The sequence below is a fragment of the Coffea eugenioides genome, chromosome 2 (assembly GCF_003713205.1).
Source record: "Coffea eugenioides isolate CCC68of chromosome 2, Ceug_1.0, whole genome shotgun sequence".
NCBI classification, from domain to species: domain Eukaryota; kingdom Viridiplantae; phylum Streptophyta; class Magnoliopsida; order Gentianales; family Rubiaceae; genus Coffea; species Coffea eugenioides.
This window is the reverse complement of record NC_040036.1, coordinates 16626114-16679455: the sequence shown is the minus strand read 5'-3', so window position 1 is coordinate 16679455 and position 53342 is coordinate 16626114. Positions and strand designations below refer to the sequence as shown.

Below are 53342 nucleotides of genomic sequence, written 5' to 3'. Positions count from 1 at the left end.
TATTCCCATATACTATTCCATACCGCCTGTACTTTTACACAAGGTAACTAAATTGAATTGGATCGATGCTCATGGATGCACAATCTAAATTGTTTACTTTATAGTGTATTTATCAGTAAAGATACCAAATCCTTCATTTGAAAGTAACTCATCTAAAGCCGGTGGCGCTCTTGGATAATACCTGTCATAGATATTGATAGGTAGGCAATTAATCACTTTTTTTTTTATAAATTCGTCTTAGATTGTTAAATCATCTAGCTGCTGTTGGGCTGATACATGTCAGTCACAAATCTGTTTGCTGTTTAAATCCATAACATTGGAACTTTTAGGTCTTGTTGTCAAATGCTTTTTATTCTTGAAATTTTTCTCCAGCAGGGAAAGGGTGGAATTTTTTTTTTTTTTAATTCTTAGATTGAGAAGTACCAGTGTTCTTTCTATGCAAGGAAAGCTCACTTTTTTTCCAAGATAAGAGATTGTATGTAACATAGAGAGATCAAAGGCACCTATTTTGCTGCTTCTAATTTTAAGCTTTATGGAGGCAAAAGAAAAAGTGAAAAAGAAGGTTTTGAAATAGAAAACGAGGTCAAAGCAAAACAAAACCAAACTACTTTTTTAAAATAAAATACTAATTACACGATTATAGTCTAGGTGTTCCGAGTCATTTGAAAACACGATTAATTGGAATTAGAGTCTCATCCCAGTTAAATTCTGTAATACATGGTGTAGACTGCAAAATCATGCATATAAAGGATTTTTTTTTTCTTTTTGGTATTGGCAAGAGTTTGAATTGCAACATTGAACTTACTTGGCAATGTTTTTGCTCAATTATCTACCACTAAGTTACCAATATAGGTGGTGGAGTTTATTATGTACAAAAGAAGCACCATAACCAAAAAATGACAAATACCACCAACCTATTTCAAGCTTTTCTGACGAGGAAAATGGAAGCAAGCAAAAAAGTTTCCAAAGAATGGTTTCCTCAATAGAATGTTACTTTAGTCACATTATGATCATCAGCTAGCAATGAGAGCAAAGTGCAAGCTCGAAAGAGGTCGAAGCCTAATCAGAAGTGCAGTAACTGATATTCTTTGTGGGAATGGGACCACGAAACAACTTGAGATGTAAACATTGGCCCATGGATGGTGACCATTGAAGGACATCAATGCAAAACCTAATTCCGTAAATGCTATAGAAGCCTTAAACTCTATGCTCACAACTTCTTACCTAAATTTGAGCTTTCCTTTTGAAGTGCAATTCCTATTCCATGTTCTGTCTTAATCCTTCGTTTATGGACTTTAGCCCCACCCCCCCCCCCCCCCCCCCCCCCCCCCAAAAAAAACCCAAAAAAAAAGCAAGCTCATCATGCAAATTATGCTTTTTTTTTTTTTGTCTTGTGCTGCAATTGCTCTATCATATTCGTTCGCCAGACCTCAGGGCTTTCCAGGCACAAAGGTAATCCTAGCACATTTTGGTGGAAATTTGGCCTCCATTACACAGGCCAACAATATTTCCATACAGTTAAACTACGATTAGAAAATATGTCTGTCAAAATGACCCTAAGTTGCCAAAACGACTCAAGCCAAACATCCCACACAATTGCTAATTAGAGACGGATTAGTTAGTAGAAAACATGAAAAATTTGTAGGATTTGGCTGAAATCGTAATTTGTGATGTACCACCATGTTCACTGCACTGCATTTCACGACAAAGCATTTTCCAACAACCAGAACATGGTGGTCCTTGTTAGTGAAACGTCCAACATCTTGTTGCTAAATTTGACCTGTGCAACCAACAAGACATGACTAGCGTGTTGCATTTATGGCTCTCTCATCAATTCAAGTTCGAAGGCCTATAACTTGTCTGGTAAGGCACAAAAAGCTCCCCAGCTAAGCCAGAGTTGCTGTTGCGAAATTCTGCTTCTTTAGGCCGTCTGTATGTGAACTGGAGAGATAGAGAAGAAGAAACAACTGTTTGTTTTCCTCTTAAATGATATAAGGGTATGAAAACATGAACTCTATATATCACCAATATCTAGATCTATCAATTTGGCATGATTGGAGGACCATTAATAGGACATAAATAGAGTGAACCTACCTTGAACGATGTACAAATGAACAGATGCATAAAGTTCTTAATTAGGTTTGAGTAAATATTGATTATTTATCTTGAGGTGCTAAATTGACACCCCCTAAATTGACACTTTTAATGAATTAATGATTTGTACGATCTACATTAAAACTTGTATAAGATGTGATTTACCATGGAAGAGTACAAGTGTAACTTATTATCCATGTTTTATTTGTTGGCTCCAGTGCAACCAAAGAGGAAATTGGCTAATAAATCTTATGAACAAATAAAACAAGTTAAAGCTAGATTTGAACACCATAATCATGAAATAAACAGTTAAGTACAACAAAACAAATTACAACAAAGTAAAAAAGTAGGCAACAAAACAAACTTGATGTACAGTGGTTTTTGCAATCCCCTTCAAGCCTTCATTCTCTACCCAAGCTCTTTGAGTCTAGTATCTTTACAAGCTTCACTAGCTTAATTTCTAACGCTTAATGCCTTTCCAATCAAATGAGAGCCCCCGCGTGAATGGTCCAGCGGTAGCCTCCTCCCACAGGGACCGAGAGGTCCCGAGTTCGAGTCTCAACTCTGCTGGATTCCTCCGTGCACTTAACGTGCTAGGGTTGGGTTGGGGCGTCGGGCCCGGGCCGCAGGGGATTAGTCGGGCCCCGTAAGGATTGACCCGACACCCCTGTGTCGAAAAAAAAAAAAATCAAATGAGAAAAAACCCTTGCACAATTGGCAACTCTTGTAGAAATCAGCTCCAAATGAGTACCCTTACTCTAATTGAGTCAATCTTTATACTCTCTCCACAAGAAACCTCGTTAACACTAGTACAACAAGTTTCAATCTACAAAGATTCTCTCAGAGGCAGAAACAAGCTCTTGCACACAATAATTTTGATTGCTTTCCTCTCTTGAATGCTCTCGAAATCATTTTCCTCAAAACGGATGAGACTTGGTTTTTATAAGCTAGGTTCCTCCAACATTCAAAAAATTCGTTGTTGGGGCCCTTGGGGGGATTGGATAGTTGAATTCGTGTGCTTGCATCTGGACATGAAACCGAACAACCTCCAAAACGATTTTCTTTTTTGTCTTCGAGGAGTTCAAATAGCCGAACCTATTGCTTCATACAAGGTATGCGTCCGACAGATGACAAAAATCTATAATTTTTTCTATTAAAAAACAAATATGGTCTAGTGATGCATTGCTCTCTATGAAAAGAACGTTATTGGTTGCCATGAATCTTTAATGATGTGATATGATGCTAAGCCTAACCTCGACAAATACAAATCTAGGATACCAATCGTTAGACCTAGTGTCTAAGATGAAATTGGCTAATAAACCTTATCAACGAATAAATCAAATTAAATCTAGAGTGAAAAATAACAATCATGAAATAAAAAGTTAAGCACAACACAACAAAAACAATAAAGTAAAAGAGTAGGAAGATAGAAAAATAAACTCGATTTACAGTGGTTTGGCTTTTTTCTTTGGTGCCTGAGTCCGCGACCCAAATTAAGCTCTCGAGTTTAGAATTTCCACAAGTTTCACTAGTTTGATTTGGTCAACTGAAAGTTATTTCAACCGGGTGAGACAAAGACTTTTGTACTATTAATAGCTCTTATACAATGAGAGTTAACCTCGCTCCTATGAGTATCCCTACTATAATTGAGCAAGGATTTTACTCTCTCTATAAGAAACAACAGACTAGCACAAGAAGTTTCAATATACAAAAATTCCCTCAAATAGTAGATGATGAAATTAAGTTTTCAAGTAAAATAATTTTGTTTTCTCTTGCATGTCTAAACAATATTGTGGCACAGGCATTTTTCTCAATATGGACGAATATATCTTGGCTTTTATAGGCTAAGAACAACATTCAAATAAATTCACGCGGGGCAGCACTATAAGATACGATAGCTGAAAAAGCCCTGAACCATGGAAAAGCTTTTAAGTTGTACCGTGAATAAATAAATGCATATTTAGTGAAAAGATTAGTTTAAGGCCTTCAGGACTAGAAGCATTAACATCAAGATGGGGCCAAAGCAGTTTATCCAGGAAAAAGATATTAATAACCCATTTGGAAGAAAAAAAAACAAAAAAGAAGGTTGTAGTCCTCAGTTTATCCACTTGAACGTTTCTATTTCAGTCCAAGTATATGCTATTGTATGCTGATTTCGTTCCTTTCCAACTGGGGAAAACATAAAGGACTGTAGACCCCAAACTGATTATTTGTATTTGAAAGAAAGAAGCCAATTGAATAACTTGAGGTGAGAATCAGGCAACCCATTTTTCACTATAATTTGTCTCAATCATTTAGGTAAGTAAATCTTTTATGACCATTTGTTGCCTTGGATGGTTTAATTGACCTTACACCATGTTAGTCCTTGAGTTCAATATTTACCTCTCCCTTCTCTTAGTTGCCAATTTTGCATCCCCTCCCCTCTCCAATCGACTATGCCATTTGGATTAATAGCACGGTATAGTTGGGTTAAAATTTATCAGACATTGTGCCAATTATGTAAAATGCACACATTTGCTTCATTTCTACAAGAGAAAAAGGTACTAGCTCACTTAAATATATCAAATATGCTTTTTGAACAAAAACCAAGATAATTTTGAGAAATTTCCCAGCAGAGTTTTTATGCATTTCACTTAGCACCGATGAGGCTTCTAATGATATATACATTTACCTTCCCTATTTTGATTTTGCATGTAACAATATCATAACACATCATGTCTGTGACAAAAATCCATACGAAATCTGAGAACTGATTTCCATTTACATGGCCAATCATAATATTCTTATTTAACTTAAAAAAGGCATAGTCATGCAGGTACAAATGAGCAAATTCCAGCTTCATGAGCCCTTTTTTCTGCATTTCGATACCCTTATTTCATTTTAAAATGTTACTTCACTTTATTGTAGTCTAAGTAAGGATAAGCGGGAAAGAATATTTTGTGCAGAGTTTTTTTTTTAATGAATTTTGTATATCATTACTACTAAATTGGCTCAATTACAAGAAAGTTAAAGTTAATGGAAGTGTATAATCAAAAAATTCAATGGCCTATGTGCAATTGTTAAAAATTTCAGGGGCGGCTTCTGAAATCACTCCTATCACATTTTTGTCTACACAACCCTTTTTTCTCTTTTTTTTTTTTTTTTGTCGAAACGATATATGATTTTATAGATGAAAAGAACTTTTACAGTTTCAAGTAAAGACTTGAGCGAACTTTACAACCAGTGCATACTAACACTGAGGAATCCAAAATTCCTGATCTACAACAAAGTCTAGCGCTTGCACGCTTATCCTATGAGTAATATGGTTAAGATTCCTATTAATTAAACAAAAGGAGCACATACGAAACAAGGACTTAAGACTATAGATATCCTCCATCAGGGTGAGCATTTGCATTTCCTGAGATTTCCTTTGCTGGAGAAGAGTAAACGTTACCTTGTTCTGGATTTGCACTTCAATCTTCTCCAACTTCTGGATTACACAACCCTTTTCTCCACTTGGACTTTTATCTTCTGATTTGGGCTTTATCATTTTCCAGGGTTCACTTTAATATTTAGAGGCTGCTTTAAACCCCAATAAGTAAATAAATAAATAAAAGCTGACATAGTAAAACAAACTTCCATTTCCATAGCAAAAGTCTCGGAAGAACAAAAAACAAGCACTAGTTAAATTCCAAAGATTGTGTATCGTATAGAATTTGAATAAATTTTATATATACTATCACGGTCAGATGGATGACACATGAGCAAATTTTGAATTTCACGGTCGGTATATCATATATGTAATATATATAATAGTGTAGTGTATATACTGACAGTATATATAAGATTAATCCATAGAATTTTCCCAAATGTTTTAGGCCATGTAACGTGCTTCCTTACTGATCACTATCTCAACAGACCTGTCCCCATCTCAATAGATAAAGGAAACATAAATTTGGCTATTAGTTATCTCAATAATGAGCAGCTTTATGCTTCTCCCATGTTCCTGTTTCGACTTATAGTTACAATCTGAGCTACTGCAGCAGCAACTGCACCAGCTGACAGTTGTGGTCCAAAATGTACTTGAATTCAAGACAAGGTTTGGGACCAGAAATACATAGAGATGCAGACACATCTCAATAGACAGAAGGCAGAGGAAAAAGTGTGCCCTTCATCATCATAGGTAGTATCTTCCATGGCCATACCAATCGATAAGGACTGCATGACGAGGGCTTGAAAGAGCTTAGCGGGCTTTAATACTTTGGTTCCTAATAGTGGATCCTGCTTTAGTGTACATTTCATCGTGCTATGGCCATATATCAAGAAAAAAAAAATCATATCCTTGTGATTTTAAGTTCTGATGCCAATAATAAATTCCTTGTGTTTCTCAAAAAAAAAAAAATTCGAGCCATGATGCAAGTAATTCTGCGTTAATGAACAAGATTTTGCTGAAAATTCATACTAATGAAGAGAATGAGGAAGTTATCGACACTGGGAGTGAACTCAATGTCACTAAGAATCATCAGGAGATGTGAACAATGTGGCAAGAGGGCCAATTATTTTGCAAATATTCTAAAGGCCTCGTGCGGTACAGATAGCAATCAATCTCTTCTAACTTTGGCTGGAAATTCTCATAGCAGGAAAAAGAAGTAAAACTGCATACTTGAGCCAAGACAAAAGTATACCCAGATGACCTAAATGCTGCTGGTAGATCGAGAAGAGGGATCTAAATCTTTCTTCCACATGGCCTCCACTCTCTGGAAACATTTCAATGGTCTGACCTGTACATTTAGGCACACATTATCAATCATCAGCACAATGAATGAGTGAAAGACTACCTCATCTGCATCCTATATTATTAACAAGTAGACAGGTTTCCAGCCATTTTCGAGGTTAGAAACGGATTTTTTGCAAATCAAATTGCAAAACCCCACCTAACAGCCACTTGCTCAATAAATAAGGATGCAAAATTAAAAAAGTATAGACATGCAGTAACGCAGACACAAACAACAGACATCTAGACGGATTTGAAGAACAGCCTGACCTTCCAACGACTTCGGTGGCCAAATTTGTTGGAGATGATTTCCAGCTTATGAATTATTTGCTCAAATGTTGGTCTATCTGCTGGAATTTGGCTCCAACATTCCTCAATCAATCTGCACAAAGACAATTGGAAATATAAAACTTCCGCTACTAGATAATTCAACACAATCTGCTGCAAAAAAATATAATTGCATCATAGAAGAAACAGAAGATGATTTATTTGTCCACATGTGAGGAGATACAAAATTTTCACAAAAAAAGTTCCAAGAAAAAAAGGACAACACTTTTTGATAGAAAACGAGAGGAAGATTACATTACACTTTGTCAGGATATTTGGTTTTGGCATTTCTCTATAGTTGCAGGGATAATAATAATAACATCTCTTTCACAATTAGGATAGTCTAACAATGAGCACAAAGAAAGGTTTAGAGTTTTTTGAAAACCTCGAAGGTGCATGACTGCACCTGCGATATCTCAAAATATTTCCCAGTGCAATTGCATCACATAATATCTCAGCAACTAGTTGCAACACACCAACTATATTCTAGGCACAGCTCAAGGTTGCACAGAGTGGAAATAAAGAATAAATGCCAGTGAAGACGGCCAAATGCACTGACAAAGCATACCAGGAACACAAAGAAAAGCTTAGCGTACTGCAATTCAGAGAATCTGAAGACAGTCAAAAACATTTCAACCCAATAATGCTGCATGCATCATTTGAGGAGAGAGCTATCTTATTAGCACAAGTTTTATGTTTGAGAAGAAAAACTTACTCTTTTATTCCATGGGCATAAAACTTCGTTGGAGCTTTAAAAGGAGGGCGCTGTTTCATGGCATATAAATCAGGAACTTCACCTGCTTTCTTTGTATAAAATGGTGGGCATCCTTCAATCATCTATGGTAGAGAACATCACAAAGATTAATTTACGAGACTGTTTGTGACAAAGAAAATTTGTCTAAATAGTCAGAGCTTACCGAGTCAATGAACCACAGATAACCCAATAAAATAGTGCAAATAATTGACCAACTTGTCCTCCATGGGAGTGATAAAGAAATTGTGCTTCAAATTAGTTAGCAAAAGGTAGTTTGTAAAGTTCTCAAACAGATTCCTTATTTTGATGGGGGGAAAAAATAAGTGACATCAGACAAAAAGGAAAGTAAGACATGCTAGAAGAGGAATCAACAGACTCTGTTTATATTTGGGTAATTGTAAGAGTCGTTATGCAGACTTTACACAGGTATGTAGCAAATTAGCCCTTCAAAAACAAATTGAGCTCAAGAACAAAGGATGAGACCTATATTTGGGGTGATAAGAGTGGCTATGCAGAGTTTACACCGGGATGTAGCAAACTAGCCTTTCAATAACAAATCAAGTTCAAGAACAAAGGATGAGACTACCTCTTGTAAAATTAGAGCAAATGAAAAAACGTCCACCTTGGTATCATATTCTTCATCCCTGAAAACCTCAGGAGCTTCATATCGGCCTGTAAAAAAACCAAAAAAAAAAAAAGTTAACTAAATAATGGGCTCATCATGTAGGTCATCAAAATCAGATAACTACGCTGTGTGGATGGAAAGCATGCTCCAGATGTATATTACATCCTACTGGGCAGATAAATAACAAGTTATATTCAGTCTAGTGGCTCATCAATTCAAAGTACACAGACTACCAAAAACTCTCATCTAGTGCTTTTCTCAACGTGTAGCAAGCAAGCATCTATGAGAAGGACATCAAAAGTCCAAAAAGCAGCACTCACAAGAAACTTCATGATATGATAGAGGCCTATCTTCTTTAACCCTTTTGGCAACTTTTAGTAGCTTGGTAACTCCGAAGTCTGCAACTTTGAGATGTCCAGAATCATCTCGCAATATGTTTCTGTCATATTACGTGTACACAACAAAAACAATAAATTCAAACCAATTAGCCAAATGTCTGGATGTCCAAAGTTCAGCATTTTTTCTTTGCATATGAAACTGAGAATTTGAGGAAGAGAATATTACGAAGGCTCCAGATGTCGATGAATAATTGCTTCTGGTTTAGTTTCATGTAAATAATTCATTCCTCTGCAAGGCCAAAGGTAAAAGAAAGTATTCAGATCCTGCTGCAAAATCAGAATTATCACTTTTTTCACCAATAACAACTTTTGATATCCTGAACAAAATTAAAAAGCTTACTCAAACAAATCAAGCAACAGCTATCAACTTTGCGACTTTCATGTAGATATAAAGAAAGAACTTTTGTACAAGAACAATAAATCCAGCAAACATGAAGTACAAAATCCGAACAGTGAAAAAATAAAACCAAAGTATCTCTCCACACAACATGATTTATACCTATGGGCTTGTCATATTATACAGATGCTTCTACGCTTCTATCCTTCCACACTTCAAAGGTTATAAATAAAAAATAACTCTATCGGCCAAAATTTTGGCTGAATTACATGCACGAAGTTGATTGGCATTTGAGCAAAGATTATTGGAAAATCTTTCCAGGATCTAACAATTAAGCATAACAAGCAGCTCTCTGAATAATGTTATAAAGTACATAGGAAAAAAAAAGAAAGAAAATAACCATGATCACTATCTCCAATGGCAATTACTGCTTATTACTACTTAACACCAGATCCGTCAACAGACACCAATCCGAGATTCATATTTACTAACCACAGATCCATCAACAGACACCAATCCCAGATTCATATTTACTATTATGTACCATATGTATGATGCCAATCCAAAATTTGATTGCAAATTTAATTATCATATGAATTATGTCATTGATGTACAGAAGATAGAGTACATTACATACCTTGCAATATCCAACGCATATCTGAGAGCTATGGTAGGTTTAAGGGCTCTTTTTTTCTCCAACAATGAACGCAGATCACCCTGGAGGTGCACAGAGATCAATATCGAGCTAACTATTCTAAACATTAGTCACATATTCATAATGCCATAAGATTATTTGCTTCAAAAATTAAATATCTGCCACATTTGAAATCTCTTTAGCAAATATTCAAAAGACTAGTTAAAGAACAACATAACTGTAATCTATGATATCCATATTTGATATGTGACAATGCCGTTAATGTGGTTACCTATGCGAATGGAGTTAACTGCATTGAAAAGTACATTAACCACATTAACTGCATTGAAAGCGTAACCCAATGCATTGATATATGACAATGGATTGATTAAATACATCTATCAGTGCAGTTAATTTCAAAACCCATATCACCCAGCGATAACAATCATTACGACATCTTGAACTTCAACAATGGATAGCTAATTATTCTTCATTGTAGTTAACTTTTGGACTGTGGTAACCTCCTGCCACCGAATTAGAGCACAACATAATACCAAAAATAGGATTGTTTTGGAAGTTGAAAATCATGTTATTCACACAATCCATATCATCTATGAATGAGATAGGGACAGAAATCTAGAAGTGGAAAAGTTGCTGACAGAGTGTCTCTCCATCATCCTCCTCACCACCTACATGCTACCTTCTTCCATACTAGACAACAGTGAAAAACAATTTGTAACCAAGCAAGCAAACCAACCAACCAACCAAGCAAGTTTGAGAAGAATAATGACAATTATTGGATAATTAATATAACCAAGCAAAATGCTCAAGTAACTTGTGCAAATCCATTTTCTACATATTTTTGTTATCCTGTGACCACTAAATTGCTGTACGCTCAAGATGCTGATCACTGAAACTCATATTACTGCAATAAAGTACCAAATAAATTGATAAGCAGGATAATGCTCAGAGATGTAGCTGACCATCTAATTTATGTTCATTAAAAAGTAACGCATAAAAGAATTGAAGCTCCTTTCTAATAACTAAAAAGAAGAAGCATCCTTGCAACAGTAATTCTGTATTGGCAACAAGAAAATTTGTAAAGTCAATCTTTATACTGTGAAAGCTATTAGGACATGAAAAAAACAGACAAAAATTGGCAGAGAAGGAGCAAAAAAGTATTTAATCTGGTTTCAATTTGCATTCATTTTGAAAGTATTCCAGGGGTCAAAAGTACCTTTGGAAGATATTCTATCACAATCATCATGGGGCTGCTTTGTGTAACAGCACCAAGAAACTGAACCAAATTTGGATGTCTTAACTTCTGAAGCAAAGCAAGCTCATCTCTAAATGACCGCCTGCACAGGTATTAAACATTCACAAATTTCATACAATTTATAGAGAAACGCAACTGTATAAAACGAAAAATATCAAAAACAACAAAAATATAACATAAACAACTTACACTTTATCTTCATCAGAGATGACTTCCTCTCCAAACTTTTTCACTGCAACTTTTGTTCCTCGCCAGGAGGCTACTTCGAAAGTTGTTCCCTAACATTTGCAACAAACTTTCAAGCATTAAGCAGCTATTTAAAGAATCTGTCAAAATGTTTCAATATCATTCTACCAAGTATTGAAAATGCTTAATACACATAAGTTTCAATGTATACTTATTGGAAATTATTGAAGGTCTCTATTTCTGACAAGTTTCCATAATTAAAGTTACATTTCTTCCTGATTCCTCTGCCACACAATCTGAGAGCCCTAAACATACATATACCATCTTATGATACTGATAAACTGCAATATTATATCTGAAACTAATAAGTAGTTGACAGTCTCCAACAAGAATATAAAACCTTATGAGTCCAAAACTCACAGACTCACCATCAACCTTCCCCTCAAGAGTTCAAAAATATTTAAGTTGAGAACAACGAATAAAAGATCTTGTAATTACAAAGATAACAAAAAAGAACACTTTCAAGTCATAGAGCCACTTTACATCACAACTCCAAGCAAACTTTATTAATTGTCGCATACTCTGTAGTTTTTTTCTGAAGACTATAAAGCGAAATAATGTTCTCACAATGGTTAGGAAGAAACATAATTACAGATTGCTCCAACACAGATGAAAGCTGTACTTATCCCACTGAAACATGAATTTTTTCCCCATGTACTTATAAGTTGTAATCTTATGTCAAGATAAAAGTAACCTAACAAAATGGATTATTCCACCTGAATCCTTAATATTTCTTTCATTCTCACTTCACAGCTCAAACTTTTAATTGGACACACGACGCCCTAAAGTTTTTCTCTAGCAAATGATAACACTTTCCTATTAATTTGCAAAGAAAGCTTTAGAATAGAGGAAATCCTCCCATTACATCAAAACAAACTCTAGTGTTCTATCAACACTAGAACTATACATAAAAAATCAGAAATAGAACAAACACAAGTATAATGATGCCCCAAAGTTACTAACTCCTGCCACACCACACCTCAGACATTTATCTTGGGCACACAATCCCAAATTACCCTCATTTCATACACTATCCATGAAACTAGAACAACACATGCATGCATACATTGCCACTCTTCCTTCTCAGGGATCAAATTGGCATCAGTTCTTCAAAATTGCTAAAAATAGCATATAAACGTATAGGTTTTCATACTTCCATCAATAGTGTGGGTGACTAAGGTGATTGGGACCTTTTGCTAACTTCAAGTTATAAGTTCTCCAAAATAAAAGTAACGTTACAAAGTGAGAATCAATCAAAACATTAGATGTGTAAAGTCAAATTGGTCCTGGTCTTGTGCCAAAGCCCTCAATCAAGTTCCTTGATATCCTCAACTTGACAAGGCCAAAACCACTCAGTCTAAGAATGGAAGAATAGCATTTTATAAGTAGATAAAGTAGTTATAGGTCAGATTAATAACATAGCATAACTGTGAATTCAATTTTGCATCACATAATACAGAATATTTAAGGGAAAGTAAAACAAGAATGAAGGATTCACTAAATGAAACCAAAGAGTAATCTATTACCTTCTTTATCTCAGCACCAAAAGTGAAATCAAGTTCTTCAGGATCAATCTCGTATTCAGGAATTTCACGATAATTTTTGACATGCATGGGAGCCATCTAAATAAATGTATCCAATAAGGAGAATCCAAACGTACAGATATCAGTTAAGTGTATCCTCTTATAAAGACCCAAAGTAGAGGGCAGGGACTGGAAAATCAAATGACATACCAAAGGCTTTGCACCATGCTTCTCCAATAGTTTGACCACATCATGATTTTTGTAATGAATAGCATCTGAAAGAGGCTGTTAAACCAAGACGTCATTGTTGTGAAAAAGATAAACAGACAAGGTGAATGAGAAAGATTCAAGCTTTCAGTTAGCCATTGAAACTAAGGTCGACGTGAAACACAGAATTTAAAGAAAGAAAGACGGCAGACAGTTAAATGATATTCTTCCAAAAACTATACTACACATAGTGCGATGATTTATATCCCTCTTCCCTTCTCTTCTATTGCATCAATCCTTTTCTGCCTCATAAATACAAACTAGAAAGAGTTTTTACAGCATAATATAATGGTATAAACTTATGTATGAAACATATGAACACGATGCTCAGAAGCACAGTTAGGAAGCATTTGCACCTTAAATTTTGAATACTATCAGACACTTGAAGATGTCATCATCACGACCATCAGACAGATTATGGATTATTACTTTTTCTGTCTCCATTATTTCTTATGGCAAACAAACAGAATCAACTCTGTCCAAAGAATGCTAGCAATCTACATTTGGCTTCAACTGATACAACTACTTGACTTGAACAGATATTTACTACATTTTTTCCATTCTGAATTCCAAGGGACTCCATGCACCAACTGGTAGTAATGGTAAGTCATTGTTCAAGATCAACACAAAATGCACAATATTTATTCAACTCTTTCCAGTTATTATAAAAAATTTAGCAAGCCTAACTAAAGGAATCAATGTTCTAAACAATTCAAAATGACTCCAGAAAAAAAATAGAATAATTCAAAATAACAAGAGGGCTACTATCCAAACAAGGAGACATTTTCTGCAATTATTCCACACTGATAATGCTAGCTTGTATACCCAAGTCTTTTATGTCAGTTACCAAGTTAAGATATCCAAAAAAATAGTAATAAATGCAAACAATATACCCATCCAACATGAAAGCATCACATGACAATTACAACCATAAAAATATGAAACAAATATGGCTTAGTTCTGTTCAGGATTTGATGGCATACCGTGCTGCCCCACCGATCTTTGGGGTCAACTTGAGCCTCATTTTCAATCAACAACTTGACAACATTACTAAACCCCTGGCAAGCAGCAACGTGTAATGCTGTCCGGTCATCAATATCCCGGAAATTTACATCGACACCGGAGTCCAAAAGCTCCTTAATGCCATCCAAGTCAACCTCATTGGCAGCATACATAAGCCTCACCCCTGGATCAATATCCTCCCCGTTCCATTCCTCTTCTTCATAATCCTCCTCATCATCATCACCTTCCCTCTCCAACTCATCACTCCACCTTTCTGAAGCAAGTGATGATTGCCTTCCTAATGTAAATCTCACCGACGTTTTTGCCTCCATTTTCAAGAAAGTGGATCACTAACTCGATAAACTAAAATTCAAATATTCCAATTTCAATAAAAATGATCAACACCTGAATAAGCTGAAACCCCAAAATCCCTATATCAAGAAAAATTATCAATAGGTGAACAAACTAAAATCCCCATGGCAAGAAAAATGATGCATAAAAAAATCTATAAACAAAATTCCTAAAATTCGTATATCATAAAAAAAAAAATATCAAGAACTCAACAAACTAAAATGCCAAAATCTCACAATCCCAATATCAAGAAAAATTATCAAGAGCTCAATAGAGTAAAACTTCAGCTTCAAGAAATTGATCAATAAAAGAACTTTAGGTAACTAAGGCCCCAGTGCAAAGCCCTGAAATTTCAATACTTTTAGTACTTCAATTTGAATATGGGATTTTCGATAACTATGGGGGAAGCAGGGAAAACCCAGAAATGGTTTGACTTTGAAAGACCTTTTTTTATCTGACAAGCAACAGCTACTGTATGGGAGGGATTTTGAGGTGGTTTTTTCTGTTTTTTCCTTTATTTTTATAAATTCTGGATCATCATTGACTGATGCAACTGCATATTGTGGATAGTAAAACAACTAGAGAAAGTAATATATAACAAGGGATCAGTGAAACGACCTACTTTGAAGTGGAATGGTTTCTAGTGTTTGTTAAACTTTGACGACAAAAAATGGGAAAGGACTGAAGGAGTGAGGAGGAAGACACGTGAGGTCCTCGTCCGAAGGTAGGAGCGTGAAGGGAAGATTCAGCTCACTGGGAAGACTTTTTCTGTTACGCGCCTAGTCGGTGATGGATTGAGCCAACTTGGACGCTGACGGTGGTAAATTGGTTGTGATTGGCGAAAGGTATTTTTTTTATGGAGTAATTATATTTTCCTCCCCTAAGGTTTGGCAAAATTACTAAACGAATTTTGTAGTTTGACTAAATTACATATAAACCAAATTTATGCTAGTAGGGAAATAAGAAAATTGTCCCCTACAAAAGAAATATACATTTCCTTCTTTAAAGGTTTGTTTAAATTATAAAAAGGAACATATAGTTTGACAAGAATGCAATCTAACATTACAATATCCAACTATTTTTTTTAAAAAATACCCTTAATATGATCCAAGAAAAAATGAAAACCAAATTTTAAAAAAATTAATCACTTACTACTATGAGAGGCTAAAATTGATGTTTGCTAAATCATAGAGATGTAAGTTGAACATTCACCAAATCACGAGGAAAGTTTTTTGCATTTAACCCAAAGATTTACCCATAAGTAAAGAATTTTATAAGTTAGCCAAACTCAGCCCCGTTTGGCAAATGAGTTTTTTGAGTGTTTATCTAAAATTTTACTGTAACTTACTGTAGAAGTTGTAGGAAAAGTTTTTGAAATATGTAAATTTTGAGATATTTTAAAATATATAGTTTAAAATTTTTAAAATTTTTTTTGATGTTACTATAAATAAAGTTATTAAAAACTTATAGCAACAAACTTGATCGAAAACTTATTCGCCAAACAGCCCTCAAATGTAATTAGTTGGTTTTTTTGTATGGTCTTTATAACTCATCAACTGACGGCGTAGGTTCTGTAGGAAAGCTTTTTCCTTTTTCTTTTTTCCCCTGTAGAGTGAAAAGTGGGAAGAATTTTTGCTATGGTTGTGTCTTAATAACAAAAGCTGTCAACCGCGTACAGGTATAGCTGTTGATGCGGAAAAAGTATGCCTTGTGACGCGCTGGAACACGCGCTGAGATGACAAAGAAGCCGACAAATATTCCGATGTGGAAAACCAACGCAATGTCTACTCCTCGTTTGGAGATTTATTTTCTTTTTCATTTCTTATTTTAGTTTTTTTTTTTGGTGTAACTCAAAAGTGAACCACCATACTGTTTGAAAACTTCAATTTCATGAAACATCCTTTGTCTTGTAATTTCTTCCCTTGTCCATGGAACATTCAAGGATAAAAATCCTGGTGAGTATTTTAGGTGCTGGGTTTGAGCTTGAAGCACGGGAGAACATAAGAACTGGCGGAGGAGGTCTTGAGAAAAAATCAGTAACCACATATTATCTTTTCCTTTGATGTGCTTAACGTCAAAAGTGCACTGTGAAAACCAATTTGACCACCTGAGAAGCTGCAGATGGGGCACTGTTTTCTGCGTAAATTGAAGCATTTTTGGGAAGATGCTCATACCCATTTCTCTACAAGGAAATTATGTGATCTGAGATAAAAGAAAACTTTTAATCCCATATTTTAACGCAAGGATCTTCTTGAATGTAGAATGGTAATGTTGTTCTGCTTCTTCGAATTTCCTGATAGTTTCCCGACTCCGTCATCTTCTTCTAACAATACTGCTCCCCAGTATTTGTCATTGGCATCAGTTTGGAGCATCAAGATCAGTCATAACATCCTGATCCCTCTAAATCATATACCTGAGGATGTGGTAAAGCAAGCTCAAATAGATGACAAGATGGAAATTTCTCTAGAAAAGATGACAAGATGAAATAGCGACAATGTGAGGAGGTAGAGACAGGAATTTATGAAAAGGAAGTCTGTACAATCCAAAACCATGTAATGCTGTATTCTTGGAAGGATGAAATCACGGTAGTATTAGGTAGCTTGGGCACCCAAACTTTGTGACTCTTGGGTTTCATATCACACTATTTATGAACATGGCCAAATTTGCTACACAGTTTACACACAGAACAGCAGGAACCGATTCACTCTCTACTCTTTGCACAATCAGTTGACCAAATTCATTGATCAAGGGAAATGACTTAGGCAGAGTCGAAGAAGCGTCAGTTTCCACACATACTCTTGCATGCAATAATCTGCCTTGAGAAGCAGTAAGCTAATCTATACAGAGAGGAATTCCTACAAAGCTAGCCAATTTGCTCAAGGTATCCTCATTGAATAATGAAATTTGATGTCCCAACTAGGTACTTTCTTGATCTCTGCCGTCGAGAAATCAAGTTTAGGAGAACACTCCTTTAGGTAAAGCATTTTGTTGAAATATTGCCAAGGAGAACCTTCATCTTAGACCCCTCCGATTCAAAGTTAAACACAAAAAAACATACTTGTTATTTTTCCCAAATTCCTTCCAAGTGGTTGAGACAACTTTTTGCATCACAGAAAATGGAGGGTTATGCCCAAGAACAAATCCAACCAGAGCTGTTTTCCACTTCTTCACCCCATCCACCACCTCTTAGGCAGAACTATCACCACAGCTTGTTTCTGGAAGGTCACCATCGCCGAAGCCAAAACTTTCAACAAAAGTCTACCATTCTTTAGCTTAGTAGTTTTCACTTTGCACTACATCAGCCCAAGATGATGGACCAGTATGAGAACTTTGTTCCTCCTATGGATGCTTTGTGTCGTAGATAGGAGTGAAAGATGAACCAAACTACTTTATATTCAAATCTAGTGTGACTCCGTAAAAGCTTTTTTACCAACTAATCAAATTAAACTTAAACAACAATTGGCTTTTGATAAATTTTCAAGTTTGGCTCAATTAATATATAAGTAAAATTTACACGTAAAAAATTCAAACTAATCGAGCTTGCCTCTAGCTCGGCTCGATAAAAGTTCAATTTGTTTAGACTCGTTTACATTCCTAGGTGTAGACAGGGTTAGGAAATGCTTCGAAGAAATTTTCCCTCCGCCTAGATCTATCACTAGCCAACCACTCCACCACAAATCCATAATACTAGAACGAGGCAGATGCCTTGCATCGGACCCCTCAAAGTTATTTTATCAAGAGACTTACAATCAAAAGAAACCCATTAAAATCGATGCAATGGAGAGTAAAAGTGTTCGTGTAGCGAGTGAAATGAACAACAACACAATGAGAAGACCAAAAGGAATCAAAAAGTAGACAGCAGACAGGATAGAGATTCGAAATCAGTAGCAATCTGTCCCCAGAGCTTGGAAAGCTCCATTGATTGCGAACATGGAAGAAGCGTATTTTAGCAATAAGTTTTTTTCTCATTGATAGCATGCGTTAGCACTTGTTTTCTCTCCATTAGGCATGTCAATGGGCCAATTAATATCTAGATCAAATTGATTTGCAACTTCTGCTTTCATGTTTACTCACGGGTGTTCAAATTTGTTTCATTTACTGGCAAAAAGAGCAACCTACATATTTTGACTTCTCATTACAATTAGGAGGGTCCTAAACTTTATTGAAAAAAATATGTTTCATAGGAAAAAAGATTCCCAGACCTCATTCATCTATACTTTATATGTCATCCTGAATCCAATGCAAACCCTAGAATAGTGCTTGCTAAGCAGTAAATCATTTGACTAAACTAATGGATATAATCTAGGCCCCAAAGCTTGTCTAATAGCTGTACCACAAAGACACAAACTTGACATTAACAACGTTATCTTATAAAAGTGTGGAACTATGTATGTTAGGAGATGTTTAAGATAGCAATTACTCGAAAGTAAACTTGCATCAATTGAAATAAAGTTTCCTCAAGGGAGATCAATTACAAATTCATGAATGCCTTTTTCAATAATTAGAAGGTAATAATGATTTTGGCACTCCACCAAAATCTCTAGGCACTTTTTTTTTTTTTTCTTAATGAAAATAATATAAACAAATACATTATTCTAGAGCACGAAATTACCCCTCCACGTATATTACAAATTCACAATCCTCTGTAACTTGCCTCTTTAACTCGATCTCACTTTTCACTATCTTGCACCAATTCTAAAATTTTCTACTACTATAAGTGGACGAGAACCATAATGACGATGAATACACTCCATTGACCTTGTTTGGCTTTTGTTCGGGAGGCATTCACAATTCATTTGCGATCATGTTTGCAGTTTAGAAGCTGTCTATTATTTAGGTCTTGTTCATTATTCTGTATGTCTCTTCAATTCGCTCTTGCTTTTCCATACTCTTGCACCAATTTCTAAAATTTTTTACTATTATATGTGAGACCTCATGATTTGTCCAGCATCGGTGGGAAGGAAAGGACATGTTACATGGATAAGATTGGCTTGGCTGATAGGCTATTTAATAACTTGAATTAACTACTTTGAGTTTGTAGTTTTGCTAAAAAATTATTATGCCCAGACTGTGGATTTAAAAGGAAAATTCTAATAATAATCTTTAGGTGGAGTTTCACGGTTTAAAACATGTTTAGGGTTTCTTGTTTTTGGAAGTTTTAAGATTTTGTAGTAGAGAGCTCTCCATGAAGGTAATGAAATATGATCATTACGTATGAATCGGAGTCTTTTTGGCATTTAAATTGAGTAGAGAAATTAGGTTGTGGATGTTATATGTTATTTTGAAAGGGTGGAGTGCTTAAAGCTCTTCATGGTATGCCAAAATCATTGGCACAATTAGAAACTTTAAAGACAAAATGGGACTTAAAAGTTATAACCAAATGTATCAATGCTTTTTACAACTGTAACTTAGAACTTTGAGAACAACTTGAAATTTTAGCATTCTTTGTTTGTCAAATGAACAAGAGTCTTCGATAACCTATTGCCAAAGGTCTTTCTTATATTGGAATCATGGTTCTGTGTACCCATAAAAGTTCACTAAAACTACACTTTTTTTGGTCAAAGCAAGCTATTTATTTTCAGGAAAAAAAAAAAGAAGAGGCTAAAACGTTTCACCAACAAATTCATTTTAGGAGTAAGCAAATATCTGGAAAAGACTAAAAATTTCCAATTAGGCAGAAGAAACATACGTGCTCCTGTATAAAAGAAACGACCCCATATATAATGCATCAATTATTAGTAGAGCAATGTGAACGAGAGAATGAAGAAAACAACAGCAAATATACTGAAAAGATAGACGGAAAGGGCAGCAAATTATGGATGCCAATTTAAGAATAAATATAGGTAGGGTACTGAAACAATGCAAATTGAGTGGACATGTAGGAGTTTTTCTCTCTTTTTTTTACCCTGGAAACATACAAAAGAGCAATGAAATAGCATTGAGTATTAGCATTTTCAACAAGATGACATGATATAGATGCACAATTTGTTGCTTTTGTGTAAACTAGTTCAATGATATGTGCGCATTGCTCCACTAGTAATTTGGTGCCTTGTACATGTGGTCGTCTAAACAAACCATTTTATCGCTGCAGATTCTTTCATGTAATCAAGGAAATTTGGTTTTTGTTCTCGATCTTTTGTCCAAATAATAAATACTTAGGCCCTGTTTGATAACCAATTCGGTACTTAAATTTAATGAATTTAAATCTTAACATATTCAAACAAGTTTGATAACCAAAAATTGAACATCTGAATTAATTAACATTGAATTTCCTAGACAAAACTTGCTCTCAAAATTAAGTGATAAGTTGTTCACTTATCATTGAATGTGATATGCACTTAAATATATTAGATTTGATATTTAACAATTTAATAATTTAATGAATTAATTTCATATTTCAGTCTTATCAAACGCACCCTTATAGAACAATGAAAATAGACAAATGAGTTGCGTGATGCTAGGATGTGTACTTACCATAACGCTTTTCAGTTATTATCCAGCTCATGCAGCATAATACTACCATATTTTTAAAAAATCCAAAGAGTACAATAGTGCACTTATTTAGTCGGAGGTTCATCCCCCAACCCCCATACAAGCCCCATTAGACTCCCCTTCCCCCATAGTATAGATTAGTATAGGAGTAGCGTAGATTGTTGCCGTTGCTGGGAAAAAAAAGTTATTATCCAGCTCATGCAGCAAATAAATCCTACATTAATCAGGCAAGCTGTTGATCTAATTGGGGCAATACATACACGTGTACACAGATTGAGTAGGATTTTCAAGAAAAACATATGGAATAAAATTATTTATCATTGCAATTCTTTTGAAAAAGATTGCAAGCAGAATGAAATTTGGCCATGAGAAAGAAACTAGAGTCAGAAAACCCTTTTTTGAGTTAATTAGTGTGACTAGAAGAAAATTTGCTAATTGTTGTTATTCTCTGCATCTTCCTTGTGGCCTCAGATGGCTCTCCAATCTACTATCAGTAGATCTTTTTTATGCCTCCAGGTCTAACCCTCCACAAGAGCCTGTCGTGAATATTAATCAGAAGATATGGAGGATATGTGCCACAGAAACAAAGATATGGCAAAGTCTTCACGTGATATTCATGATTAGAGATACGATGACAGGTCCTTTTTATCGATGGTGAAAAAGTTGATAGGATAATGTGCTTTCTTTAATGTCGAGTGTCCTCATATTTTTGGTACCTTCAACTCATGTTTATCAGGTCTGGATTTTCATCTGCAGTTATATGAGGATATAGTTTCCACATCAATTAACTTAGTGGGGTGAATTGGATGCGATTCTCTTTAGGGAACTGAAAAAAGTGATACATTTTGGATAAGCAACTTTTTCTCATTCTCAATAGTTGATGAAAACAGGTTACGTTTTCAAAGAATGCACACATCAAATAAGGGAAAATTGTCTATAAAAGAAATCTTCACATTACTTAAAATCCTGTAAAAAGCAAGCCATAAGCAGCTTTAGGCCTCAAAGATTTGAGTGTTTAATTGTTTGTAAATTCAAAAATCCTTTTTATATCAATTCTAAACGCCAGGAAAAAAAAAAAGGTACAATTATCAATGCATTTCGAAGTAGAAATTCTAAATGATTGGCTCAATTATACAACAGCTTGGCGAGAATGTAAATACGTCCTCACCGTTGACATAGGATAATAAACAAGCTATGGTTTAATCTGAGGGCTGAATGCAGGAAATTCTGGTTTAGTTACATGAAAAAAGCTAAAATGTCCATGTTGCAACATGTAAGTTGATGCAGATAAGGCACAACAGGACAATGTGGGGCAATGATTTGGGGTGATTTAGATTTTAGATTACAAATGCTTTGGCCTGACTTTACCAGGAACATTCTTCAATCGTTTTCAATCTGCAACAGCATGCAGCTCACCATCTCTAAGCTTCTATAAATAATTTCATGCATGATCAATTCCATTATACAACAGCTTGCTACTTTGCCAGTAATTTAGCACAATACCTCACTATAACTAACATATACTTGGCCTCTTCGAAATCCGAAAACCTTGTACAACTAGTCTCCGTTCACCTTGTTCTTGGAGAGATGGGCATGGTTAAAAAGTTGGGGTCTGAAAATCCTGTGGTTATCTTCAGCAAAAGCAATTGTGGTATGTGCCACACCATTAAGACACTAATAAACAATTTTGGGGCAAATCCTAAAGTTTATGAGATTGATCAACATCAAGATGGTCAGAAAATGGAAAGGGAACTGCTACGTCTAGGACAAGAGCCAAGTGTGCCTACTGTTTTCATAGGCAAAGAGATGATCGGTGGCTCTGATGAGGTGATAGGCCTCAATGTCAAAGGCGAGCTGAAGCCACTGCTTATAAGGGCCAAAGCTATATGGATATAGAGCTAAATCAGAGAACTCGAGATCAGGCTAGCAGAGAACAGTAAGCGGAGAATTCTTGTTCCCCAATACATAAGGTTAATAAGCTTGTTACCTAATGAGTGTAATATCATAGAACTGGCGTACTATAGAGTATAGACCTATTTTTATCAGAGTTTCAGCAGCTGTCCTGCATTTCTGCAATCCTGCATTAAACTCATAAAACAACTAAGTAGTACGAGAACAATCGATATTTCTCGTCTACTTAACCATCTATATGTGAGAAATTACTTTCCCGATTATGTAATTTGCTACTCTAACACAGGAACTGAGACATCCTGATCCATCAACTCTCTGCGTATTTTTTGTACTTCTCTACATTTCGTCTACTTAAACATTACATAGTCACATGATCTTAGCATTGAAATATGGAAGAAACGCATAGTAAAGGTGATAAGCCCACTGACTACCAGGAACTAGCAGAAATTAGGTTAGATGAGGAAAGCTGACCATGATCAGATAAGCAACCTCATAATTCAAAGACGAACAAGGCATAAGACTAATCTAATAACTGATGTCTCAGAAATATCAAAGATTTTAGAAAGTAAAAGGTAACGAGAACAGAAAAGCAACTAAATGTGGAAATTGTACAAGGAACTTGGAAGAAGTCATAGATCATAATCGGTGTTCTGTAAAACCAGATTATGATCTCCTCTCACTAAGGAGCGCTTGTAACTAGAAAGCTTAAACCACTGACTAGTCCAAAATCTGGCTTGATTGAGCAAAAAATGAGATGCTTTCCTACAAATTCACAGATATGAAAGCCCATTTGACCAAAATCATTCTCTTCCTTGCTCGCACTTAACATAAATGACTTAATCATGCAAGACTTTGAAAAGAAAAGAAGATCCACCCTCCACAGTTTTATTGCCACCCTACTCTCGATGCAACCCCCAGCTGGAGCAAGGCAACAGGACTACAGGACTGTGCAGTTGCCACTTCGCAAAAAGTAACTAAATCCCATTCTTTTATACAGTCTTAATCCAGGAGTATGCAGCTTCAGAGAACAAGGCAGCAGAATGACAAGAGTCATTATTGAAATGTTAAAGATGCACCTCGCTCTCCATAAGCAACAGAACATCAAACAATAACAAAAAAAATGATTTAAGAAAAAACGGAACAGGGAATAACTCCTTCCCTTTTAAAAGAGAATACTAGATTAAGTATAGAAAAATGAATTCTCTGTGGACAGTATGAACCAACAGTTAAAAAGTGCAATTCGACCTACATGATAACAATTGATTTTATGAAAAAGTAAAACAGATGCCTAATATCTACAACATCAATGCTCAAACCATATTAATTTGGTATCAAAGGAGGGAAGGTATAAATGATGGACAAAGCCACATGTAGAAACTAGCTGGCAATCCAAGAGAGGTATGAGTAGAATAGCAAAATGGCTTCCCAAGTTGGAAAGACAGAAATGAGAAAATCTGAAGGCAACACCTTTGGCCTTAGTGCTCCAAGACTTTGATCTTTTCAAGACAGTTCTGCATCTGCTGAAGGATGTCATCTGTTGTTTGGACTTGGGCCATTAACTTGTACTGCTCAAACTTCAATTCGTCACACTTCAAAGCAGCTTTTTTGCAAGCATTGATACTTCCTATTTGGAGGACAATAGTAGTGCTGATTAGTACTAAATCAAGTATGATAGGATGCACATGTCAGAGCTGTGCTTGCAAGATATCTTCCCAGCTTCCACATGATTTTAAAGTGATAGAAGGGAAAAAAGAAACTTGTCGGTGCATATAAGAGACAGTACAGAGAAATTAAGAAGGCAAATGCCAAATAATGAATTTTGGTTCCGACTACACTTCTAGCTGGTAAAGCCAGAGCTTTCACGAGATTTTCAGGTCAAGCGTCTATAAGATTCAAGTGTATTAACCAAATTGAGTTAGTGAAATAAATTCCCAGCAAGGTTTCCAAAAATGATCTAGACAGGACATGATGCATTTGGTCGAACAACTTATGACAAAAGATCATTCTGCCAAAATAAAGAGAATAAGCATAAACTCCTATGGTGTGCAAGGATACCATTAACCCAAAAAACATAGAACAATAATCCTCAGCATCCATTCTATTAGAAAGATTGTACCTATTCTATTTTACAAAGTTATCCTCAACATATTTAGCTACTTCAACAAACAACAACATTTCAACAATGAAATGATTTTGAAGCTGTTCTAACGCACCGCTTATATCAAGTAAGCTGAAAGTCACAGGGCAATTCCCTATACTCCTAACCATGGTAATTGCAGCCCAAACTTTTTGATGATCCTCCCTTGAGGCTCTGATGATACAGAGCTTTGTAATAGGATTCACGTATTTTACTGCAACAAAGACAATAAAACTAATGCACGTTATTGATGAAAACAAGCAACATGAGTAGACAACACAATTGTATTCTCTAATCTCCATTCAAGCACTTGCTCAACTGAAAAGTAAAGCGGCAACAATGCTAACCTTGAAATGAATTAAGCGACGAGGCCAAGCCACATTCACCAAAATTCGTAAGAATGCTATCTTTGATGGCTTTGGACAAATTAAACTGAGTAATAATAATGGGTTCATCAGCTGCAAGGTCTTTATTTGGATCCAGAAACACCTCCATCACCAAGTATCTATTCTTAAAGCCCACCATAACTGTTCACAAATTGTTCACCATAAAAAATATTTTAAGCCAACTACCGATAACAATTTGAAAAAAAGAAGTTGAATGCCTTTTTTTGAAAAAAGTTGAATGCATTCCTAAAAATAATAATCCTCAGAAACCCTTTTGAAATCAAACACCCCCAATGCTGTTTAGGATTGGTGTCATACGGCACTTGCAATTAATGGGCATTCCTCATTGGACTGAAAGAAGCTATTTACAGCATATAAATCTGCAGGAAGTAAAACATCGAAGACAAACGCCAATACCATTGTTCAAGTGAAACAATACTATTTTAAGTTACTGGAAAATCTCCAAGAAGTGCTAATTGAACAATTTTCACCCCATTAAAAGGCTGTATTCATGTGTACCTATCAGAATAAAACATGGAACAAAGAAAATTGACCAAAAATTCACAGTAAATAAAAGAAAGACAGGGAAGCAATTGCCAAAACAACCTTTAAACCCCAGAAGGAGCCTTGGGAAGCCTCTGATTGGAAGCTACTGTACAGATTCTAGTCAGTTTCCGAAGTGGGAGTAAAATCTTTGGGAAAGAACGCTATCTCATTGGTGTATTTTTTGTGCGGAAGAGGGCAGGTAGACAAGGTAGGGAGAACTTACTTTTGGAAAATGATGAATTTGGTCCCTTATATTTAACAAATATGGTCCTTTCTTCATCAAGGCAAATTTGTTTTGTCCATTAATGTCCATTAATTTTAATTACTTGCCCTAAAATGATGAATGTATGACCCTCTAATAGAAAAGATTGGAGTTATTAACCAAATTGAGTGTTTTGAACCACCTGGCTAATCCATTCCCTAATCGAAAATACACTTGGCAAATTGGGTGTTTGGAATACTTGGCACATCCATTCAATAATCCAAAATACACTTTGCTCATTTTAAGAAATCATATTAAGTTAAAATTACAAGTTTATACTTAATGTGAACTTTAAATAATTAAAATAACTTAAAGTGTGAACTCCAAGCGGATTAAGTTGTCAATTTAATCCCTAAAAGTGAAAAAGTTTTAATTAAACTTTTGAAATTGGAAATTGTGAAACTGTGTTTCGAGTGAGATTTTTTATCAATTCATTTTGAGTCAATAAGGTATGGCGAAACTTTAATATAAAGTGAAATTGTACCAGTATTTTAGGAATTTTAAAGTGTTTAACTTTTTATATAATGAGCCAAAAAGAAAGGTAAAATACTGCTCTTCTTAAGGGAAAAAAAGAAGCGTGTAGAGACTTTTGGCGTTTTAGAAAATTGATAGGATTTTTTTCTATACAGCAAAAGTTTTTGTCAAACATTTTTTAGCACGATGACAAAGAGGGGCTTATGTGGCGGAAAATTTCTAATTTGGAAGGCATAATTGGAACTCACTCATTTTGTTTTCAGGGCTGAATCAACATATTGATCTACTTTCGAGGGTTAAATTGAAAATCACCCTTCCACTATAGAAACAAAATTTTTAATTATCTTTCTTGCAACTCCAAGCTTACCCTGGGTAGCCTACCGCTTAAGATTGAAGAAAGAAATGGCCGACTTGAACTTCTCTACTTTTAGGGTTAATTCCATTTTGTCCCCCCAAACTTTGGACGATTATCCACTTAAGTCCCTAAACTTCAAAATGGGACACTTAAGTCTCTAAACTTATAAATACCTCCCACTTAAGTCCCTGAACTTATAAAATGGGACACTTAAATCCCTAAACCCTTATAAAATGGGACACTTCGACCACCAACAGCATTCAGGATTTGTTAACAATTTTCCTTAAGTGGGAGGTATTTATAAGTTTAGAGACTTAAGTGTCCCATTTTGAAGTTTAGGGACTTAAGTGGATAATCGTCCAAAGTTTGGGGGGACAAAGTGGAATTAACCCCTACTTTTAAATAGGGGCTGGAATATCAATTGACTCTCCTGCAAGCTTTTATGGTGCTCAAAACCTCACCCTCTAAATTCTCTCAGTTTCCAGAAAATGCTCAAAATAGAAGAGTAAACGAGGAAGGGAGAAGGGTTCATCGTCACTGACCTCCACCGCTTAACTACTTTGACATAGCACTGTAAAAACTCTTTCTTTTATCTCTGAGTTTCTTTTTTTTTTCTGGGATTTTTTGTTTTCTGAATTGAACTGGCTTTCTGATTTGGCAATTTATTGAACGTTCTTGTTCTTTCGGTTTGTCTCTTATTTGCTTGCCATGCGTAGTCTTCAATGATGGTGTCATGTGTTGATGCATTTGGTCTCGTGTTTGAGTTGTAAATTCGTGTGATTAGATAATTTTTTTTTTGAGCGATATTTAAGCAAGAAAGTATATTTTTATGGATGTACACAAGGCGTTTGTGAAAATTCCTGAACAGAAGTAAACAGAGAGAGCCAACTGGTTTTCTTGTTATGTGTCCTTGTGTGAAGCATTTAGGACTCCTGCGGTTGTGGCAGGCTTTACTGCTGCTGCCGGAGGTGCAATAGGGCCAAATAGTCGAGGAAAAGTTTGGTTGTGCCTTGTATTCTATCTTAATGTTAGTGGAATGTGGCGGTGTTAGCATGGTTTAATTGTTGGAGTTTGATTTAAGTTAATTAATGCATGTTAGTTGTTTACCTTAAGTTCTTGAATTTTGGCCTTAAATTCCTAAGAATGCAAATTAAACACACTGCTGGCTTTCACTGTATGAAGATGCTAAAGGCTAACGCTTTGATGTTCCTCCTTTTCCTTTTAACTGAGCTCCTACAGTTATTTCTCTTGATTTTCAAAGATGAGGAGTTGTCTATGTAAAGGGTTCTAATTTCTTCATCTGAAAAGTAAAACATTTCCTAGAACTGAATATTAAATGTTGACTCCTAATTTAAGAACTATTCCGTGCTATTGTTGGGCCCCTAAACTATTGCATTTGTGAAGCCTCATTTCAGGCCCATATTTCTTTGCTGTTTAATTTACTTTTCTTTCTCTTTTTTTTTCTTTTTGCTTTTACTTCTATTAGTTAAAAACTGGGGCTTGACAGTGTAAAATAAAATTCTGGCAACTAGAATGTGCCGCTAGCAACTTAGTATTTCAGCCATTGAGTTATCTTTTAATGATAATGTTCACCTCAAGGTTATAACCTTGCAAGCTACCAAACTGGTCTATTCTGCATCAAGGGCTGTCTATCTTTTGTTTTGGGGGAAGGAAACTAGCCAAGGGAAATATGATTGCTGAGCATTCATTTTCTTTTCTTCTTTTTTTCCCCTTTTAACTGACTGTTTTCATGTATAATCTTGATTTGTGGGAGATTTGGATACACCAAATTTATCTTCCCAAGCGTCGAGGAACTGAATTTTTCCCATATTGGTTCTCCAACCAGGAGAGCAATAACCCAGTATCTTCAAAGTGACCTTCACTTTCTTTAAAGAAAATAAGAAAATAGAATTTTCTTCTTCCTTTGGCTTTTGTTTTTGTTTATTTTTGTATGTTACATGCTCTCCTGTTAAATTTTAAGTACCCTCAAAACATTTTTTTTTTTTTGGTAATTATATTTCTTTCTTCCATCTGGATTGTAAATTTCAAACATGCCAGGAAGTATTCTGCATCATTTTCCACTGAAATTTGCCAAATAGATAGTTTAAGGCCACTACAACACTTTTTTTTGATGTTATTGAAAAATCTTAGTGGGAATTACTGATGAGTTTCACAAGTTTGAAATCCAACTCTGCTGGTAACCTTTTCAAACTAATAAGGACACTTTGCAGAATTTTTCCATTTGTGTCCATGAGATCTGCTTTTGTTCAATTTTTTTGAAGTTTTGCTTTTGTGGTACGTGCTGTTTATGGTGAAGCTGCCAGGTGCCTGGATATGTTTACCTTAAAACTTTCTAAGCTTGGAGCGCATGCCATCAAGAATTGTCTTAAAGGTGCGTAATTTTTCATGTTATGCCTTGATTTGTCAACATTGTCAAGGGACATTAAAGGAGATGGAGAGCACTTGGAATGTGGAAAAGATATTTGACAATCTGGTTAATTTACCATTTTGGGGGTTTCGGGGGAGAGAGCTGATAAGTGGTGGCACGATGGTGGTTCTTTTATTGTTAAGGTAGTTATGGGGTTTAAAGAGGTTTGCAAATTTGTTCAAAAAGAGAACTTTTAGTGCTAAGTATGACTTACAAGAAGGTTAGTGGATGAAAGTATGTGCAAGCTTACAATAAGCATGCTTTTGCCCTGCAAAAAATAATGCAATAACTTCGCAGCTTAACAAAAGCTTACCTTGCTCCCCCTCCACCAGTTAGAAGATTGTGGATTTTGCCACAATCTTGTTTTGTCTTTTCTCTCATTTTTGTTGCTTTGCAGCTCAATTGGCTTCTACAGCAAGGACGTTGCGTGTCCCTTTGTGTCAAAATGAAAATTTGCTGCCTTTGGTTAGTATCTCACTACATTGAGACAAGACATTTTATTTTCCTAAAGAGAAAGTTTGCCTTTTTATGCCTTCTCTGTATAATATCTTTGTGCTGCTGAAATGTAATAATCTTTGTGCAAGTCAGCTCTTAATTAGTTGTGAAGTCTGTCATAGCAAATTAAAATGTTATCTATATTCCTGCCCTTTCTCATTCATTTTATGGTTCATTTTATGCAGATACATCAAAGGTATTCTACTGCAGCACCTGATAAGGCTTTCCAGAAACAAAATGAAGAAAAAGAAAAGTAAGGTTGCATTACTGATATCATCTGCAGCTTTATCATTCTTTTTCTCTGCTGCTACTTATATGTGAAATTAAGTTTCACAGTATCGTGCAAAAGTCTACTTTTTATATTCCTTCGATTAAAAAATCCATAACCGTGAGAAGAATGTGAGCAGGTGAAGTCAAAACTTCATTTACCCACTAGAGGGAAGAGAACCATCTTTTTGGAAAGTTTTATCAAATAATTGTTGGCCTTCTGACTAGAATCTTTGCCTCGAAATTTTGTACTTGTTGACCAGAGGTAGTGAATATCTGCAGAGTGGAAGCTTCCTTATGCGAACATAAGGCTAATATCTCCATTGTCAGCTTTGAAACCCAGTGAATTTATTTCTCCGATATCCTAACTAGTAATCCCAGTAGCGCTGCTAAATTGGCATCTCAATGACCAAGATAAATGCATGCACTTCAGTTGAGCATTCTTGTATCAGTAGCACACCCTGCCTAGAATGTAGGTTCATGCATCTTAACCTTTGATGTTTGTGGACCCTGCAGAATATCTGTGACATTTGTAGACAAGGATGGAGAAGAGAAGCATATTAGGGTTCCTGTAGGAATGTCAATGTTAGAGGCTGCACATGAAAATGACATAGAGCTCGAAGGTAAGAAATGCCCTGAGCTGTATGTGCACAAATTATCTTGTCCCTTTGTTTTCAATCTGGTTTCCAGATTTACCTGAGGTATTTTCGTATTTTACAATTTCCAAAAGGTTAATGCTTTCATGTGATTACAGGAGCATGTGAAGGATCCCTTGCATGTTCCACTTGCCATGTGATTGTGATGGTATGTCATGGTGTGAGAACGATTCTTTACTAGTCCTCAAGGCAAATTTTCATTCTTTTCCTTCCTTTAATATCTTCCAAAGGGGGAACATTGTCTATGTCGATTGCTGTATTATGTGTTCCTATTTTACAGGATCCAAATCATTACAATAAACTGGAAGATCCAACTGACGAGGAGAATGATATGTTAGATCTTGCTTTTGGCCTCACTGAGACGTATGTCCCATACTCCAGAATCAATGTTGCATTGCTTTGTCAGTCATCCTAGCAACTCAAATTCTAAAATATATTTATGCAGATCACGACTGGGCTGCCAAATAATTGCACATCCAGATATTGATGGAATTCGATTGGCACTTCCTGCTGCCACGCGAAATTTTGCTGTTGATGGATACAAGCCAAAACCGCATTAGATACGCATTCAACTCGGAGACTTCCCTTTATTTTTGAGTGTAGGACAGGCATCTGCCAGTTTTGTAGCGTTTCCAGTGCAATAGGTGATATACACGGTTGTTGTCCTTCCAAACTCTTTGACGATGTATGACTATTCCATTTCATACTTTGGATACAAAACCACATGAATAAAATGATAATTTCAATATTCTTTTGTCTTGTATTTCCTTTTGTACACATTTTGCATAGCGGACATTGTCTCAGATGGAGGCTAATTCCTATGTCCTATGCGTAGAAAATGATAACTTCAAACCTCTAACTCTGTTCCTAATCATGGGGTTATTATCTAGGCAAAGATGAGATGTGGACCAGATAGCTTCCATGAAATGCAGAGACATGAAAGCTGATCGTCCAAAATCATTACTAGACTTGCTTGTAATTAACTTCATCATTCATGACTTTCAAAAGAGAAAAACAAGACGCACCTTCCCCATTTCCTGCCTTGCAATCCCCACCCAAATGGACCAAGGCAGGGCCTTTGCCACTTGGCTAGAAATAACTCGATACGTATACTTTTAAAACATGGTTTCTATCAAGTGGCTTCAAAGAGCAAATCCCCAAGAATCAGTCACAATTAAAACGTTGAAGGTGCACCTTGCTCTTCATAATCATGGTAAAAAAACAAACTACAAAATGGCAAATTTATTATGGAATTGATTTATTCAGAATGTTTCAACTGCTATATGGGAAACCTACAATTTGTTCAGCTCCCAGACTGCTTATATTAGTAAACATTATAATCATAGAGTCTCTTCAAACCAGCCAGAAGAGCAGGTAGGAGGGTTCTATGATACATAACTGAGGTTCAGCTACTCTAGTTAGAAATGAGGTGGTACTCAGCAACTTTTTCCCATGACTTCAGGCTTTTGTCTTCGGTGTCTGTTTTGTACAATGCAAGGCGAGAATCTCAAATTCTAAGTCGCCAATGGTTTCATCAAGGGCACAGGCTCTCTCTTGAGCGGCCTTCTTCTCCTCTTCTGATGTGGCCGCATACAGGAGGCTTAAATGTGGCATGTAAGCTGTGAGATCATAGAAGACGCATCAGGACAAGAAACATGGATGATCTAAAGAAAAAACCACAACCAATGTATGGGATGCTGAAATATTAGAGGAAGCACATAAACTAACCTAATTTCAGATGACATCATAACGATTAATAACTATTATTTTCAAGAATTTGTAAACGTACTAGAAAGAAATCTTATGTGCACCATAAAGTTCACCAAACAACTCATTTTGCATCCATGATAACAAATCATGCACTTATTCCCAAATTTTCCCACTACATAGTTTCCTAATGCCAGAACTTTTTTTACATTCTTTTGAAGGGATTGCTGATGTCTGTTCTAAGTTATAGCTGAAAAATATCCTGTTCCCTCACTACCCATGACCCATGTATCTTGTATGTCTTAGGTTTTAGCCTGCAGATAAAATCTGCAAGGAAAAAGAGCCTTTAGACCATGTTAGCTGTGAATTAATTTGATCAAACACATTGACCCAGAAAGTTCAACATAAACAAGTGTGAAAATTACAATTTCACGAACATTAACAAATGTTTTAACTGGAAAAGCATTTCAGTTTTCAATTGTTATACTGATCGCCTACAAAAGTACTAGGAGATTGAAATTCACCAACATTCACGAAGTCTTCTAATTCAGTAATCTCTGCCCTGCAATAAGCAACTTCACACACACATGCGGTACATAAACAACAAAATTAGAGAAATTATCAGCATCTATAGCTGTGAAGAAAAAAGAAAAATATGATAACAACCAATTCTTAATCCTGACTCGTTTTCTTCATTAACTAATCCTAATCTCGAGTCATAAACTGGTCTAATTGCCAGGTAAATTGACTGCAAAAAGATGTCAAAATTGGATCCAAGGTCAGTGAGGATGTGCAAATCTAAGCCTTCCAGAGGTCTAGCATTAATAGGATCCTGAACTACATTAGTTTCCCAATGAATCTTCTTTCAGAATAATGAGTTTTCTGATGTCATTTATGTAGCATTTTCAGAATTCTTCTTTTTCAATGAAAGGGCAAAGTTGATATACATTTTCCCAAAACAAGCAACTAATGATGCAGTAAAAGACAGGCAAAAGAATCAAGTTCAGATCCATTCATCCAATCATCTGACTGTAAATTAAAACAAAAGAGAGGAAAAAATAACAGAACAAAACATGTGATTGGAACTTGTGCATGCTCTGTAATTCAAAGCGATACTTAGCATGATGCTCACAGTTACTTTCACAAAGCAAAAATACAATGACATCGGAATTAAAATGTTGTAATAGAACTAAGCAGTAGTATAACATTTGTATATGCAACAAGCACATGTGAATGCTTCAACTACAAAAGATGCATTGCTTTTCCTCTCTAACAAGTACAACTTGAGAGACAGAAAAGGACAAATAAAGGCATGAATTGAACTATATAGTGCTGCAAAGTTTTAATTTTTAGAAGATGGAGCAAAATTTCTCCAAGTAAAATCTCAAATACCATTAGATGAACAAAATCTAAACAAATAAATGAATAACTCACGTGTTGAGCGCAGGTATCCAAAATGACCACAGCAATGATTACTAGCTTCCACAACCTGTAAGAAGGTAATTGTCATCACTATCACAAACTATGAAAATGTATCAAAAGTTACAAACTAATGATAAGTAAGATGGAAGTTTCTCATGAATATATTATAAAATGGATGTATACCTATAAATTTGTACTTTTCCAACAAATATCAGGTAAATCCACAGAGCAACAACCTCTTTTCCTTTCCCAAAGCAATGGACATTGCACAGTTAGCATTATTATTTTCCTTCTAAGTTTGCATATTTCACTATTCTACAAATCCTGGTAAGGGAAATGCTCAAGTTTGACAGAACAAACCTTGATCTCGCAAGTTTAAGTGTTATTCCACATGTATTTGTGTTAGTAAAGCATATCCATGAGCTAAAAGGAAACAAGCAAAACAGAATACATGTAAAAACCTCAAGGGCTACTATATGATTCTATGCAAGATTGAATATACAGTATGTCACGCCCCAGAGCCCGGACATGCAAACAGAACAAAAATTTATTAGTCTTCATCCTAGATTGTCAAAATGAAATCCTAGGTTGTATATTACTACTTAGGAGGTTACCTATAGACTACTGGATATTTTCCCGTCACCTTGATGCAGGTGAAAGCTTCAAAGGGTCATCATGACATCCCACAAGACCATACAGCTCCTACAACAGGAATACTTAAAACACTTCATCTAAAATTGCAATCCATAAAACCTGGCACAATAATCATGTCAATTTCAACTCAGGGAACAGTCCTAATCAAGAAATGTGGCCAATTTGTCCTTTCTTCATTTGAACTGACAAAATAAATATAATCATAGATAAGTACATCCTCTTTCACCAAAACTTCGGAAATTATTAGTATTACCTCAGGAGATGGTTCAAGTAAAAGAAAAACACACTGATAAAAGAAAGTCCCAGTGGCAACTTTCTCAACTTTAGCCTTGTAAGCCTTCAACCCCTGACAAGCCTTGTTGAACTTTTCACGAGCTTCATTCTCTGTCAAGCTTATAGCTCCAACAACAGTCACGTGAGGCTCAAATTCCGGCCCATTAAATTCTGATCTCAGTCTCTCCATCAACTTCTTCAATCTAGGCCTCAAATCTTCTGGTGGAAGTCCCCACACTGAATAAGCATGCTTCTCTTGCTGATTTTCACTGCCGCCTTCCATTGAGATTGAATGGAATAAACTCAAAGAAACCCAGAATTTTAAAGAATGACCCAAGAAATGATTTGGGGTGGAGATTAAGGACTGGTTTAAGGGGTTGAAAGAGGAAATTGGGGAGAACGGATGTTCCAAGGTTGACTTTTTATTGTTCTTAATGTGGTTTTTTATTCTTGGATGTAATATGTTTTTGGGATTGGGAATAGGGAGGTGAACCAGCTTGCATTCGGAATTGAATATTGAATGGCATATGGTGAGGTGGGGTGTGGTACAGTGCATTGTTGATTAATTTGGTTGGTGTTTAATGACCATTTGATTATTGTGCTTGATATCTGAATAAAGCTTTTATCAACTTAGTCAAGGATTAATTGCACTTTGCATCCTTGATAATTTCATTGGTTCTCAATTTACACATTTTTTTCATTCTCTCATTTAACACCTTAACATTCATTTTGTGCAGCTTATGTTACGTGTAACTATCTATTATTACTACTTTAGATCTCAAACTCTCGATCTTGATGTTTTAGACAATCCAAAAAAGATACCTTAAATGCGATCTTGATATCTTAGACAATTCGAAAAAGATACCTTAGATTCGATGCTTAGACCCCAAAGTTACCTATTTGATTGAACTCACCCAATTTTGATACCTTAGACCTTGAAGCAACCTATTCAATTGAAATCACCTTTAACTTGTAGCCAATAATTGCATATAGAGATCTAATGTGTAGGGATATGTACGTTAGTAAGCTTGATATTGGATAAGAAAGTTGAAAGATGGCTAGTGAAAATCGTTGAGAATAATTAGTAACTTGAATGACTAAACATAATGTAATTGTGAAATATTTCGACGGAATTCTCATATGTGGTGTATCCAAGATATATGGATGCGATGTATTTTAGCTTATACCATCTATTTTTGGCTTTACAATTTCATTGCTATAATGTATAAGATGTATGCGACCCACAATAAAGTATTCAAAAGATATAAAATGTACCAGTTGAAATGGGGCTAACACTTGCATGTCAGGTTGTCCAGATTAATAAATTGTTTATATTAAATTATGTTTTTCTCTTAGGTGAATCAATTAATAATACAAGACATTGCTATAGATTGGATATAAGAAAAGTTGCTTTTTTTTATGAATTGTTGTATATTTACATTAATATACAATGGGGGGCCTTGTTTTGCTCAAAATCTGCAATTAGATTGGTCCATGTGCAACCATTTGGTCAAACCGGTGTCTTAAGTGTTGTGCCCGCCGAATGATATAGAGATCCAGAACCATTAAAAATGAAGAAGAGTGGATCACCAGCCTTGGGGATTTAAACCTTGCTGGGGTGGAAGGAAGGCAATCTTGGTGAAACCTTGCCTCCCACCAATTAAGTGGTTCTCTTATAAACGGGATGCTCACCAATTAAGTTGTTCTCTTATAAATCCCAAGACGGGTGTGTGATGCATCTGTCTGATCCGACGATAATTCGATTTTCGTCGGCTCTCATTTGTCCTGTTGAATCTTTTTTAAAATATGTTAGAATAGGTATAAAATAGATTATTAACGACCGTCGGAAAAAAAATAAGTAAAGCACTTGCATGAATAGACTCCGAATGTAGAGATAAAAATTAAATGAAATTTCTGCGGTGAAATATATGCAGCAGATTACGAAATGTAAATATCAAAAGGCACAGCTATAATTTGCAGCTTAGACAAACCTAATAACAAAACCTTAGAAAACCATATACAGTACTCCTATACAAAAAAAGATGCAAAACATTTCGTAATCATGGGAAATTCGTCAAGAACTCATGGAAAAGGAGCCATTCGTTTCATCTCCACCGGCTCAACATCGATTGCAAAACATTTACCATGCTGTTTCCAGTAGTCTGCTTGGGGATTTATCCATTCGGGCTCGTTAATTTCCAGCCGAGTAGTTTTTGTGGCTTCATCAGTGGATATGTTATATTTGTCATCCCTCTTCTGAACCAGGGCTGGCTTCACCATGCCCAAATTCACTGGCTGTGGAGACATCATTAGTGCTGGAGGGCCTCGTGGCAACTTATCACCTACAAGATTATACCAAGAGTTGATTAATCTTCCGAATTTTACGATAAAAAGAGCTGTGTCTTGAAAGAAAGGAAAAAAACATGAAATTTTTACTGTCTTTACTTGGTAACTTGTACATTTGAACGTACCTCTATCAGTTTGCCAGGTACACCAAAACTTGCCGTAAGGTTTGGCAAGATTTTCAAGTTCAGGCCTCGCTACCATCTCTGGAACCCGAGGACTGACCCAAAGGCCTGATTTGATCTGTAGATTCAGACTTTTTTTTTTATGACTTATCATTAAACCAAGAATTGATGCAAAGCCAAAATGTCATTGACAAGGCATAAGTTCAAGATCGTATGTCATAATGCATGAAAAGAAAAATCTACTACTACTTTTCTTCTGATGTAAAAAGGTGTACGTGATAATTGGTCTGTGATTAGAACAGCATTTTTCTACTAAAAAAGGAGAACTGGTGATGACTGTTGATTAATGTCCAACAAAGGTCTAAAAGTTAAATAGGATAATTAAAGTTGCATACTTCATAAGCGTGAGAATGCCAAAGCTTCTGCTCCTCCGGATCCAAATTCTCAAAAAGACGATCAGAAATAATATACTCCACTCCTATTCAATCAACAAGAAGAGCAATATTATCATTAATGTAAAAAAAAAAAAGAAAGAAAAAGAAAACAATACTAATTTAATTATTGGAAATTGACACGAAATTTTTTTTTTAAAAAAAAAAAGAAAGAAAAATGGGCTACCAATAAGGCATCCTCTGGAGTCATCAGAGTCATAAACAGCACATTGAAGAAAGTCCTGATTGATCCGAGTGACATGGTGATGAGTCTCAATTTGTCTATTCATGTCATGGCTGTACAAAGCAAAAGTGCACACATGCTGGCTCATTTGCTTAATTGGCTTCAAAGATTGCAACATTTGAGCCCCTTTATCCACCATGTGTTGCTCCATTGACATCGGCCTCCCCGGTGGGATTTCTTCATGACTTGATGCTTCATCTCTTCCTGCCATGGCAAAACCAACAGTAATAATTTTATCTCTTTTTTTTTGGTTTTTTTTTCTCACTAATCACTGCCCCTTTTTCTTGTTTTCCTGTTCTTGATGGTTTGTCGGGATTTTGGGAGATTTATTGGGGTGATGCATTTGTGCATGAATGAAGCGGAGAGGTTTGGTTAGCCACGTATGCGAGCAATGAAAGATTGAGGTGGCATCTATACCTTGGACCTTTTGCCAGGTGGTGTAGATATGACTTGTTGCTTTCATCTCTTTAGGACACGATTTTGTAGTGCAACCTAGAAGGTAAAAAAAAAATTGTGCAAATTTTAGAATATAAATTTTGTGGAAAAAGGAAAAAAGAGTGGATATAGAAGAGCAGAAATTTATGGGAATAAAGAAATCTAAATCTGGAAAGTGCAAGTCTGGTGTGGTGGACAATGAATATATGAGAAACGGAAAAAAGAATGAAAAATCATGACAGAAGTTTATTCAGAAAGCATGACATGTTGCATGTCACGAAATTTGAGCTACTGCATCTGGATTCTTGTTCCAAAGGACTGTAACTCAAGTATTTTTTTCAAAAAGTTAATCCTTTATTATTATTCTTTTTTTACTAAACATAAGATTCTTCATTACCGTTCAGTAGAATCTTATCGTTTGAATCATTTAATACCAGTGTTCACACTTTTGGATAACCGGAACTAAATTTGGGCTGATGCAATTTAGTGCCCGTTTGGGGTTGCGGTGCTTTCGGTAAAAAAGAAAAGCACTTTTGGATGTTAAAAATACTTTTAAAGTATTTGATAAATATCATCCTATAAAATTAGGAGTAGAGATTTTGATATTAAAAGCACTTTAGCAAAAGTTCAAATTTAGCACTTGTAACTAGGGGAAAATGCTCGCGCCACGCGCGAGGGAGTTTAGTACCTGTAATTAAAGATAGTTAATAATTATTATTTGGTATTTTGTAGTATAAGAATTGAAATATGACATTTTTATTATGTGATATTAAATAGAAAAATCATAAATTACATATTGAGTCAAAAAATATAATATGCAATGAAATATAATTATATGATATGATCAACCATTTTGCGTTTAATCTGATAAAATAAAAGATCTACTTATATCTGCTCATGCACTTTAGGAATATTAAAATTTGTTATTTAGTTTGAATTTGATCTTGATATGAGGGCAATCCACCACATTATCTTGTCATATAAGTGAGATTTGAACAATTAGCATACTTGAAGAAATCATTGCAAGTGGAATTTCAGTTCTTGCAAGCCAAATTCTTGAAGTTATATTGATTCCAAGGACATATCATCACAAAACCTTCACATTGACGAATCAATCAATTATAATTTATTGTATGATTTAGGATATATAGCAAAGCATCTCCTTCTCAATAGGGGTTACAATCACAAAACATCAATTTTTGACCTAGTTGCGAAAATATACAATAACTAACACACTAATCTAAACAAATAATTACCTCAAAAAACATCTTAATCCACTCAATTCAAGAATTAAAAGTAATGAAGTACATACTTTTAAGTAGATAATTAAACATATTGGGAAATCAAATGAAGTGAAAAATGCCTAAATGGAATCATCAATAAAGTAGCAAACAATTTGAAAATTACAGTAACTAATAGTTAAAACAACAAAAGAAGTAGATGCAATCTATAAATGAAAAAAATTTATGATGATAAAATTATTTTAAACCAAAAATAACAATTAATAAATGTGATCTCCTCCCTATCAAGTCTATCTAACATGGACAATTGAATTAAAACACTAAAAGAAGTATTGCACATACAACTTGCAAGATCGCATATTTCTTACAACTAAAAAAAGTAGATTAGCTAAAGAAAACATACCTATTGAGAAAGATGCTGCAAAATGGGAAAGAGAGGTAGCTAATATAGCAACATCCGAATTCAATAGACTATATGATTGTAATGGAATAAAGTTATAAGTAAATGAAATGAATTTGAATAGATGAGGGTTACTATAGCAACGGCCAAGAAACCAAACTTCTTTACTAATCAGCATTAACTGTGTCTTAACATCTATATATATAAGTTTGCAAATAACTGATGAGAAAAGCTTTAAGAAATTAAGAGACTTGGATATCAATACAATTAAATGATTAAAAGGGTTTTTATGTAATTTGATTAAAACACAAGTTGAATTCAATTGTACCTAATGTTCAATCAAATATTGGTCACATGTTAAACTTACCCCTAGCTTTAAATATCTAAGAGGGCATTTAAATAATTATTAAAGAACCAAATTAGCTATAATGATTCATATTCAATAGTCCCCGCACTTTAAGTTTGAAATCTCTGCTCTAAACTCATTCTTATATAGTATAAGGAAGTAACTTTTGTGATTTAAAAAATAAAATATCAAATTTAATCATTTTATCCTATATTATGAACTAAATAAAGAGATAAATAATTAAAAATTTTTAAATTACACATTATCCAATACTTATTGAACTATGTTTTCAAACAATATATTTAAAAGCATTTAAACAGTTAATAAGTATTTTTATTAAAAGTCATAATGGGAAAATACTTTCAATAAGCTGCCACAGCAACAAACGGGCCCTTAATAAAAATAATTTTAGGAGCAAATATCATATTTGGTGTCAATTCACACACTCCCACGTAGAATCAACTAATGCCTTCCTACTTTGTTTGGTTAGGGAGAGCAATTGGCATAAGTAGCACTACAATTCTATTCAAGAGAAATTGTCAATCATTAAGCTTTTAAGCAGAGGGAGAATACAAAAAGTGAGAAACTGCATCATTTTTTTTTTTTTTTTACATCAGAAAAGATAATTCTATAATTTTTTCTCATAGAATCTTATTAATTAAATTCATCTCCACTTCAAAGGCAAAGCTAACCATTTTCGTTGTCATACTAATTAAAGACCATACATCCTAAATTGCATCGACCCAAAATGCATGGTAAAAAAATAAAGAGGAAAAACCCAAGTTGAAAACCCAAAATTATGCACTTACATATACTAGTACTAGACTACCATAGCTAGTAAAGAACTTCTTTCCGATATGATACTGATAGAGAACGTAAACAAAAACAATAAGAAAAGAAATTATCTCCAGGCCAAGATTTCTAGATTCCGTAATGCAAAAATACAACATGCATATACTGCAATGAAACTAGGTGATGAATTTATTGGACTTCTTCATGGAAAAGGTGCTATTCTTTTCATATCAGTCTGTTCCACATCAACGGCAAAACCCTTCTCAGACTGCATCCAGTAATCTGCATTGGAAAGCAGCACCGTCTCAGGCACCGTGACATCTGCCCTCGACATTCTCAGATTGTCAGTGGAAACCTTGTACTTCTCGTCCCTCTTCCGAACCAGCTCCGGCATCACCATGCCCCTATTCACTCCTTGCGGAGACATCATCAGGGCTGGTGGTCCAAGTGGTAGCCTGTCACCTGCATTGATATATTACATGTCACAAACCACTGTTTCATGGCAAAATTTCGTCCCTGGTAGCTAAAGAAAATGGTCCAAAAAATTAACATCATCATTCTTTATTAAATATATGTTGTAGGAAAAATGCAATTCTTGCATTATTTATAGTATGAAACTAGTTAACTAGATTCGTCCTCAGTGTTTCAATTTCACGCATTAATTTGATTTTTGCTCATCAGACCAGTACCCGTAATAGACAGATAGGTAAAAATACTTCGATTTTGTAGATGCTAAATACTTTGCACTCACCCCTATCAACTTGCCAAGTACACCAAAACTTGCCATAAGTCTGGGCAAGATCTCGTAGTTCAGGCTTCTGAATTGCCTCAGGAGCGCGAGGATTCATCCATAGACCTGCTGTGATCTGTACCATTTTACATCCAAATTTCAACAGTGATGTTTACACAATTCAAACCCTCCCGCGGCCCCCCAAAAAATCCAGCTTGTGGCAAGAAATTGTAGATTGCAATCATGTCACACAATAAATTGAAAGACATGGTAGTCTAGTACATGTCCAAGAAACCAACCTCGTACGCATGAGAATGCCAAAGCTTCTGTTCTTCTGGTGGAAGAGTCTGGAAAATTTTATCTGACACAATATACTCCACCCCTGTACCATCACCAAAAGTAGTAAAACAAAAAATTCATACGCTCTATTTTTCTACTTTACAGCAGAAAGAGAATGTTTAATTTTCATTTAGTTCCATAAACATATCGATTCTGCCTTAACTTTTCCGCTATCTTCTACTCCCCCTGTTCCAAAATTTTTATCATATTTTTTTTTATTTTGAAATATCTCAAAATATATGTTCTATTTAGAAAATCAAAACTCTTTCAGGTGTCTTCTCCCTCTTATTGTCCCTGTTTTTAAATTGAAAATTTGAATTTTGAGAGATAAGATTGAAAAAAGAAATCCAAACATCATAATCAAAACACTATACACTCTGGAGAAAAAGTTGAATTCCTGTGAAGTATTACTAAAATTTTGAAACGGGGGAATATCTTTTTTCTTTTTTGAAGAGTGAGATTTTGAAAATGGGAGGGCCAAGGGGTTCTACCTTCAATAAATTATTTTATTAGCCGTTCAAAATTTCTTAACACCATAAATAATGTTGAAATAAAACCCGTTATTCACATTTCTTAGACCAAGCCTAATTAGAAACATCTAAATTCCATAGCATAAAAAATTTCATTATCAAGATCAATTAGTAATAAAATTGATAATAATGAATACCAATAAGTGTATATATATATATAGGCACACACACATACATACCAATAAGACGTGCTGTAGAGTCATCAGAATCATAAACAGCACACTGGAGAAAGTCCTGGTTAAGACGATTGACGTAGTGATGAGTCTCAATCTGACGGGACATGTCTTGGCTATACAAAGCAAACGTGCAAACATGCTGGCTCATTTGCTTAATTGGCTTCAAAGACTCCACCATCTGAGCACCTTTGTCTATCATTTTCTGCCCAAAACTCATGGGTTTTCCGGGCGGAATTGATCCATCCCCCGGTGGCATCTGCCCTGGTTTTTCTTCACTAGAAGATAACATTTATTGATGGGAATTAGAAGCTCAGAAATCTTCTTGTTATTCAGTAGAAATAAAATGTTTCTAGTGTTTCTTGATTTTGTGAAGCTAAAGTGAGAGTATGGTGGTGATGGTAATACTGGGCTTGCGGTGCATGCGGGACGTGGATTGTTATTGAGGTCCCACGTTTTCATGCGAGGATATTGAGGTGGCTGACTGAGATTGTATTACGTATAAAGCCTTTTCTCCTTTTTATTTTTTCTACTTTCGATGAATTACTTTGGGAAAATTTAACAGTTAAAAGGAGGCATGATTCTTCTTTCGGGTTCTATTTGAACAGAGGGAAAGCTACGTGGAAAACGAAAGTGCAAGAAAGTGATGTAAAAGAAAATGGAAATCATTTCTTCAAATCTTTGGGTATCAAGAAAAAATTGAAAGGGAACGAGAGGTTAGTGGTAGTCATTGGCAGTTCCCAAAGTTTTTCATGTTTAACTAACTATTTTGCTTCAAATCTTACAAATTTTGACATAAAATGTAGGAAAGCGTGTGAAAATTTTCCTTTTCTTGCAAATGAAACATACATGAAAGAAAAAATAATTAATTTTTCTTCATTTTCTCACACTTTTCCTTGTAAACAAACACTACCTTAGGGTGGCAGAAGATTTGGTTAGACATTTTTATTGAGTTAAGATACTTAAACTAGTGATATTCTTAGTCTTCGCATTGATTTTTGCTATTGGACCACTGCCCATTGGGGGATTTACGCCCATTCCATTATTTGATCTTTTTTTTTTTTTTTTTTTTTTTGTTGAGCCTGCCATTGATAGGTTGACCTCTATGCTGTACTACTTTAGGTTGATCATCTTCAATCAACACAATATAATTATGCTACTCTCACACAAACAATAACAACTTGAATGAATAGAAAAGTATCCAACATAAGTAGAACATGTGCAAAACAAATCATTAAAAAACTTCCATGTAAAACTTTGTTTACCCTCAGTACAAGACAATTCTTTATCCAATGAACCGTGCCATTAGAATCATATGCCACAATTTTCAGAAGCAACCATATAGAATCAAGGGACCAAAAAGGACCACATGACACATAAAAAGAGAAGAAAACCAAGCCCTATTCATAACCTTAAGGAAATTCTTCTTCAACTGATAATACGGACTGCATGCATGCCACCTTCAAATAAAAAGAAAGGATAACAAAAAAATCACAAAAGAAAAAACCCCCCATTTTCTAATCCTAAATCAATAGTTTCTAGTATTGAATGTTTTTTCGTCAACCAAAAGTCATCAAGTATCCATTATCAGCCACCAACTCTTTGTGAGTTCGATTTTCCCAAGCCTTCTTGTGATCCCTTTGATTGCGCTCAATTGTTAAATTTGAATGGAAAAAAAAAGAGGTCCTAATGACAGGGAGAGAGATGACAAAACATGAATTATCGACCAAGTAATCATCTCTCAAGTCTCAGGGTACCCTGAATTTTATAGTTCACTGCACCCCTAATCCAGCCAGACAGCAAAGAACCTAAGTCTGCCCATTCTCTGTGCAGCAACAGCAACGGCTGCAGCGCCAACTGCACCAAATGGAGATTGTGCATGTAGCAGTTTTGCATCAAGCGCAATTTGACTATTTAACTGGACGGCTTTTGCTTGTGACTGGTAATAGAGATGGTGGTGTTGGTGGTGATTGTTGATATCAGTGCTAATGACAGGGGTTGACTTGGCTGGCGGATAGTGTTGATGTGGTAATTTTGCTTGAGCGAAGTCCTTGACAGCTTCAGGAGCATGCTTATCTCGATTCTTCAAAGTGTTAGTAGTCCAAAAGAAATACTGCGGAGACATGGCCTGTGGAGGAAGGACGGCATTCTGATTGTACGCACAGGTGCTGGTGCCTGCGACGCCTTCGCTGGAGTCACCGAGATGGTTTCCGAAACACTTAGCTGGTGCCTTTTTTTTTTTTTTTTTGTAGAATATGCATTTGGTAAATAATAATATTAAAATAAGTTATTTACAAATGCTTTCAATTAGTTGGTTAGGCGGTAGCTTTCATGGATATTTAGTTGATAGTTATTCGTTGGGTATATCTAAGTTTTAAGAGCAAAAATATCTCAGTTACAAATGATATTCATTTTTGAATAATAATTAGTGAAAATCATTAATTGTGTTAAAGATGTGCAAACACATTAATGTTCTTTGCACATTTTCCTTTCAATTTTTCATTTTATAAATAGTCAAATCTTGGATTCATTTCTTGCTAAATTAGAGCTCCATAAATTCTTATCGTAAATTTTTGGGATGAAAAACAAGTCAATTAGGTTCGTACTCTATGACAATAAGCTTATAAACCCTCCCTACGAGAGCGAAATTTTGACCCTCCAAATACATGCAAAATTGAAAGGAAAAGACAAATTATGTTATTTAGATATTTCTAATAATAAGTTACATCAAAAGAACCTGCAACAAAAGTATCTGAAATTTACCCATTAGGTAGAGAGAAATGAACAATATGAAATCAAGGAAGCAAAATTGTTTTTTGTTCTGGCTTTTCTTGATTATACAAAGGAATACGGGCTAAAGCCGGAATGGAGTTTTAGGGGAATCGGGTATAGAAGTTGAAGATGCACCTGACTTCAGCAACAATATGGCAGACTAGTATTCGTGATGCCCGGCTGGGGCTTGGTTGTGAGGCCGAGGATCGGAAGTGCTCGTGGTAGGTTTGGCTAATGTATCACCGTTACTTTTTTCGTTAAAACTAACAGTTAATAGTAAAAAGTTACAGTCAAGCTAATAAATTGATAAATTTATTCTTTTACTATTTTTTCCCTCCAATCATAAAAAAAAGAAATTAAAATAAAAAATAGATAAATAAGAAGTAAAAATTACCATTAAATGTTTGGTTTAAAAATCTATAATGATATTTGTTGTCAAAAAAGATTTGACATTTTTTATTTCTTAACTTATTTATTTTATATTTCCCTTCAATCTTTTTTCATTTCCTACTATTTTTTTTTTATTTTCTTTCCATCTCTTTTGTATTTGGAGAAAATTAAGATTTTGTAGGCCAATATATAGGTTTTTAAAATCATCTCCTCTCTTCCAGAAAAGAAAGAGAAAAAGGAAAGGAACAAAGAAAAAAAAAAGTAGTAAAAGGATGAATTTATTAATTTATCAATTTGATTTTGACTTTTTATTATTGACCGTTAATTTTAATGAAAAAAACTAATGCTAACAACCCAAATTATGAGAGGGTTATATATAAGATTTTAAACTATAAAGAGGGGGTTATGTGGTAAATTACAAAATTACCTGGTGTAAAAGATAAATTATCCTAATCTATTTTAACTTCACTACCTAGTGAAATTTTGGCTTCTGTAGTCTAAACAAAACACTTTTTCAATTTAAATTATGCTAATCTCTTATTCGAGGTAAGGCCATTAATCGGTATTGAACTTGAACACTTTGAAAAGAAGACTTAGCATAGATATAGCCATTAAAGAAATTATCAATGTTTTACTTAAAAACTAGTTCTTGAACACTAAGGTGAGATGCAAATAATACTAGAAGTAGGTAGAGGAATGCGAATCAAATTAAGAAGTCTAAAACCATAGCGGTAATACTTAATGTTGGCCCTAACATTACTGGAGGAGGAAGAGGGAGGGAGGAGGGGATGAACCCTTGTGTTTATTGTATCTTTCTGACACGCATACTAGAGAGCATAGAAAGTACGAAGTACCATTTTAAAAGTGCATTTGAAAGCAGCCATTTCTAACCAACGAATCCGGGAGGAAAAATTGTGTAAGAAGAAATGAATACAATAAAAACAGCCTTTATTCTCTAAAATCAGTTATCTCATCACTTCTCGAAAAACTCCAAAACAGCTAATTACAGCAGTATACTTTCTTCAAAAAGTCAGGAAATGCTTCAGCCTTCAAATTATGCAAGGACTATTCCTAAAAGGAAGAAAATTTCCTGTTAAAAAACGGGTTTTGTTGCAACTCATCAGACTACTTCATTTAAGTAATTTTGCTTTGATCTTTTTGAGCCTAAGCACAATGTCCCTCATGTTGATCCTCCCATGTGGTGAATCAGCTAAACAATCTAGCCCAAGATGAAAGATATCTTCCAGACATTCTTTCTTTCCTTGTAGTTGAACATCGTCTTGTCCAATTAAATTTCTGTCAACAACATCCATTATGGAACTTTCCCGTAGTGACTCCATAATCCACTGCTTCAAGTTCAATTCTTCCCCAAAAGTATCATCAGTTGGCTTCTTCAATGTGAACATTTCAAGCAAGATTATACCAAAACTGTAGACATCACCACTTGGAGATACTATACCCTCTGTTCCATATTCTATAATAGCATGTACATTCATCAAATCAATATTTCCGAGTAATATTGTTTCTTAAGTGCAAACGAAAAATAGACTAGGTAGTCAAGGTAAATTTATTGAAACAAAGCTTACCTGGAGCCATGTAACCAATTGTTGCTAAGGTCTTGGTTTGCACCAAAACTTCCCTTTCACCAAAAAGTTTGGCAATGCTGAAGTCGCAGATGCATGCTGTCATATCTTTGTCGATCAAGATGTTGCTAGGCTTTAAATCACAATGAACAATGGGTGGCATGTGATCATGATGAAGGTATTCTAGAGCTGATGCAACGTCAATTGCAATATGTGTTCTCTGTAGAAAGTTTAGAAAGTAATTGCCTGCATATAACCAGCTCTCGAGGCTCCCCTTTGGCATATACTCCAGCACCAAGGCCTTGATATCCTCATTACTACAACAACTGAGGATTCTAATAATGTTTCGATGTCGTATACTTGCTAATACTTCACATTCAGAATCAAAGGTCCTGATTGCTCCTTCTGATTGCAAGTGGAAAACTTTAACTGCAATATCGGAACCATCAGCAAGTGTTCCTCTGTACACAGAACCATAACTTCCGGTCCCAAGTAGATTTTTTGTGCTAAAAGAATCTGTTGCTTTCAGAAGTTCCAGGTAGGAAACTTTTCTCCAGGTATGAGGCAATGAGAAATCAGTCTGTGGTAAGCCTACACTTTGTCTTTGTTTACTCGCCCACAAGTATACGATCACAGCTACAATTAGGATACCAAATACAATAGGAAGCCAAATGTACCTTAGAACCGTTTTTGACCTTGATTTGGAATGTGTTTCTGTTTTGCAAGGTGAGAAATGTAAACGATCTGAACCACACAGAGCAGAGTTTTGCAGAAATGATTGATCAGTGAAGTTAACAAAAGGTCCACCATTTGGAATTTCTCCTTCTAATTTATTCAAAGACACATTCAAAAAGTTTAGGTATTTAAGCTTCTCGAATGACTTTGGTATCCTTCCAGAAAGATTATTATGAGATAGATCCAAATGTTCCAAGCTCATTATGCTTCCAAGAGACTCAGGAATATCTCCTTGAAATCTATTTTGTGCCAATGACAGATAAACAAGTGATTGAGCACTGCTAAGAGTACTTGGAATATCACCTGAAAGTTCATTCCATGATAAGTCTAATTGTGTAATGACCCTCAAGTTCTGAACCTCTGCTGGAAGGTGACCGGTCAAAAAGTTTGAGGACAGATTTAGACCCAAGAGATCTTTAAGTTCCCATAAAGTCATTGGAATGGTTGAGGTCAAATTGTTGGAGTGCAAAAAGAGTCGTCTCAAGGACTTGATTTCACCCAAGCAATGTGGTATTGGACCTTGGAGCATATTGTTGTGAAGATATAAATCACCAAGATTCTTCAGTTGGCAAAGCTCAGGGGGGATGTTTCCTTGCAGTTTATTGTGCTCAAGATATATGCGATCAGCTTGACTTAATTTCCCAAGTGTTGATGGGATAACTCCTGTAAACTCATTGCTATCTAAATTTATGGACTGCAAGCTAGTCAAATTTCCAATTTCACTTGGAATAGGTCCCTTAATTTTGCATAAAAAGCAATTGAACGATTGAAGAGATGCGGAAAAGTTCCCAATTGAACTTGGCAGGAAACCATTGAATTGATTCAGTGATAATTCCGCAGCTTCGAACTCTCTGCACTTTGTTAAAGCAGATATGAAAGTCAATTCTTCAGTCGAAGATTCTCTGGTGAAGTTATTCCCTCCAAGATAAAGTCTCCTCAAGAATTTCAAGTCACCTACTGTGTTTGGTATTGGGCCAGTCAAAGAGTTTTCAATCATGGCTAGCAAGGTAAGCTTAGTAACATTGGATATAGAACTTGGGAGCATTCCTGTGAATTTATTCGTAGATAGATAAATTCGCTCAATATTTGGAAGTGTTGTCCACATGCTTGTAGGCAGAGGGCCAGAGAAGTGGTTATTGTCCAGGACCAACAATGTCAATGACGACATGTTGAAGAATCCAGGTTGGACGTGACCTGCAAGATTATTGTAACCAAGTGCAAGTCGTTGGAGAATGGCATTGTTACCTATCTCAACAGGTATTTCACCTGTTCCAAATGACTGCTTGCATTAGTTTTTGAAATCTGAAGATAGACAAAAGTGCTTAGCTTGGAAAAAAAAATGCTTTAAATGGTTGGACGTTTGAAGATGTCTCGATACAAAATGCTTATAGAAAAAAAGTATGTACCAGCTACAAGTTCTATGATTTGTTCTGAAGTTCTAGGACTAGCATATAAATGTACAATTTCAAGTATTATTTCTCTATGCACACCAGTGACAAAGGTTTTAGATAATCAAGGTGGCAGGTTAAGTCAAGGCTGAGTAAGATTTTTAGGCTTTACATACTGATGCAAGTACTACGCCAGGATACTTATAAAGTACTTGAAATAGATTGCTCTGACCAATCATGATCATGAACTTTCACTACTGCTTAAAGGTTTTGCACTCTGCGTGGATAGAGCTCTAACATAATTACTCTTTCTGGATTAGTATACACTTAATATCATGCAATGTATGCGCACGAGGACGTGTACTATAAATTGAAAGACAGGGTATGCAATTCGATATTCTCTGCTATACATATCTCAAGCACTATACACATACAGAGGAAAATTGAAATCCAAATCAAGCATTGACCAGATGGGAGGAGTTAGTCACAGAAATTCCAAATCAAGCATTGGTCACAGAAATTCCATACCTGTCAGCTTGTTGTCATCTAGATCAAGTCCTTTTAGTGAAGTTAGGTTCCCAACCCTTCTCGATATGCCTCCTGTGAAGTTGTTTTCTGACAATCTGACCATCACAAGATTCTTGGATTCCCATATGAAGGATGGAATTGAGCCATTGAAGTGATTGGTAAAAAGATATAGCTCCTCAAGTGCGGGAAGATTGTAAGACATGTCTACAGGAAAGCTTCCTGAGAGGCTGTTGTTAGAAAAATCAATCATTCTCAGTGAGGATATATTGAAAATAGATGATGGTATTCTTCCAGTTAGTGAGCTACTTTGCATGTCCAGTTGCTCCAAATGCGTAAGATTTCCAATCTCCAACGGAATTCCACCTATATTGCAACAGAAAAGATATGTTTCTATTTGAAAAGTTATATTTCAAGAGTCAATAATATGAATTTGCTCGACAACATACAATGGTAACATTATTAGGTACCCACCTATATCAAAATGTCTAACATAGCATAATTGACGACTAGTGATCGAGCCTCAATACAGCATGTGTACAAATTGTATATGTTGATAAAATGTAGTAATTCAAGAATCCAACTTTTTTAATCAAGAAAATGAACCCGTTATAGAAGTAGCATGATGGTGACAACGAACTATAGACAAGTTGGTAAGGCACTTTATCTCTAACCATTGGGTCTCGTGTGCGTCCCACTTTTTTCTATTTTTTTATTTGGTATCCCCACAAATCATAAGTCACTAACAGTTTTTTTTTTTTTTTTGGGATAAGGTAAAGTTTGGGTGGGTTTAATTCTAATTACCACCAGTTTGGGTGGGTTTAACTCTAATTACTGCCACAGGACATCGCAACCTCTCGAGACTAAGATTTTTTTAAAGGTAGAACATGCCTCTGAGAACATAAGTTGTTAATAGGATTTTTTTTTTTTTGGATAAAGTAAAGTTTAGGTAGGTTTAGTTTCGATCACTATCACAGGACAAGACATACTCTTGAGACTAGGGTTTTTTTTTTTTCCTTGGGTAAAGTAAAGATTGTGTGAGTTCAATTCGGATCACTATTATATGGTAGATTGCCCATAAGGGCCATAACCCACTAACACATCTATTATATCGATATTAGAATTTGAATATATAACTTTTTTATGAGAAAGTAGTTCGTCCTTACCTTGTTTGGATTGTATTTTCTAGGATTTTTTGTAGAAAAATTACTATAACGATTGATGTATGTGAGGAAAAAAGGTAATAACGATTGAGTCCATACCTCTAAAATTGTTTCCCCCAAGATGTAAATCCTTGAGCTTGGTCAAGTATCCAAGTGTTCGAGGTATGCTTCCATCAAATTGATTGTAGGACAGTGATAAAAGCTCAAGGTTCCTGCATCTGTATATGAATGCTGGAATTGTACCTTCAATAAAATTTGACGACAGTTGAAGCCCTTTGAGTTTGGAGTTACCATTGCAGATATCCGATGGAAGATGGCCTGATAAACTATTACCAGAGAGATCAACTTCTTCCAAGAAAGACATGTTGAAAAGGCTAGAAGGTAAGGATCCAGTAAGAAGGTTATGTCCTAGTGTTAATGTCCTCAAATTCGAAAGATTACCAATCCCTTGTGGAATATTTCCCTCCAAAAGATTATACTCCAGATTTAATGTCTCCAACTTTGAGATATTGCTCAAAGAAACTGGGATCACACCTGCGAAACTATTGTTGTTGAGAAGTAGAAGCTGGAGTCCTGGCAAGGCTCCAAGCCATGATGGGATCTTTCCAGATATATTGTTGTATCCCAAATTCAGATCCTCTAGAGCATGCAAGTTAGCCAATTCAGTTGGGATGAATCCAGTAAAGTTGTTGTAGCTGAGATCTAATGAAGTTAAGAATGAGAGGTCTCCCAACTGGGGACCTATAGATCCTCCAATGCTGGAGTTAGAAAGATTCAAGACGGTGACTCTCTGGTTATTGACATGATTACAAGCGACTCCAAACCAATTGCAGACAGAGTTATTTGAATTCCAACTGGCCATAATTCCAAAAGGGTCGGAAGATATCAAGGTTTTGAAGCCAAGAAGAGCAGATACATCGGTACTGAGGTTATGAGCTGGAGTAGTAGCTAGAATAAGTGTTACAGAGCTTGCCATGAACAGAGCAGCAAAGAAGAAACATCTGTTTCCCATGATTTTACTTGGTGGAAAATGGCACAGGCTTCCAATAGAGGCTTACCTAGAGATACATACTAGGGACATTCAACCAATTGATTGCACGGATATTTAAAAGGCTAACAAATTATGAGTGATGATAAGTTACGTATTCGAACTTTGAGTGAGAAAGGAAGAGCTGTAATCATGCGTGCGGATGAGGGGCGCCCATCGTTTTCGTTCTACTTTAAGTTTAGACTTTTATCAAGCAGTAATCATGCATGGCGTCTATGACAGAAGCAGTGGTCAATAATAGACATCCTTATGAACCTTATCTAAAAAATTCGTTCATAAGTTTTTTTGGGAATTTGGGACAAGTACATGCCCAGTTGCTATATTTGTTCCATTATTTGATGTGCTGTCATATTATACAATTGTATTTGTACAAAAAGTAGTGTACATAATAAAATGCTTTGTATAATTTCAGTACAATAATATAACATAATTGTACCGCTAATGTTATATTCCTTTCATCTCATATTTTTGATCGTTTTTGAGAATCCAACTTTTTTAAAATAATATTTTAATTATGATATTTGTACTTCTTTTTCTAATTTTGTCTCCTAATTTTA

The 53342-nt window shown here is 35.4% G+C and overlaps 8 protein-coding genes across 13 annotated transcripts; 2 read left to right on the top strand and 6 right to left on the bottom strand.

The window, feature by feature from the left end:
• Positions 1 to 6516: 6516 nt before the first annotated feature.
• LOC113762174 (integrin-linked protein kinase 1-like) lies at positions 6517 to 15364 on the bottom strand. Of its 4 annotated transcripts, none has more exons than XM_027305487.1 (13): positions 15206 to 15364; positions 14218 to 14667; positions 13178 to 13252; positions 12971 to 13066; positions 11388 to 11476; positions 11160 to 11280; positions 9926 to 10005; positions 9118 to 9180; positions 8874 to 8992; positions 8515 to 8600; positions 7890 to 8011; positions 7118 to 7229; positions 6517 to 6854 (listed from the first exon to the last, which is right to left on the bottom strand). In XM_027305487.1, exons 2-13 carry the CDS (start codon positions 14566 to 14568, stop codon positions 6768 to 6770), a joined length of 1401 nt encoding a protein of 466 aa, XP_027161288.1. In that variant the 5' UTR covers positions 14569 to 14667; positions 15206 to 15364; the 3' UTR covers positions 6517 to 6767. The 4 variants fall into 4 exon arrangements, with proteins under 4 accessions (XP_027161288.1, XP_027161290.1, XP_027161287.1 ...); XM_027305489.1 differs by having other exon boundaries at positions 14218 to 14599; XM_027305486.1 differs by having other exon boundaries at positions 15210 to 15364.
• A 7199-nt stretch (positions 15365 to 22563) lies between these two features.
• LOC113763542 (monothiol glutaredoxin-S2-like) lies at positions 22564 to 23278 on the top strand. Its single transcript, XM_027307376.1, has one exon. The coding sequence runs from the start codon at positions 22667 to 22669 to the stop codon at positions 22973 to 22975; it is 309 nt and encodes a 102-aa protein (XP_027163177.1). The 5' UTR covers positions 22564 to 22666; the 3' UTR covers positions 22976 to 23278.
• Positions 23279 to 24150: 872 nt separating this feature from the next.
• LOC113761876 (probable ribonuclease P/MRP protein subunit POP5) lies at positions 24151 to 26267 on the bottom strand. The gene is made up of 4 exons (XM_027305036.1): positions 26120 to 26267; positions 25475 to 25654; positions 25204 to 25341; positions 24151 to 24614 (listed from the first exon to the last, which is right to left on the bottom strand). The coding sequence occupies exons 2-4, from the start codon at positions 25650 to 25652 to the stop codon at positions 24466 to 24468; spliced, it is 465 nt and encodes a 154-aa protein (XP_027160837.1). The 5' UTR covers positions 25653 to 25654; positions 26120 to 26267; the 3' UTR covers positions 24151 to 24465.
• Positions 26268 to 27599: 1332 nt separating this feature from the next.
• On the top strand, positions 27600 to 31744 carry LOC113762219 (adrenodoxin-like protein 2, mitochondrial). 2 transcript variants are annotated; one of them, XM_027305568.1, is made up of 8 exons: positions 27600 to 27723; positions 29475 to 29542; positions 29976 to 30043; positions 30259 to 30326; positions 30857 to 30963; positions 31095 to 31144; positions 31277 to 31359; positions 31442 to 31744. In XM_027305568.1, exons 2-8 carry the CDS (start codon positions 29485 to 29487, stop codon positions 31554 to 31556), a joined length of 549 nt encoding a protein of 182 aa, XP_027161369.1. In that variant the 5' UTR covers positions 27600 to 27723; positions 29475 to 29484; the 3' UTR covers positions 31557 to 31744. The 2 variants fall into 2 exon arrangements, with proteins under 2 accessions (XP_027161369.1, XP_027161368.1); XM_027305567.1 differs by having other exon boundaries at positions 27601 to 27723; positions 29468 to 29542.
• A 463-nt stretch (positions 31745 to 32207) lies between these two features.
• LOC113761892 (cyclic phosphodiesterase-like) lies at positions 32208 to 35555 on the bottom strand. The gene is given in 4 exon segments (XM_027305063.1): positions 32208 to 32502; positions 32505 to 32615; positions 34138 to 34192; positions 35033 to 35555. Coding segments are annotated over 4 exon segments (561 nt in total). The 5' UTR covers positions 35336 to 35555; the 3' UTR covers positions 32208 to 32410.
• A 1439-nt stretch (positions 35556 to 36994) lies between these two features.
• LOC113758077 (oil body-associated protein 2C-like) lies at positions 36995 to 38658 on the bottom strand. The gene is made up of 5 exons (XM_027301108.1): positions 38613 to 38658; positions 38139 to 38399; positions 37916 to 37998; positions 37524 to 37638; positions 36995 to 37394 (listed from the first exon to the last, which is right to left on the bottom strand). Exons 1-5 carry the CDS (start codon positions 38656 to 38658, stop codon positions 37135 to 37137), a joined length of 765 nt encoding a protein of 254 aa, XP_027156909.1. The 3' UTR covers positions 36995 to 37134.
• Positions 38659 to 41316: 2658 nt separating this feature from the next.
• On the bottom strand, positions 41317 to 43518 carry LOC113763699 (oil body-associated protein 2A-like). Of its 2 annotated transcripts, XM_027307599.1 has the most exons (5): positions 43188 to 43518; positions 42439 to 42521; positions 42161 to 42275; positions 41660 to 41871; positions 41317 to 41625 (listed from the first exon to the last, which is right to left on the bottom strand). In XM_027307599.1, the coding sequence occupies exons 1-5, from the start codon at positions 43471 to 43473 to the stop codon at positions 41599 to 41601; spliced, it is 723 nt and encodes a 240-aa protein (XP_027163400.1). In that variant the 5' UTR covers positions 43474 to 43518; the 3' UTR covers positions 41317 to 41598. The 2 variants fall into 2 exon arrangements, with proteins under 2 accessions (XP_027163400.1, XP_027163399.1); XM_027307598.1 differs by having other exon boundaries at positions 41317 to 41871.
• A 3756-nt stretch (positions 43519 to 47274) lies between these two features.
• Positions 47275 to 52768, bottom strand: LOC113760589 (receptor kinase-like protein Xa21). Its single transcript, XM_027303230.1, has 4 exons — positions 51837 to 52768; positions 50578 to 50940; positions 47930 to 49927; positions 47275 to 47817 (listed from the first exon to the last, which is right to left on the bottom strand). Exons 1-4 carry the CDS (start codon positions 52747 to 52749, stop codon positions 47474 to 47476), a joined length of 3618 nt encoding a protein of 1205 aa, XP_027159031.1. The 5' UTR covers positions 52750 to 52768; the 3' UTR covers positions 47275 to 47473.
• Between the last annotated feature and the right edge of the window lie 574 nt (positions 52769 to 53342).

Bases quoted from the DNA above. Each gene is read 5' to 3' on its own strand.
- LOC113762174 (XM_027305487.1), bottom strand. From the start codon at position 14,568: ATGGAGGCAAAAACGTCGGTGAGATTTACATTAGGAAGGCAATCATCA. The intron at 10,006-11,159 runs GTACTTTTGACC...GTGCACCTCCAG, and splicing joins TGATAGAATATCTTCCAAAG to GGTGATCTGCGTTCATTGTT. The intron at 8,601-8,873 runs GTGAGTGCTGCT...GTTTTTTTACAG, and splicing joins ATCATATCATGAAGTTTCTT to GCCGATATGAAGCTCCTGAG.
- LOC113763542 (XM_027307376.1), top strand. From the start codon at position 22,667: ATGGGCATGGTTAAAAAGTTGGGGTCTGAAAATCCTGTGGTTATCTTC.
- LOC113761876 (XM_027305036.1), bottom strand. From the start codon at position 25,652: ATGGTGGGCTTTAAGAATAGATACTTGGTGATGGAGGTGTTTCTGGAT. The intron at 25,342-25,474 runs GTTAGCATTGTT...TCTTTGTTGCAG, and splicing joins GTCGCTTAATTCATTTCAAG to TAAAATACGTGAATCCTATT. The intron at 24,615-25,203 runs GTGCGTTAGAAC...TCCTCCAAATAG, and splicing joins CAGCTTACTTGATATAAGCG to GAAGTATCAATGCTTGCAAA.
- LOC113762219 (XM_027305568.1), top strand. From the start codon at position 29,485: ATGTTTACCTTAAAACTTTCTAAGCTTGGAGCGCATGCCATCAAGAAT. The intron at 29,543-29,975 runs GTGCGTAATTTT...GTTGCTTTGCAG, and splicing joins CATCAAGAATTGTCTTAAAG to CTCAATTGGCTTCTACAGCA. The intron at 30,327-30,856 runs GTAAGGTTGCAT...TGGACCCTGCAG, and splicing joins CAAAATGAAGAAAAAGAAAA to AATATCTGTGACATTTGTAG.
- LOC113758077 (XM_027301108.1), bottom strand. From the start codon at position 38,658: ATGAAAGCAACAAGTCATATCTACACCACCTGGCAAAAGGTCCAAG. The intron at 37,639-37,915 runs GTATGCAACTTT...CTGAATCTACAG, and splicing joins GGCATTCTCACGCTTATGAA to ATCAAATCAGGCCTTTGGGT. The intron at 37,395-37,523 runs GTACGTTCAAAT...ATAATCTTGTAG, and splicing joins TACCTGGCAAACTGATAGAG to GTGATAAGTTGCCACGAGGC.
- LOC113763699 (XM_027307598.1), bottom strand. From the start codon at position 43,473: ATGTTATCTTCTAGTGAAGAAAAACCAGGGCAGATGCCACCGGGGGAT. The intron at 42,276-42,438 runs GTTGGTTTCTTG...AAAATGGTACAG, and splicing joins GGCATTCTCATGCGTACGAG to ATCACAGCAGGTCTATGGAT. The intron at 41,872-42,160 runs GTGAGTGCAAAG...ATATCAATGCAG, and splicing joins TACTTGGCAAGTTGATAGGG to GTGACAGGCTACCACTTGGA.
- LOC113760589 (XM_027303230.1), bottom strand. From the start codon at position 52,749: ATGGGAAACAGATGTTTCTTCTTTGCTGCTCTGTTCATGGCAAGCTCT. The intron at 50,941-51,836 runs GTATGGACTCAA...GTTGCAATATAG, and splicing joins TGGGGGAAACAATTTTAGAG to GTGGAATTCCGTTGGAGATT. The intron at 49,928-50,577 runs GTATGGAATTTC...CATTTGGAACAG, and splicing joins AGATGACAACAAGCTGACAG to GTGAAATACCTGTTGAGATA.